This window comes from Prinia subflava, unplaced genomic scaffold (genome assembly GCF_021018805.1).
Source record: "Prinia subflava isolate CZ2003 ecotype Zambia unplaced genomic scaffold, Cam_Psub_1.2 scaffold_48_NEW, whole genome shotgun sequence".
NCBI classification, from domain to species: domain Eukaryota; kingdom Metazoa; phylum Chordata; class Aves; order Passeriformes; family Cisticolidae; genus Prinia; species Prinia subflava.
In genome coordinates, this window is record NW_026961012.1 from 731,807 (window position 1) to 802,512 (window position 70,706).

At 51.4% G+C, this 70,706-nt stretch overlaps 1 protein-coding gene across 1 annotated transcript; it reads right to left on the reverse strand.

Annotated features, from left to right (window-relative positions):
- Window positions 1–19,788: 19,788 nt before the first annotated feature.
- On the reverse strand, window positions 19,789–39,209 carry LOC134565432 (basic salivary proline-rich protein 4-like). Its single transcript, XM_063425018.1, has 3 exons — window positions 39,130–39,209; window positions 20,710–20,827; window positions 19,789–20,334 (listed from the first exon to the last, which is right to left on the reverse strand). Exons 1-3 carry the CDS (start codon window positions 39,207–39,209, stop codon window positions 19,789–19,791), a joined length of 744 nt encoding a protein of 247 aa, XP_063281088.1.
- Between the last annotated feature and the right edge of the window lie 31,497 nt (window positions 39,210–70,706).

Here is a 70,706-nt window from a genome sequence, read left to right on the forward strand (position 1 = left end):
AAAAGAAAAGAAAAGAGAAGAGAAGAGAAGAGAAAAGAAAAGAAAAGAAAAGAAAAGAAAAGAAAAGAAAAGAAAAGAAAAGAAAAGAAAAGAAAAGAAAAGAAAAGAAAGTTCCCGAACACCCCCCCCCGTCCTCCACCCAAGACACAACTCCCCCCCCCCACTCCCACCAAAAGAGAAGAAAAGAAGAAAATGGCGGGGGGGGAGGGGGTGTTGAGTGTAAAATATGTGTCGGTCTTGAAATGGGGTTCATCGGGTAGGTGGGACGGGGCTGCTGGAGCCATCCGTCATTCAGGCGCTGGCGGGGCTGTGGGGTTCCGGGATGGTAGCTGGATGCCAGGTGTACCCGGGTCCGGGGCCGGCGGCCGACGGCCGTGCCTGGAGCCGTCGGCGTGGTGCGGCGGTGGCGGGCGGCATCGCGGCGAGCAGGTCTACCCCGGAGCCGGGCGGTGGCGGGCGGCCTGGTCTACCCGGCTCCGGGACTGGCTGCGCCTGCCCACCCCGGCCGCGGAGAGGGGCGTGTCGCTGCAGTGTTGAGCAGCAGCGGGGCGAGCTGGTCTACCCCATAGCGGGGCGGCCACAGGAGGCCAGGTCTACCCGGCTCCGAGGGCTGCGGCGCCGCCTGCCGGCCTCCGGCGCAGACGTCGGCGTGGCGCTGCGGTGACGGGCGGTGACGGGGCGAACAGGTGTTATCCGCCCCCGCGGGACTTGGGCTGGTTTGCGCTGGGGCTGGGTAGACCTGGTTTCCCCACGGCTCCTGGACGTTCCCCAAGGCTCGCTGTTTGTGGCTGCCTGCAGTTCCATCATGGGAGGAGGCGGCGTGCGCCGGTGCTCCAGCCCGCTCAAGTCCGAGTCGTTCTCTTGAGGGCGTCGGCGGCTTTGGACTCGTCTGTCCGTATAATGCGGCCACGTCCCGGCAGGCTCCCTCTATCGCTCGGTGGGCCGGTCCGCCCCTCCGGCGTGCATGCATGTGCTGTGCGTTCTTTCTCCTCCTGCTCGGCCTCTCTGGGCTGACCGGGGCCGACAGGGGACCCCTCTGCCGCGCTCCACCCGGGCCCGACACGCGGGGCGGGAGCTTGGCTCTGTGGCCGGCGGCGCTTGGGATACGCTTCCCTTGCCCGTGTGCGGTTGTGGTGGAAAGAGTGTCCGTGCAGAGCAGTTGTCTTCAGCCACAGTTACTCCCTCAGCGGCAGCTTCTGGGTACACCAGTTGTCCCGGCACGGACTCAGTACCTGCTTGGATTAGGCTGGGTAGACCAGTTCACCGCGGCCAAACCTGGTCAGCAAAGACGGGGTAGACCAGTTCTCCCTGGCTGGACTCTAGCTGCTGGGCAGCTTCTAGGTAGACCAGTTTTCCCCGGCCATACATAGTACCTGTTTGGCAGGAACCACGACACTCCCCAGTGCCCTGCAGACAGAGCGCCCTGCAGGGAGGGTGCCCAGCTGCCCTGGGGAAGCGGGGGTTGGCTCAGCCTCTGCTGCAGCACATTGCAGCACACAGCAGACCCTCACTTCCTTGCTGTCTACCACCTTTCCCTGCAGCCTTTGGGCCACGCTTGCCAGGGCCCCCGGCAAGAGTAGGGGCTCCCCTGCAGCCTTTCCTTGAAGGCACAAAAAGCCTGCAGGCATGGTGCCAGTGTGTCTCAAGAGCACAGCGGAGCCCCTGCTGCTGCACTGGGTGTCTGCTGGTGGGGCTCCCCTGCAGCTTTCTGAGCTCCTCCTCAAAGTGCAAGCTGGCTTTTCTGTGACTGCTGACTCCACCATCGCCCGGACCTGTAGGGACCCATTCCCCACAGCCCCTGAGCACGGCGTGAGGTGGTCTAGAAGAGCCCTGGGCTCGTGGCCAGTCCCCTCCTGGCCCCTGCTGGATGTCTGAGCTGCCTGTCCTCAGCCATTCTGCCTTTCTGCCTGCCCCCCCAGGCTGGTCAAAATGAGGACAGAGGTGCAGCCTGTGGAGAGATCCAGATGCCAGTCCTGAGAAAGCTGCTGGAACATCTTTCCAAGTCATTCAAGGCAGAAAAGGCTGCTTTATGGCCCTGGATGTTCTCTGAACCCACTTCATGTTCCTGTGTCAGCAGAAAGGTAAGGGAAGCTCTGTTGGGCTGCATCCCTGTACACGGCACATCCCCTGGTACATCTGCTTATCTCCGACCGACCCGAAAGTGGGCGCCCCCCTGGTGGCTGCCCCGCCACGGAATCTTCCAGTGGGAGGGCGAGGTGGAAGCAGGCAAGTCGCGCCAGGAGCCCGCGGCATGCTGCCGAGTTCCGTTGCATGGACGTGCTTCTCCTCCCCGCTGTCCCCCCCTCCGTTTGGGGTTGGGGGGGGGGAGAGAGGGGGGCTGTGTAGCGTCCCGAGGAGGGCGGTTGGGGGTGGCGACGCCGTTTTGGTGGTTCAGTGTGTCAGCAGGCCAAGTACAGGGCACAGCCTGCCCATCAGGTTGGCTGGAAGTGGTCTGGGCGCAAAGCGGAAAGAAATCAAGATTGCAAAGAGACTTTTTCCCAGAAAACTTTCTTGTTTCAAGAGAGTAGAAGTACCAATCTTTCAGGAAATAAAATAAAATAAAATGAAATGAAATGAAATAAAATAAAATAAAATAAAATAAAATAAAATAAAATAAAATAAAATAAAATAAAATAATTAAAATAAATTAAATTCACTTACCCCCTTCCCCCACTCCTCCACCTAACACACAACTCCCCCCCACTCTTCCCAAAAATGAAGAAAAAAAGGAAATTGCGCGGGGGGGGTTAAGTCTAAAATATGTGTCGGTCTTGAAATGGGCGGGACAGGGCTGCTGGAGCCATTGGGCACTGAGGCGCTGGCGGGGCTGTGGGGTTCCGGGATGGTATCTGGATGCCAGGTGTACCCGGGTCCGAGGCCGGCGGCTGTCGGCGGATGAGCCCGGAGCGGTCGACGTTGCGCGTTGGTGGCGGGCGGCAGCGGGGCAAGCTGGTCTACCTCGGAGCCGGGAGGTGGCGGGCGGCCAGGTGTACCCGGCTCCTGGGCTGGCTGTGCCTGCCCGGCCCGGCCTCGGAAAGGTGCGTTGCGCTGTGGTATAGGACGGCAGCGGGGAGAGCTGGTGTACCCCGGAGCGGGGCGGCCCCAGGTGGCCAGGTGTACCCGGCTCCGGGAGCGGCGCCGCCTGCCGGCCTCGGCCGCAGACGTCGGCGAGGCTCTGCGGTGACGGGCGGTGACGGGGCGAACAGGTGTTATCCGCCCCCGCGGGACTTGGGCCGATTTGCGCTGGGGCTGGGTAGACCTGGTTTCGCCACGGCTCCTGGAAGTTGAGCAAGGCTCGCTGTTTGCGGTTGCCTCCAGTTCCATCACTGTAGGAGGTGGCGTGCGCCGGTGCGCCAGCCCAGTCCAGTCCGAGTCGTTCTCTTGGGGACTTTGGACTCGTCTGTCCGTATAATGCAGCCACATCCCCGCAGGCTCACTCGCTGCCTCGCTGGGCCGTGCCGCCCCTCCGGCGTGCATGCATGTGCTGTGCTTTCTTTCTCCTCCTGCTCGGCCTCTCTGGGCGGACCGGGGCCGACAGGGGGCCCCTCTGCCGCGCTCCACCCGGGCCCGACACGCGGGGCGGGGTCTTGGCTCTGTGGCCGGCGGCGCTTGGGATATGCTTCCCTTGCCCGTGCGCGGCTGTGGTGGTAAAAGTGTCCGTGCAGAGCAGTTGCCTTCAGCCAGTTACTCCCTCGGCGGCAACTTCTGGGTAGACCAGTTGTCCCTGGTTGGACTCAGTAGCTGCTGGGCAGCTTTTGGCTAGACCAGCTGTCCCCGGCCGGACATACTACCTTTGAGGCAGGAACCAGGACAGTCCCCAGTGCTTTCACATAGAGCGACATGCAGGGATGTTCCCCAGCTGCCCTGGGGAAGCAGGGCTTGGCCCAGCCTCTGCTGGACCACATTGCAGCACACAGCAGACCCTCACTTCCTTGCTGCCTACCACCTTTTCCTGCGGCCTTTGGACCATGCTTGCCAGGGCCACAGGCAAGAGCAGGAGCTGCAGACTTTGCTTGAAGGCACAGAAAGCCTGCACGCATGGTGCCAGTGTGTCTCAAGAGCACAGCTGAGCCCCTGCTGCTGCTGCACTGGGTGTGTCTGCTTGTGGGGCTCCCCTGCAGCTTCTCTCTTCCCACCTTCTCTTGCACTACTTGTTCTTTGACACAGTTGCAGTGCAGGAGAGGCTCATGGGCAGGCTTAGGCTGTTGAGCCGTTTGCTACAGACCCTTGCAGTGCGCAGCTGAGGACCCACCACCCTGCACCCAGGCCATCCTTGTGCTCTGCTACAGCCACAGCTCTGAGGTGGCTGCAAGGCCTCAGGTGCCCACCCTCAGCCCTTCTTCTCTTCTGCCTGCTTCCTCCAGGCCGGTCAAAATGAGAACAGAATTGGTGGCAGCAGACAGATGTGGATGCCAGTCTTGGGGAAGCTGCTGGGCCATCTGTGTTTCAAGTTGTTCAGGAAAGAAGAAATGAGCTTGATGGTGCTGTGCCACCACTGTTCCATGGCTGTGGTTCCTGTCCCACCACTGTTGTGCCTTTTCCATGGTTACTCCACTGCTGTTCTAAAGTTGTGGTGTGCTGTTCCAGCACAGTTCCTCGGCTCCTGCTCCACTCTTCCAGCACTCCTCCAGTGCTGCTCTGACACTGCTCATCTACCACTGTTCCACTGCTCCTTCTCTGCTCCATCTCTTCTTGTTCCATGGCTGCTACTTCTTTTCTAGTTCTGCTGCCAGAGGTGCAATGTTACAGAGAGAAGGAAGTTTGGGCTGCAACTGCAGTGATGTCAGAGAGAACAGGACATTGGGACTGCCACAGCTGTTGTGTCACAGAGTGGGGAATGTTTGGGCTATCACACCTCTTTTGTCATAGTAATAGAGATCTTGGAGCTGCCACCTCTGAGGTGTCACAGGCATTGGAACAGTGGGGTTGCCATTGCTGTGGTGTCACATGGAGGGGGACTTCAGGCTGCCACCACTGCAGTGTCACAGAGATGGGATTGCTGGGGCTGCTACCTCTGTGGTTTCACAGACAGGGGAATGTTGAGAATGCCACTGGTGTTGTGTCACAGAGAAAACAATGTTTCATTTTCAACCCTTGTGGTTTCCTAGAAAGGAAAACACTGGGGCTGCCAAAGCTGTGATGTCTTGGAGAGGGTAATGTTGTTGCTGCCACCTCTGTGGTGTCACAGAGAGTAGGACGTTGGGGCTTCCACTGCTTTGGTGTCACACAGAGTGGGACTTGGTTCTGTAACAACTGTGGTGACACTGACTTTGGGGCTGCCACTGCTCCTGTGTCACAGAGAGGGGAATGCTGGTGTTGCCCCGGCTGTGGTGTCACAGACAGGGGACTTGGAGGCTTCCACTGCTTTGGTTGTCACAGACAGGGGGACTTGTGTCTGCCACAGTTGTGATGTCAGAGACAGGGGAATGTTTGCTCTGTAACCACTGTGGTGGCCCAGATGGGAACGTTTGGGCTGCCACTGCTTATGTTTCACAGAGAGGGGAATGCTGGGGCTTCCTCTGCTGGGCTTTCATAGAGAGGGAAACCTTGGGGCTGCCACTGCTGTGGTGTCAGAGACAGTGCAATGCTGGGGCTGCCACTGCTGTGGTGTCAGAGACAGTGCAATGCTGGTGCTGCCACCACTGTGGTGCCACAGAGCGTAGAATGTTGGGACTGCCACCCTTGTGTTGTCACAGACAGGGGAACATTGTGGCTGCCTTGGCAGTAGTGTCACAGAGAAGGGCAGATGGTATCATGGTATGGCCACTGTCACGAGCCAAAGGATGGTAGTGATGGTTCGTTTTGATTTCAGAGTGCAAGAAGAGGCAGTGATAACTTAATTCATGTGAAATCAATTGTAACTTTATTGATACACACAGTTATGCGATAGAAAAGAAGGGGAAAGAAGAGAGGGAGAGAGAGGGAGAGAAAGGGGGGTAAAGAAAGGGTGATAGCTACCGACTGACAGACGGGAGTCCTCGTGACGCCGATACCAACAGACCACCTTCGCAGTCTTTGTGGCACGCGGGTCAATGGAGCCGTCGTCCGAAGGGGAGGCCTCGAAAGCCTGCTCTCCTGGTGGGGTTGTTATAGTTCTTTTCGAAGCGAGAGGCAAGATGCCAGGAAGGGGGGTCGGTTTCGTGGGTATCGCAGGTGTTCTTTCACAATAGGGGGAGCGGTGCAGCTCAGGTCTTACCAAGTACGGTCAGTACAGGAACACCCCTTTGCAAACATGGCCAGAAACCGTAACAGTCCCCCATTGTTTCATGCATGGGTCCCTGAGGAGGGCGTCTTGGTCCAGTGACAGCAGGTGCAGGGAAAACTTGGCCTGTGCTGTGTCTCAGGGTCCATGGGTTAGGGTCTCAGCCTCTGACAGTTGTGAGGCAGAAATGAGGGATTCTCGGACCGACTCTTACAGCCACTGCTGCAGTTTCCCAGAAAGGGGAATGTTGTGGCTGCCTCTGCTGTGTTGTCATAGAAAGGGGAATGCTGGGGCTTCAACTGCTGTGGTACCATAGTGAGGAACATTTTTGTTTCCACCACTGTGGGGTCAGAGTCATGCTCTCAAACCTCCCCTTGTGCTACTCCCACTCCTGCTGCTCATCTGTGACACAGCACAACCTCTTGAGGAAACTGTCACACTCTGGCTACTGCTGGGGACATTGTCACACTCTGGGGACTCGTGGGACACTCCAGGGTCCTTTCGAATCCAGAGGCCTCTTTGGGGCCATTGGCCCTCCTGGAACCAAGAGGAGACGGTGAAACTGTGGGGCTTCATGGATCCATCCATTGTGATTCCTCAGGGTCTCCTGGTTGCCAGGAGTCATTGTGACACTGCAGGACTAAATGGAACCAAGGGGACACTGTGACACTGTGGAGCTGATGGAACTGAGGGCATGCTCTGACACTCTGGTGCCCAAAGATGCTCAGGAGCCATTGGGACACTGTGGCTTGTGGGAACAAGGGGACCCTGTGACACTGTGGGGTCTGAGGGAATCCAGAGCTCCTTGTGACACAGCCAGGCCAGCTGCAACCAAGGATCCTTTGGGATACTTCAGGGCCTTGTGGTGTCCAGGGATCTTTGTGACATTTTGGGCCTCATGGAACCAAAGGGAACCTGGGCTACTCTAGGCCCAAAGGGAACCAAGGGGTCTCACAGACACTGTGCATCCTCCTGGCTCTCAGTCTCTTCTGACACTTGTGTCCATCTGCAGAGAGGCAAAACTGGGCTGCCTGAGCCTATTGATGCACAATATTGCCATGTCCATGGCAGGACATTCCTGTCAATGGTGGTGCTGAGTTTTTTCTCTGCTCTGTGGGTGCTTTGTATGCTACGAGAGACACCAACCCGTCTGGTAGCTGACACCACAGTGCCTCCTGTGGGATGGGAGCAGGGACATCTTTCGCTCCATCATGTTGCTCAGAGCCAACACAACAAGGCCAGGAATATTTCCAGGAATGGGGCATCCACTGGGTCTCTGGGAAACCTGTGCCAGTGTTTCATCACCCTCAACATCCAAAATGTCTGCCTTTTGTCCAGTGTGAACTTGTTCTGTTTCAGTTGAAAACCATTTCCCCTTCTCCAGTTGCAACAGGTCCTACTAAAACATTTCTCCCCACGTTTCCTGTGAGGTGCCTGGAAGTCCTGCAAGGTGACACTGGAGTCTCCCCATGGCCTTCTCTGCTCCAGGCTGAACAGCCCCAACTCTACCAGCCTGTCTTTGTCACAGACGTGCTTCAACACTTGGAGCATCTCAGCCTCCTCTGGAAATGCTCCATGAACTCTGAGTCTTTATTGTGCTGAGGACTGTGTTGCAAATATTTTACACAGAAGTAACACTCAAAGAGGCAAAACACCTCCTTCCTGAAATGCTGATAGCAGCTGTAGTGACGGTTTCTGCTCAGCTCATTCACAACCCCAAGGCAGGCAGGGACATCCCCATGATATCTCTGAAGCTGCAAGGCCAATCTGGCCACACTGAGAGCCTCTGTGCATGTCCAGCTCATTCCTCCTGGGCTCTTGGCACATGGGCAGTGGCTGTCCAGTGCCATCCCCGAGACTGGCAGTGATCTCCAAAGAAGCCTGGACCTCTCTCAGCCTTTGTTCTGCAATTAGGACCCTGCAGACACATCCTCAGTTCCATTCCAAGACCACATCAGCACACCAATGATGTCACAGTATTTGTCCAATTGGTAAGAATCCCTAAGCACAGGGACACTGTAGTCTCTCATCAATGGGGCACTCCACAGGAAAATTTTCCTAGGCCATGCTGTTCCTTGGACAAGTTCCAGAGCAAACAGTCCAGGCAGTCACCTGAAACACTTTCCCAGCTGGCCCACAACACATCTGTGATGGATCTGCAGTGTCCCTGTGGAGAGAGAGAAGCAAAAGCCTTCACTAATGTCATGCAATGTCAGACAAAAATTGAAGTCATGGAGAGATCTCAGGAACAACTTCTCAGTGGATTCTCACTTCTTGGATGCCCCAGAATGCTCAATTTCTTCCTGGTGCCTAGACCCTGATTAAAAGGAGCTCATCAGAGATGGTGGCAGGGCACTGAGATCCATCCTCCTGACTGGGCACCTCTGCCCAGTTGGCTTTGAGGGGCTGCCTGGGGACAAACACCCACTCAGCCAAAACCCTCAGGATCGACACATCCTGCTCTGGGCCAGCACAGAGACCCTGTGTGGGGACAAGGGCCACAAGAGCTGTGGGCAGGTCCCAGGCAGGGACAGTGCTTGAGTGAGAGCCTTGTTGGAGATGGGGTCTCTGGCTCCTCCCATGCACAGCAGCTGTGCAGAGTAGGACACGTGTGCTCTGGGAGGGCACAGTGTCTTCAAGTGTGACAGGGTGAGGGACAGGGCAGGAGATATTCCTCTCTGGAATCTGCTTTTGGGCTGGAGACTGGATCAGTTTGGCAGCTGCAGTGCTGAGCAATGGGGTAGTGGGGATGTGGGAAGACCCACACCTGAGTAATTCCCCAAACCTCAGCCTTGTCTTCAGGTGGTCACAATCCCCCAGCACTCTGAGGGATCGATGGAGGATGGATTGTGTTGGAGTAGGGATCCACCTGTCTCTGGCTCCCTGCCTGACCCCTTGCCCCCTGCAGCTGCCTGGGCCCTTCCAAGTGCAGCTGCCCTGTGCAGGAAGCTGGAGGGGTGCTGGGTGAGGGGGCTGGAGGAATGCCACATGTGGGTAGGACTCTGTGTTAGGGCTGGGCTTGTGGTCAGGACTGGGTGTCTGTACTGAGCCAGGCTTTGGCCTGGGGGCTGTCAGGGAGGGGCTGGGAGGAGTCCTGGGAAGGATTAAGGTGCTCCTCACCCTGGTGCAGCCTCAGCCAATGCTACCAGAGCAAGAGGAAGATGAAGGTGGCTGTGCTCAGCGTGTCCCTGCTCTTCTCCATCCTGCTGTGCTCCCTGGCACAGGCCAAGGTGAGGCCGTGATGTCACCACATCCTGCCCTATGTAGCCTCCCATCCCATCCTCTTGGTGTCTTCAGAAATCTTCTCCCTGGGCACTTCTCTTTGTCCTGCCCAGGGTCTATGAATGCCCTTGCACTGATCATTCCCAATTCCTTTCTTTCCTTTTTTTTCCCCCTGAGTCTCGTGCTTTTCTCCCTGGCCACTGCAGTGGTGTCTCCTGGCATCATTCCTGGATTCACCCACCACTCCTAAACCCCCTCTCTCAGTCTTGTTGTTTTCCCCTCATACATTCTGTCCACTCCAAGCCCCACTGTTACACTCCCATGTCCCTACACTGCAATTCCTTTCTTCTCCCCTTGCATCCCCCAGGGGCCCCTTCCACATCCCCAGTCCCTCTGCCTCTGCAGTTCACTCCAGCCCAGTGTCTTTGGGTCCCCCCTGCCTCACCATTGCCTGCCCCACCCTTCAGAAACTTTTCCTTCTTTGTCCTTTTTCTTCGATTTCATTATTTTGGATATTTTAGATGTTTTCCTAAAATGGCCAAATTCCCCTGTCGCTAGTTCAAGGTCTGCTGGCATCACAGCGACCTGCATACTTTGAATCACAGAGTGGATAAGCCAAACAAAGCGTGGAATTCAGCAAGGTAAAAACAACAATCCAGTCAATGAACACCATATTAGAAATACTATTTTCTTTCACTAAGCCCCTCTTCCAAACAACTGGTCTCACCATGGGGCTTGAAGGATGGAGTTCTATTGTTTAACAGGCATTTGTTTGTTACTGAAATATCTCTCAGGTTTTTTTTTTGTGGCTACCACTGATTTTAGAGAAATTTGTGGTCTACATTTTCCTGCAAGGGGTTTCCCCTACCTTTGTCTCAAAAGCTTTCCCTTTCTTGGCTATGCATTCTTGGCCTATCACTACATTTGTCCATACCCATCTTTCTGGCTGTTCTTCAGGTTTTGTAATTGCTATTCAGTTCTACTTTCAAATTTGTGCTACTTCTAACCCTTCTCCTCTCTAAGGCCATTGCTCTGTCCTTTGGGTCCCACCACAAATTCAGCACTTTAATTAAACATTAAAAGCACTTAAATCATTTAATTCTTTTCAATTTTTTGCATTAAACTCATAAACAAATCGTGTCTAAAAGTGGAAAGGTCTAACTCTGGCAGCTGTTTCCTTAATTTCCTATACAAATTTGGAGAAGCAACTTTAGATTCAGAGTGGGTTTTCAACCCTTCTACTGCTTTCTGCACTAAATTCTTCTCATATTGGTCTTGAACTCCTCCCCCACCAGTGTATTTCCACATACCTGCTTTGGTAAAACATAGATATTCTCCTCTTGGACATGTCTGCTAATTACGACCAGCTTCTCCTCTTGCTCCTAAATTCCTTGCCATCTAAAACTCCCTTGCTCTTCACAAACACTTAACTGACTTTCATCATAACCACCTTTGTTTATCTGGGTGTGACCAACAAAGGATACCATTGTAACTCCTCTCCATTTCACCCACTGGTGACACGGGTGACAATTGTCAATTGCCACGGCAGTGCTTACGCACATGATCAGGTGTATGATGAGAGGTCCAGTATGACGTGCCTTTCCACCCCTCCAACCTATTGGGTTGCTGCCAACAGTTGGGATTTTCATCTTCTTGGTGGCAAAGGCAGAGGTCAATCTGGTCTTGCCCTCTATTTATTCTTACTTGAGAATAGTTGCCAGGCCCACGGAAGTTTAGCTCTGTGCCACTTCTTTACTTCAATTCAGTATCTGTCTGATATCTAATTGTTGTAATCACACTCAATTCTTTCCAATTTTGCTTTTGCTTCTTCCTGCACATCAATCCCAGCCCGTGTACCGAGCAACCAGGTCCTCCACCAATCTTTATCACTTACTTTGATGTATCTTTTCTCTACTGCAGCCCTTAGTGTTCTACTTGTCTCTTTCTCTATCTCTTCTCTACAACTCCAGCAAAGGGTACTAGGGATCCTTGCTCCGAGCACCAAGTTTGTATACCACAATTTCTGACACTTAGTGCACCTGAAACAACCCCAGAGAAAACATTTACAGTTTTGGGTAGGACATTTCACTTTTCTTGGAAGGTTTTGATTCTGAAGCCTCAGGTACAAGAGTTTCTAAAACATGCATCAATCTTTTTAAGTCTTATTTTCAGTTCTTTAGGAGCAGAAGTGATTTTCCACTGAGGCTGGGCCGGTGCCTCTGTCAGTGGTCCCACTGGTCCTTTAATCGTGCTCCATGGGTCCAGCTTTTCTCTGCAGTCTGGATGGCTGTATCAGTGCTTAAGGGGTTAAATATGGGCCTTCCCTTTTCGGAGATAAGCTCTCTTCTTTGCAGCTTTTAACCAGCACTCAATCACCTGGTTCTATTTTATGTATGCTAAATCCTAGAGGGGTAGATGGAGCCAATATTCCTTTTTCTCTCAACTCTAATACATGTTGTCTAATTGTTTGGATATAGTTCTGAATAGTCATATCTTGAACTATTACTGATGTTTGGGGTATCTCCTGGGAATATGGCATTCCATAAAGCATTTCCTATGCTGATAGCCCAGTATCTGCATTAGGAAGTGTTCTTATATTAAGCAATGCTAAAGGTAAACATTTTATCTAGGACATTCTGGTTTCAATCATTAATTTGGTTAAATGCTGTTTTATAGTTTGGTCCTTCTTTTCTCCCTCCCAGAGCTCTGAGGGTGCCAAGGGGGTCTGGTATTCTCAGGAAATACCTATGGCTTGTGTTACCTGTTTGATGACACTAGAGGTAACATGGGAGCTTTGATCAGAATCAATGGCTCGAATAACCCCAAATCGGGGAATAATTTGTTGTAATAGTATTTTAGTTACAAATTTGGCCATGGCCCTTACAGCTGGGTAAGCTTCTACGCAGTGAGTTAGTTGATCTCCTACTACTAACAGATACTTCTACTTACTGACTTTTGGAAGCTCAGTATAATCCACCTGAACTCTTTCAAAAGGTTCATAGGCTATTTTCTTACCCCCCTGTTGTGGGTTGCCTCATTCCCTTTTGGTTGACTTTCTGACAAGTAACACACTCCCATGTTACTTGCTTTGCTATTTCAAAAAATCCTAATACACCCACAATACTTAAAAAAAATGATCACACAAGGTTCTGGTTCTTCAATGAGGATGCTGATGTAATTGGCTCAAAATCTTTTGTGCATAGGCTTTGGGCAAAATTTCCCACTTATCTAAGAGTACTCCTTTTCTTTGTTCTTTCTTAGTATCTCATTTCTTTATAGCTTCTTGGGAGCTATACAATTTTTTGGAGTTCTCTTTGAACTTTTGTTATAATATTCAACTGAATTGTTTCCTTCAATTCAAAAGCCGCCTCGTTTTGCAGCTTGGTCAGCTATGTTATTTCTTCTTGCTAAATAGCTTGTGCTTCTTTGGTGACCTTTTACATGTGTAACAGCTATTTTTTTTTTCTGGTCCTTCTAATGATTCAAGCACTTTAAGTATTAATTCTTGATAGATTAACCATTTTCCTTGGGTATTGATCCAACTTCTCTCTTTCCAAATCTTCTTAAAAGTATGTACAATTCTAGAAGTATACTTTGTATAAATAGCCTCCACTTTGTCTTTTAACAGTTCTAAACCTGGTATAACACATATAACTCCCAGGCTTGTGCAGACCAGCTGGAACTTCACCTTTTCTTTTCTACTATTGACATGTTTCCTCCCTTTACAATTGCATATCCTGACCTCTGCTTCTTTTCTAATACTTTGGAGGAGGTACTGATGAAATATTTCTCCTCTTCAGATAATTTTATTTTTTATTTCAGTTAAATCTGGTCTTACTTGAGTTTGTAATTCAATTAACTCTACACAATCATGAACCAGTCCTCCAGTTAACTTCTCATATAAAAATTTTGCTTTTTGACTATACTTTTTTATCTCCTGCCTACAATACTTTAATAGCCTTACCAGCTGTCTTATCTTTCCCTTTGTTCTGGGAGAAGGTAAGGCAAGTATGCCCGATACTCATTCGGGGTCCAGTTTCTTTGTTCCTTTGCTTAACTAATCACCCAAATATTTCATTTCTGCTTCTACAAATTGCAACGTGGACATTGAATCTTTCAAACCCTTTTTCTCTAAGAAGTTTAATAGCTTAATTGTGGCTTCTCTTGGGCCCCAGGAACTGATCTAGTCTATCAGACATCCCCATTTCCTTTTTAAAGGCTCTCACATCCCCAGTGTTCAGTGGTACTGATACATATCTAATAGCTGTCGCCCCCCTCCCTCTTTGGTATCTTACTATCAGTACTTTCTTTAATGGTTACAACTGGCCCCTTTTGATCTCATCATCACTGTCCTTGCACCTTTCTGCCCGAACTGTGTCCCTGCTTCTATGTGCAGGTGCTGAATCTGGAGGACGAGGCAGAGCCATGGGGGCTTGAGGTGCAAGCGGTGCCACAGGGGCTTGAGGTGCTGGCTCAGGCACCTCTGGTGGGGCAGCTGGAGCCACAGGGGCTTGAGGTGCTGGGGGTACTGGATTAGGCACCTCTGGTGGGGCAGCTGGTTGTGGTAGATAAGGGGGGGACGTTGTGTAAGTGGTCCCATGGATTCTTCTCCTTTTTGGTTTTGAAAGCATACAGGGGAGAAGGCCAGGACCTTTATGTGCCATAAAGCAGCATAATCGCTCTCTTCTTGGTTCATGGGATCCTTTTTATTTACACAGGAACTCAGGGCCTGACAGATCCACTCCTCAGATGACCAGTACATTGGCCAGTACAAATAATCATGTTGTATAATTTCTTTAGTCCATTGCATCATACAGTATTTTATAATTTTCTCTTTACTATTTCCTTTCCTGCATTGACATTCATCCTAAAATTTTAACATTAACTCCAGGGGACTGTCTTGTGGTAAAAAGCTCCCTCCTTTCCCAGTACCTTTAGTACTGCTATTTTCCTGTTGGTTTATACCAACCCCCGGGTCCTTGCCTTAGCATTGACCCACCCTAAGAAACGAGTGTTCTCTCACTTGCCTTGACCACACTCTTTCTGACTTCGGTAATGAAAGGCCTTCCTATTTTCTCACTTGTTTAGGATTTCTTTACTAAAAAGTCTCTTCAACCAGTACCACTTCCCGCCTCCAATTTACTATGAAGAAATCCTCCCCAACTATTGCCGCATCCCACCCCTGATCTTTTTACATAAAAGAATTCTTTTTTTCCTCCATTCGCTTCGTTCCTTCACTTGCCGCTCCCCTCGCAGGAAAATGGAACCGAGGTTAGAAGAACTCCACAATCACTGCATGGCCAGGCCACGTCTCACACACACCACTCGCACTCTCACACGTGTGTACCCGTTCTTACCCCACCTAACCAAGCGATACTTACAGCCTTCTTTTCTCACCTGGGTCTCTGTGCACGAGTTATTACAGGTGAATTTTACTGCAGTCTTCTCCGGGAGCTCAAAATCTTTTGCTCACAATTTACCTGAAGGATCTCCTTCTCTCTGAAAGATTCCCCAGTCACTCAGGGCCACCTGAGGCAAGAGCCTGCAAGGTGGGGCACCTCCCCGAGACCAGGGGCTTCCCCCAATGGATTGGAGTTGCCCGCATTCTCCACCAAATTGTTAGAAATGAGACGCTTGACACGGCCAATATATCAAGCAGCAATTCAATTTAATAATTAATTAGTTAACATGGTAAAGGGTGAGCAAAGACAGCGTGCTGGGTACAGTGGAAGGATTTTCACTTCCGACTGCACACCGATTGCTGGACTTGCTGGGATTTTATTGGCTATATTCATACATATTCATAAGCTTTCTCAGCAGTTTCCATTTCTAGTTTTAACATTACAATTCAATACTTAACAGTCATAAATTCATGTTGTCCTGTACAATTCTATAGGCTATAGTGATCTATTTTGATATTTCAATATTCCAGGATGTACTTCCAGGATATGTTTTCCAAGTGGCGGGGTCCAGCGATTAGATGTGGGGTCCAACTTCATTTTCTAGGTCTATCAATCTTTGATAGTCATGTTTAGTTTTCTTTTTTTAGGATCTATAAATCAGCAAGCTGAAGTCTTTCTTTCATGTCCAGGATGTTTTTCTACCTTCTGTGAAAGGCCTGGGCCCCCTTCTTACTTCCCTCTTTTGTCTAAAAGGCTTTTTTACATTCTAAAACTACAGTTAAAATTCTTTAATACAAAGCAAGCTTCTAAAGTTAGAATTCAAAGACACTTATTACAGAATAGCTTGACACTTATATTAGGTAATTGCAAGCACAAGATTTATTCAAAAACTACTTTCTATGCTTTCCTGGGTTGTTTATTAGAACTCATCTTTATAACTGTCCCAGGGCCGTGTTCCACAATTACAATTACACAGATTTTCTTCATTTCCCTGACATGAAACATAACTTTGTATTTCACATGCTGGAGCACATTGCAGCACACAGCAGCCCCTGACTTCCTTGCTGCCTTTGTGCCACGCTTGCCAGGGCTGCAGGCAAGAGCAGGAGCTGCCCTGCAGGCTTTGCTTGAAGGCACAAAAAGCCTGCAGGGATTGTTCCAGTGTGTCTCAAGAGCACAGCTGAGCCCCTGCTGCTGCTGCACTGGGTGTCTGCTTGTGGGGCTCCCCTGCAGCTTTCTAAGGTCCTCCTCAAAGTGCAAGCTGGCTTTTCTGTGACTGCTGACTCCACCATCGCCCAGACCTGTAGGGACCCATTCCCCACAGCCCCTGAGCACGGCGTGAGGGGGTCTAGAAGAACCCCGGGCTCGTGGCCAGTCCCCTCCTGGCCCCTGCTGGATGTCTGAGCTGCCTGTCCTCAGCCATTCTGCCTTTCTGCCTGCCCCCGCAGGCTGGTCAAAATGAGGACAGAGGTGCAGCCTGTGGAGAGATCCAGATGCCACTCCTGAGAAAGCTGCTGGCACATTTTTCCAAGTCATTCAAGGCAGAAAAGGCTGCTTCATGGCCCTGGATGGTCTCTACACCCACTTCATGTTCTTCTGTCAGCAGAAAGGGAAGAGAAGCTGTGCTGGGCTGCATCCCTGTACACGGCACATCCCCTGGTACATCTGCTCATCCTTGACCGACCTGAAAGCGACCGCCGCCCTGATGGCTGCCCCGCCACGGACTCTGCCTGTGGGGGGACAAAGTGGGAGCAGGCAAGTCGCGCCAGGAGCCCGCGGCTTGCTGCTGAGTTCCATCGCATGGACATGCTTCTCCTCCCCGCTGTCCCCCCCTATGTTTGGGGTTGGGGGGGAGAGAGGGGGGCTGTGTAGCATCCCGAGGAGGGCGGGTGGGTGTGGCGACACCGTTTTGGTGGTTCAGTGTGTCAGCAGACCGAGTGCAGGGCACAGCCTGCCCATCAGGTCGGCTGGAAGTGGTCTGGGCGCAAAGTGAAAATAAATCAAGACTGCAAAGAGTATTTTTCCCAGAAAACTTTCTTGTTTCAAAGAGTAGAAGTACCATTCTTTCAGGATATAAAAAAAAAAAAAAAAAAAAAAAAATAAAATAAAATAAAATAAAATAAAATAAAATAAAATAAAATAAAATAAAATAAAATAAAATAAAATAAAATAAAATAAAATAAATCCACCAACACCTCCCCCCCCACTCAGCCACCTAACACACAACTCCCCCGCCATTCCCTCCAAAAAAGAAGAAAAAAATAAAATGGCGGGTCGAGGGGGGTTGAGTGGAAAATATGTGTCGGTCTTGAAATGGATTTCATCGGGTAGGTGGGACGGGGCTGCTGGAGCCATCCGGCACTGAGGCGCTACCGGGGCTGTGGGGTTCCGGGATGGTAGGCGGAGGCCAGGTCTACCTGGCTCCGGGGCCGGCGGCCAGCGGCGGCCGTGCCCAGAGCCGTCGGCGTGTCGCGGCCGTGGCGGGCGGCATCACGGCGAACTGGTCTACCCCGGAGGCGGTAGGTGGCGGGCGGATGCCAGGTCTACCCGGGTCCGGGACTGGCTGCGCCTGCCCACCCCGGCCGCGGACAGGGGCGTGGCGCTGCAGTGACGAGCGGCAGCGGGGCGAGCTGGTGTATCCCGGAGCGGGGCGGCCCCAGGTGGCCAGGTCTACCCGGGTCCGAGGGCTGCGGCGCCGCCTGCCGGCCTCCGGCGCAGACGTCGGCGTGGCGCTGCGGTGACGGGCGGTGACGGGGCGAAGAGGTGTTATCCGCCCCCGCGGGACATGGGCCGATTTGCGCTGGGGCTGGGTAGACCTGGTTTCCCCACGGCTCCTGGAAGTTGAGCAAGGCTCGCTGTTTGCGGTTGCCTCCAGTTCCATCATGGTAGGAGGCGGCGTGCGCCGGTGCGCCAGCCCGCTCAAGCAGGAGTCGTTCTCTTGGGGGCGTCTGCGGCTGTGGACTCGTCTGTCCGTATAATGCAGCCACATCCCCGCAGGCTCAGTCGCTCCCTCGCTGGGCCGTGCCGCCCCTCCGGCGTGCATGCATGTGCTGTGCGTTCTTTCTCCTCCTGCTCGGCCTCTCTGGGCTGACCGAGGCCGACAGGGGGCCCCTCTGCCGCGCTCCACCCGGGCCCGACACGCAGGGCGTGGTCTTGGCTCTGTGGCCGGCGGCGCTTGGGATACGCTTCCCTTGCCCGTGTGCGGTTGTGGTGGTAAAAGTGTCCGTGCAGACCAGTTGTCTTCAGCCACAGTTACTCCCTCGGCGGCAGCTTCTGGGTAGACCAGTTGTCCCGGCACGGACTCAGTACCTGCTTGGATTAGGCTGGGTAGACCAGTTCACCTCAGGCAAACCTGGTCAGCAAAGGCGGGGTAGACCAGTTGTCCCTGGCTGGACTCAGTAGCTGCTGGGCAGCTTCTAGGTAGACCAGTTTTCCCCGGCCATACATAGGACCTGTTGGGCAGGAACCACGACACTCCCCAGTGCCCTGTAGACAGAGCGCCCTGCAGGGAGGGTGCCCAGCTGCCCTGGGGAAGCGGGGGTTGGCTCAGCCTCTGCTGGACCACATTGCAGCACACAGCAGACCCTCACTTCCTTGCTGCCTAACACCTTTCCCTGCAGCCTTTGGGCCACGCTTGCCAGGGCCCCCGGCAAGAGCAGCGGCTCCCCTGCAGGCTTTGCTTGAAGGCACAAAAAGCCTGCAGGGATTGTTCCAGTCTATCTCAAGAGCATGGTGAAGCCCCTGCTGCTGCTGCACTGGGTGTCTGCTTGTGGGGCTCCCCTACAGCTTTCTAAGGTCCTCCTCAAAGTGCAAGCTGGCTTTTCTGTTACTGCTGACTCCACCATTGCCCGGACCTGTAGGGACCCATTCCCCACAGCCCCTGAGCACGGCGTGAGGTGGTGTAGAAGAACCCCGGGCTGGTGGCCAGTCCCCTCCTGGCCCCTGCCACATGGCTGAGCTGCCTGTCCTCAGCCCTTCTGCCTTTCTGCCTGCCCCCCAGGCTGGTCAGAATGAGGACAGAGGTGCAGCCTGTGGAGAGATCCAGATGCCAGGCCTGAGAAAGCTGCTGGAACATCTTTCCAAGTCATTGAAGACAGAAAAAGCTGCTTTATGGCCCTGGATGTTCTCTGCACCCACTTCATGTTCCTGTGTCAGCAGAAAGGTAAGGGAAGCTGTGCTGGGCTGCATCCCTGTACACGGCACATCCCCTGGTACATCTGCTCATCTCCGAACGACCCGAAAGTGGGCACACCCCTGGTGGCTGCCCCGCCACGGAATCTTCCAGTGGGAGGGCGAGGTGAAAGAAGGCAAGTTGGGCCAGGAGCCCGCGGCTTGCTGCCGAGTTCCGTCGCATGGACATGCTTCTCCTCCCCGCTGTCGCCCCTATGTTTGGAGTTTGGGGGAGAGAGAGGGGGGCTGTGTAGTGTCCCGAGGAGGGCGGGTTGAGGTGGCGATGCCGTTTTGGTGGTTCAGTGTGTCAGCAGGCCAAGTACAAGGCACAGCTTGCCCATCAGGTTGGCTGGGAGTGGTCTGGGCGCAAAGCGGAAAGAAATAAAGATTGCAAAGAGACTTTTTCCCAGAAAACTTGCTTGTTTCAAAAGAGTAGTAGTACCAATCTTTCAGGAAATAAAATAAAATAAAATAAAATAAAATAAAATAACATAAAATAAAATAAAATAAAATAAAATAAAATAAAATAAAATAAAATAAAATAAAATAAAATAAATTTAATTTAAATTAAATTAAATTAAATTCACTAACCCCCTTCCCCCACTCCTCCACCCAACACACAACTCCCCCCCACTCTCCCCAAAAATGAAGAAAAAAAGGAAATTGCGCGGGGGGGCTTAAGTCTAAAATATGTGTCGGTCTTGAAATGGGCGGGACAGGGCTGCTGGAGCCATTCGGTACTGAGCCGCTACAGGGGCTGTGGGGTTCCGGGATGGTAGGCGGATGCCAGGTCTACCCGGGTCCGAGGCCGGCGGCTGGCGGCGGATGTGCCCGGAGCGGTCGTCGTGGCACGTTGGTGTCGGGTGGCAGCGCGGCGAGCTGGTCTACCTCGCAGCCGGGAGGTGGCGGGCGGCCAGGTGTACCCGGCTCCTGGGCTGGCTGTGCCTGCCCGCCCCGGCCTCGAAAGGGGCGTTGCGCTGTGGTATAGGACGGCAGCGGGGCGAGCTGGTCCACCCCGGAGCGGGGCGGCCCCAGGTGGCCAGGTGTACCCGGCTCCGGGAGCGGCGCCGCCTGCCGACCTCGGCCGCAGACGTCGGCGTGGCGCTGCGGTGACGGGCGGTGACGGGGCGAACAGGTGTTATCCGCCCCCGCGGGACTTGGGCCGATTTGTGCTGGGGCTGGGTAGACCTGGTTTCGCCACGGCTCCTGGAAGTTGAGCAAGGCTCTCTGTTTGCGGTTGCCTCCAGTTCCATCGTGGTAGGAGGCGGCGTGCGCCGGTGCGCCAGCCCGCTCAAGCACGAGTCGTTCTCTTGGGGGCGTCGCCGGCTGTGGACTCGTCTGTCCGTATAATGCAGCCACATCCCCGCAGGCTCAGTCGCTGCCTCGCTGGGCCGTGCCGCCCCTCCGGCGTGCATGCATGTGCTGTGCTTTCTTTCTCCTCCTGCTCGGCCTCTCTGGGCTGACCGGGGCCGACAGGGGGCCCCTCTGCCGCGCTCCACCCGGGCCCGACACGCGGGGCGGGGGCTTGGCTCTGTGGCCGGCGGCGCTTGGGATACGCTTCCCTTGCCCGTGTGCGGTTGTGGTGGAAAGAGTGTCCGTGCAGAGCAGTTGTCTTCAGCCACAGTTACTCCCTCGGCGGCAGCTTCTGGGTACACCAGTTGTCCCGGCACGGACTCAGTACCTGCTTGGATTAGGCTGGGTAGACCAGTTTACCCCGGGAGGACCTCGGACCTGGTCAGCAAAGGCGGGGTAGACCAGTTGTCCCTGGCTGGACTCAGTAGCTGCTGGGCAGTTTCTGGGTAGACCAGCTGTCCCCGGCCGGACATAGAACCTGTGAGGCAGGAACCAGGACAGTCCCCAGTGCTTTCACATAGAGCCACATGCAGGGATGTTCCCCAGCTGCCCTGGGGAAGCAGGGCTTGGCCCAACCTCTGCTGGACCACATTGCAGCACACAGCAGACCCTCACTTCCTTGCTGCCTACCACCTTTTCCTGCGGCCTTTGGACCATGCTTGCCAGGGCCACAGGCAAGAGCAGGAGCTGCAGACTTTGCTTGAAGGCACAGAAAGCCTGCAGGCATGGTGCCAGTGTGTCTCAAGAGCACAGCTGAGCCCCTGCTGCTGCTGCTCTGGGTGTCTGCTGGTGGGGCTCCCCTGCAGCTTCTCTCTTCCCACCTTCTCTTGCACTACTTGTTCTTTGACACAGTGGCAGTGCAGGAGAGGCTCATGGGCAGGCTTAGGCTGTTGAGCCGTTTGCTACAGACCCTTGCAGTGCGCAGCTGAGGACTCACCGCCCTGCAGCCAGGCCATCCTTGTGCTCTGCTACAGCCACAGCTCTGAGGTGGCTGCAAGGCCTCAGGTGCCCACCCTCAGCCCTTCTTCTCTTCTGCCTGCTTCCTCCAGGCCAGTCAAAACGAGAACAGAATTGCTGGCAGCAGACAGATGTGGATGCCAGTCTTGGGGAAGCTGCTGGGCCATCTGTGTTTCAAGTTGTTCAGGAAAGAAGAAATGAGCTTGATGGTGCTGTGCCACCACTGTTCCATGGCTGTGGTTCCTGTCCCACCACTGGTGTGCCTTTTCCATGGTTACTCCACTGCTGCTCAAAAGTTGTGATGTGCTGTTCCAGCACAGTTCCTCGGCTCCTGCCCCACTCTTCCAGCACTCCTCCAGTGCTGCTCCAACACTGCTCATCTACCACTGTTCCACTGCTCGTTCTCTGCTCCATCTCTTCTTGTTCCATGGCTGCTACTTCTTTTCTAGTGCTGCTGCCACAGGTGCAGTGTTACAGAGAGAAGGAAGTTTGGGCTGCAACTGCAGTGATGTCAGAGAGAACAGGACATTGGGACTGCCACCGCTGTGGTACCACAGAGTTGAGAATGTTTGGGCTGTCACACCTCTTTTGTCATAGTGATGGAGATCTTAGAGCTGCCACTGCTGAGGTGTCACAGGCATTGGAACAGTGGGGTTGCCATTGCTCTGGTGTCACATGGAGGGGGACTTCAGGGTGCCACCGCTTCAGTGTCACAGAGAGAGGATTGCTGGGGCTGCTACCTCTGTGGTTTCACAGACAGGAGAATGTTGAGGATGCCACTGGTGTTGTGTCACAGAGAGGACAACGTTTCATATGCCACCCTTGTGGTTTCCTAGAGAGGAAATCACTGGGGCTGCCAAAGCTGTGATGTCTTGGAGAGGGTAATGTTGTTGCTGCCACCTCTGTGGTGTCGCGGAGAGTAGGACGTTGGGGCTTCCACTGCTTTGGTGTCACACAGAGTGGGACTTGGTTCTGTAACAACTGTGGTGACACTGACTTTGGGGCTGCCACTGCTCCTGTGTCACAGAGAGGGGAATGCTGGTGTTGCCCCGGCTGTGGTGTCACAGACAGGGGACTTTGAGGCTTCCACTGCTTTGGTTGTCACAGACAGGGGGACTTGTGTCTGCCACAGTTGTGATGTCAGAGACAGGGGAATGTTTGCTCTGTAACCATTGTGGTGGCCCAGATGGGAACGTTTGGGCTGCCACTGCTGATGTTTCACAGAGAGGGGAATGTTGGGGCTTCCTCTGCTGGGCTTTCATAGAGAGGGAAACCTTGGGGCTGCCACTGCTGTGGTGTCAGAGACAGTGCAATGCTGGTGCTGCCACCACTGTGGTGCCACAGAGCGTAGAATGTTGGGACTGCCACCCTTGTGTTGTCACAGACAGGGGAACATTGTGGCTGCCTTGGCAGTAGTGTCACAGAGAAGGGCAGATGGTATCATGGTATGGCCACTGCTGCAGTTTCCCAGAAAGGGGAGTGTTGTGGCTGCCTCTGCTGTGTTTTCACAGAAAGAGGAATATTGGAGCTTCAACTGCTGTGGGATCATAGTGAGGAACACTTTTGTTTCCACTGCTGTGGGGTCACAGATATGGGAATGCTGCCAAACCTCCCCTGGTGCTGCTCCCACTCCTGTTCTCATCTGTGACACTGCAGGGCCTCCTGAGGAAATTGTCACACTCTGGGGACTCCTGTGACTATAGGGGCCCTGGGACACTCCAGGGTCCTGTTGAATCCAGAGGCCTCTTTGTGGCCATGGGCCCACATGGAACCAAGAGAAGACGGTGAAACCGTGGGGTTTCATGGATCCATCCATTGTGATTCCTCAGGAATCCTGGTTTCCAGGCATCATTGTGACACTGCAGGACTAAATGGAACCAAGGGCACATTGTGACACTGTGCAGTTGATGGAACTGAGGGCATGCTCTGACACTCTGGTGCCCAAAGATGCTCAGGAGCCATTGGGATGCTGTGGCTTGTGGAAACAAGGGGACCCTGTGACACTGTGGGGTCTGAGGGAATCCAGAGCTCCTTGTGACACCGCCAGGCCAGCTGCAACCAAGGATCCTTTGGGATACCTCAGGGCCTTGTGGTGTCCAGGGATCCTGGAGACGTTGTGAGGCCTCATGGAACCAAAGGGAACCTGGGCTACTCTAGGCCCCCAGGGAACCAAGGGGTCTCAGAGACGTTGTGCATCCTGCTGGCTCTCAGTCTCTTCTGACACTTGTGTCCATCTGCAGAGAGGCAAAACTGGGCAGCCTGAGCCTGTTGATGCACAATATTGCCATGTCCATGGCAGGACATTCCTGTCAATGGTATCGCTGTTTGTTTTCTTGTTTCTCTTGGTGTGTTTTATCTTACAAGAGACACCAACCCCTCTGGTAGCTGACAGTACAGTGCCTCCTGTTGGGGGGAGCAGAGACATCTTTCGCTCCATTATATTTCTCAGAGCCCATCCATCAGGGCCAGGAATATTTCCAGGAAGGGGGCATTCATTATGAAATAAACAGGGCAGGACATCAAAGCCTTTTTGCACCTTTAATAAAACTTCAGCTCTGGGGTGGGGGCTCTGGGGCCACGTACACCGCCACTGCTTCCACAAGGTTTCCAAGAAGGAGATGTCTCTGTCCTGTCAATCGTCCCCTGGGCAGGCCTGGGGCATCCATCGTCACGTGAATACCATGGAAGACCTAATGTGACTTGTTGTGTGCAGGGGTGTCACCTGCTTCAAGTGCTTTTGAAGTGATGGCAAGGTCCGCAGAAGCTCCTGCGCTGGGTTCCAGGAACATTTCTATCTCTTGTCTGCCATGTCTTGCTGACCACAGAGTTCTACTTTATTCACGTTATTTGGATTTAGGAGGTGTCTTGGTTTGAAAGACAGATATCTGCTAGGAAGGGGCAGGACCTCCCTAGAGATGGAGAATTCAAATCCCCTCCCTCAAATTATTCCAATTAAAAGGAAAATTAAAGGAGCTTTCAGGCAGAGGTATGGGGGTAGGAATAACAGTTCTTTACTAGTATATATGACAAAACGACAAACAAACAACAACTACAGCATCAATAATAAACAGAACCAAGAACCTTGAGGGCTTTCTTTTACAAAAGCCCAGAGCAGTTTGATCTGGGTGCCCCTGCAGGACTCCGAGAGGCCGAACTGGAAGGAAGGAAAAGTCCCGGGCTGGTGGATGAGATGAGGAGCTCTGCGCTGGCAGCTGGAGCAGCAGGGGTGTCCCGGCAGGGCTGGGCAGTGCAGGGCTACAGAGTAGCAGGAGAGCCTCAAAGGTCCGAAGAAGCAGCGGCGGTGGGGGGAGGCTGGAGAAAGCGAGCTCAGGATTCCCGGGTACACAGCAGATGACGATAGATTTCCCAGCACGAGGCAGAGGCAGAGGGCAGCCTGACCGTCCTCCTCGGCGCTGAGAGCAAGAGTGCCTCCCCCTCCCCTAGATCTGTCTTTTTTGCCTTTCCCAAAACCCATCATCTCTCCCCTCTGAGGGACACTCCCAGGGACTCAAAAACAATAGGTGTAGCTTCGTGCTGCCATATCCCTCAAGCACTCTTTTTGTTCTGACTAAGTAGTCATTAAGGCTTCTTGTAAACTTATGGGAAAAAATTCTGTGAGAAGAGGGAAAAAAAAAAAAAAAACCAAATCTAACCCCCAACAGGAGGTCTTCTTATACCCCATACTCCTCTCTGTTTCATTTACATATAGGATTATTCAGGCACCCTATTGGGGAGTGGCAGCACTGTTGACCTAACTGGGAGGGGTTACAGTGACTGGGAAGGGTTAAAACCCTAAGGTATAGGATGGCATGAATGCTACAAACATTCTGGTATATACAACACTTAACATAGGTTACTCATGAACTGGTTAAACTTTACATTGTAACTTTCCTGTACAACACATTGGTCTCTGAGAAACCTGTACTAGTGTTTCATCACTCTCAACATCCAAAATGTCTTCCTTTTGTCCAGTCTGAACTTATCCTGTTTTAGTTGAAAACCATTTCCCCTTCTCCAGTTGCAACAGGTCCTACTAAAACATTTCTCCCCACATTTCCTGTGAGGTGCCTTGAAGTCCTGCAAGATCACACTGGAGTCTCCCCATGGCCTTCTCTGCTCCAGGCTGAACAGCCCCAACTCTCCTAGACTGTCCTTGTGGCAGAGATGCTTCAACACTTGGAGCATCTCAACCTCCTCTGGAAGTGCTCCATGAAGTCTGAGTCTTTCCTGTGCTGAGGACTGAACTGTAAATAATTTTACAAATATGTGCTGTTCAATCAAAGAGAGGAAATACCTTCTTTCTGAAATGTTGTAGCAGCTGAAGGGACAGCTTCTGCTCAGCTCATTCACAGCCCCAAGGGAGGCAGGGACATTACCATAATGTCCCTGAAGCTGCAAGGCCAATCTGGCCACACTCAGAGACTCTGTGCATGTCCAGCACATTCTTCCTGGGCTCTTGGCACATGGGCAGTGGCTGTCCAGTGCCATCCCCGAGACTGGCAGTGATCTCCAAGGAAGCTTGGACACGTCTCAGCCTTTGTTCTGCAATTAGGACCATGCAGACACATCCTCAGTTCCATTCCATGACCACATCAGCACACCAATGATGTCACAGTATTTGTCCATTTGGTCAAGAATCCCCAGTCTCAGGAACACTGTGGTCTCTCATTAGTGGGGCACTCCACAGGAAAATCTTCCTGGGCCCTGCTGCTCCTTGGACAAGTTCCAGAGCAAACAGTCCAGGCAGTCACCTGAAACACTTTCCCAGCTGGCCCACAACACATCTGTGATGGATCTGCAGTGTCCCTGTGAAAGAGAGAAGCAGAAGCCTTCACTAATGTCATGCAATGTCAAACCATAATCAAAGTCATGGAGAGCTCTCGTGAACCACTTCTCAGTGCATTCTCATTTCTTGGATGCTCCAGAATGCTCAGTATCTTCCTGGTGCCTCTGGCCCTGAGGAAACTGGGCTTATCAGAGATGGTGTCAGGGGACTGACATCCATCCTCCTGACTGGGCACCTCTGCCCAGTTGTCTTTGAGGGGCTGCCTGGGGACAAACACCCACTCAGCCAAATCCCTCAGGGTAGGCACATCCTGCTCTGGGCCAGAACTGGCCTGAGCCCAGGGCCAGGGCACGGCAGAGACCCTGTGTGGGGACAAGGGCCTTGGGGAGCTGTGGGCAGGTCCCAGGCAGGGACAGTGCTTGAGTGAGAGCCTTGTTGGAGATGGGGTCCCTGGCTCCTCCCATGCAGAGCAGCTGTGCAGAGTAGGACACGTGTGCTGTGGGATGGCACAGAGGCTTCAAGTGTGACAGGGTGAGGGTCAGGGCAGGAGATATTCCTCTCTGGAATCTGCTTTTGGGCTGGAGACTGGAGCAGTTTGGCAGCTGCAGTGCTGAGCAATGGGGTAGTGGGGATGTGGGAAGAGCCACACCTGAGTAATTCCCCAAACCTCAGCCTTGTCTTCAGGTGGTCACAATCCCCAAGCGCTCTGAGGGATTGGTGGAAGATGGATTATGTGGGAGTAGGGATCCACCTGTCTCTGGCTCCCTGCCCGACCCCTTGGCCCCTGCAGCTGCCTGGGCCCTTCCAAGTGCAGCTGTCCTGTGCAGGAAGCTGGAGGGTGCCGGGTGAGGGGGCTGGAGACATGTCACGTGTGGGTAGGACTCTGTGTTAGGGCTGGGCTTGTGGTCAGGACTGGGCGTCTGTACCGAGCCAGGCTTTGGCCTGGGGGCTGTCAGGGAGGGGCAGGGAGGAGTCCTGGGAAGGATGAAGGTGCTCCTCACCCTGGAAAGGATTAAGGTGCAGCCCCAGCCAATGCTGCCAGAGCAAGAGGAAGATGAAGGTGGCTGTGCTCAGCGTGGCCCTGCTCTTCTCCATCCTGCTGTGCTCCCTGGCACAGGCCAAGGTGAGGCCGTGATGTCACCACATCCTGCCCTATGTAGCCTCCCATCCCATCCTCTTGGTGTCTTCAGAAATCTTCTCCCTGGGCACTTCTCTTTGTCCTGCCCAGGGTCTATGAATGCCCTTGCACTCATCATACCCAATTCCTTTCTTTCCTTTATTTCCCCCTTTCTGAGTCTCGTGCTTTTCTCCCTGGCCACTGCAGTGGTGTCTCCTGGCATCATTCTTGGATTCACCCACCACTCCTAAACCCTCTCTCAGTCTTGTTGTTTTCCCCTCATCCATTCTGTCCACTCCAAGCCCTTCTGTTGCACTCCCATGTCCCTACACTGCAATTCCTTTCTTCTCCCCTTGCATCCCCCAGCGGCCCCTTCCACATCCCCAGTCCCTCTGCCTCTGCAGTTCATTCCAGCCCAGTGTCTTTGGGTCCCCCCTGCCTCCCCAATGCCTGCCCCACCCTTCAGAAACTTTTCCTTCTTTGTCCTGTTTCTTCAATTTCATTATTTTGGATATTTTAAATATTTTCCTAAAATGGCCAAATTCCCCTGTAGCTAGTTCAAGGTCTGCTGGCATCACAGCGACCTGCATACTTTGAATCACAGAGTGGATAAGCCAAACAAAGCATGGAATTCAGCAAGGTAAAAACAACAATCCAGTCAATGAACACCATATTAGAAATACTATTTTCTTTCACTAAGCCCCTCTTCCAAACAACTGGCCTCACCATGGAGCTTGAAGCATAGAATTCTATTGTTTAACAGGCATTTGTTTTTTACTGAAATACCTCTCAGGTTTTTTTTGTGGCTACCACTGATTTTAGAGAAATTTGTGGTCTACATTTTCCTGCAAGGGGTTTCCCCTACCTTTGTCTCAAAAGCTTTCCCTTTCTTGGCTATGCATTCTTGGCTTATCACTACATTTGTCAATACCCATCTTTCTGGCTGTTTTTCAGGTTTTGTAGTTCCTGTTCAGTTCCACTTTCAAATTTGTGCTACTTCTAACCCTTCTCCTCTCTAAGGCCATTGCTCTGTCCTGTGGGTCCCACCACAGATTCAGCACTTTAATTAAACATTAAAAGCACTAAAAACATTTAATTCTATTTCAATTTGTTGCATTAAACTCATAAACAAATTGTGTCTAAAAGTGGAAAGGTCTAACTCTGGCAGCTGTTTCCCTAATTTCTTATACAAATTTGAGGAAGCAACTTTAGATTCAGAGTGGGTTTTCAATCCTTCTACTGCTTTCTGCACTAAATTCTCCTCATATTGGTCTTGAACTCCTCCCCCACCAGTGTATTTCCACATACCTGCTTTGGTAAAACATAGATATTCTCCTCTTGGACATGTCTGGTAATGACGGCCAGCTTCTCCTCTTGCTTCTAAATTCCTTGCCATCTAAAACTCCCTTGCTCTTCACAAACACTTAACTGACTTTCATCATAACCACCTTTGTTTCTCTGGGTGTGACCAACAAAGGATACCATTGTAACTCCTCTCCATTTCACCCACTGGTGACACGGGTGACAATTGTCAATTGCCACGGCAGTGCTTACGCACATGATCAGGTGTATGATGAGAGGTCCAGTATGACGTGCCTTTCCACCCCTCCAACCTATTGGGTTGCTGCCAACAGTTGGGATTTTCATCTTCTTGGTGGCAAAGGCAGAGGTCAATCTGGTCTTGCCCTCTATTTATTCTTACTTGAGAATTGTTGCCAGGCCCACTGAAGTTTAGCTCTGTGCCACTTCTTTACTTCAATTCAGTATCTGTCTGATATCTAATTGTTGTAATCACACTCAATTCTTTCCAATTTTGCTTTTGCTTCTTCCTGCACATCAATCCCAGCCCGTGTTCCGTGCAGCCAGGTCCTCCACCAATCTTTATCACTTACTTTGATGTATCTTTTCTCTACTGCAGCCCTTAGTGTTCTACTTGTCTCTTTCTCTTCTCTACAACTCCAGCAAAGGGTACTAGGGATCCTTGCTCCGAGCACCAAGTTTGTATACCACAATTTCTGACACTTAGTGCACCTGAAACAACCCCAGGGAAAACATTTACAGTTCTGGGTAGGACATTTCACTTCTCTTGGAAGGTTTTGCTTCTGAAGCCTCAGGTACAAGAGTTTCTAAAACATGCATCAATCTTTTTAAAGTCTTATTTTCAGTTCTTTAGGAGCAGAAGTGATTTTCCACTGAGGCTGGGCCGGTGCCTCTGTCAGTGGTCCCACTGGTCCTTTAATCGTGATTTGTGGGTCCAGCTTTTCTCTGCAGTCTGGATGGCTGTATCAGTGCTTAAGGGGTTAAATATGGGCCTTCCCTTTTCGGAGATAATCTCTCTTCTTTGCAGCTTTTAACCAGCACTCAATCACCTGGTTTTATTTTATGTATGCTAAATCCTAGAGGGGTAGATGGAGCCAATATTCCTTTTTCTCTCAACTCTAATACATGTTGTCTAATTGTTTGGATATAGTTCTGAATAGTCGTATCTTGAACTATTACTGATGTTTGGGGTATCTCCTGGGAATATGGCATTCCATAAAGCATTTCCTATGCTGATAGCCCAGTATCTGCATTAGGAAGTGTTCTTATATTAAGCAATGCTAAAGGTAAACATTTTATCCAGGACATTCTGGTTTCAATCATTAATTTGGTTAAATGCTGTTTTATAGTTTGGTCCTTCTTTTCTCCCTCTCAGAGCTCTGAGGGTGCCAAGGGGGTCTGGTATTCTCAGGAAATACCTATGGCTTGTGTTACCTGTTTGATGACACTAGAGGTAACATGGGAGCTTTGATCAGAATCAATGGCTCGAATAACCCCAAATCGGGGAATAATTTGTTCTAATAGTATTTTAGTTACAAATTTGGCCGTCGCCCTTAGAGCTGGGTAAGCTTCTACGCAGTGAGTTAGTTGATCTCCTACTACTAACAGATACTTCCACTTACTGACTTTTGGAAGCTCAGTATAATCCACCTGAACTCTTTCAAAAGGTTCATAGGCTATTTTCTTACCCCCCCTGTTGTGGGTTGCCTCATTACCTTTTGGTTGACTTTCTGACAAGTAACACACCCCCATGTTACTTGCTTTGCTATTTCAAAAAATCCTAATACACCCACAATACTTAAAAAAAATGATCACACAAGGTTCTGGTTCTTCAATGAGGATGCTGATGTAATTGGCTCAAAATCTTTTGTGCATAGGCTTTGGGCATAATTTCCCACTTATCTAAGAGTACTCATTTTCTTTGTTCTTTCTTAGTATCTAATTTCTTTATAGCTTCTTGGGAGCTATAAAAATATTTTGGAGTTCTCTTTGAACTTTTGTTATAATATTCAACTGAATTGTTTCCTTCAATTCAAAAGCCGCCTCGTTTTGCAGCTTGGTCAGCTATGCTATTTCTTCTTGCTAAATAGCTTGTGTTTCTTTGGTGACCTTTTACATGTGTAACAGCTATTTTTTTTTCTGCTCCTTCTAATGATTCAAGCACTTTAAGTATTAATTCTTGATAGGTTAACGATTTTCCTTGGGTATTGATCCAACTTCTCTCTTTCCAAATCTTCCTAAAAGTATGTACAATTCTAAAAGTATACTTTGTATAAATAGCCTCCACTTTGTCTTTTAACAGTTCTAAACCTGGTATAACACATATAACTCCCAGGCTTGTGCGGACCAGCTGGAACTTCACCTTTTCTTTTCTACTATTGACATGTTTCCTCCCTTTACAATTGCATATCCTGACCTCTGCTTCCTTTCTAATACTTTGGAGGAGCTACTGATGAAATATTTCTCCTCTTCAGATAATTTTATCTTTTTTTTCAGTTAAATCTGCTCTTACTTTAGTTTGTAATTCAATTAACTCTACACAATCATGACTCAGTCGTCCAGGTAACTTCTCATATAAAAATTTTGCTTTTTGACTATACTTTTTTATCTCCTGCCTACAATACTTTAATAGCCTTACCAGCTGTCTTATCTCTCCCTTTGTTCTGGGAGAAGGTAAGGCAAGTATGCCCGATACTCATTGGGGTCCAGTTTCTTTGTTCCTTTACTTTACTAATGACCCAAATATTTCATTTCTGTTTCTACAAATTGCAATGTGGACAAATTGCAAACCCTTTTTCTCTAAGAAGTTTAATAGCTGAATTGTGGCTTCTCTTGGACCCCAGGAACTGATCTAGTCTATCAGACATCCCCATTTCCTTTTTAAAGCCTCTCACATCCCCAGTGTTCAGTGGTACTGATACATATCTAATAGCTGTCACCCCCTTCCCTCTTTGGTATCTTACTATCAGTACTTTCTTTAATGGTTACAACTGGCCCCTTTTGATCTCATCATCACTGTCCTTGCACCTTTCTGCCCGAACTGTGTCCCTGCTTCTATGTGCAGGTGCTGAATCTGGAGGACGAGGCAGAGCCATGGGGGCTTGAGGTGCAAGCGGTGCCACAGGGGCTTGAGGTGCTGGCTCAGGCACCTCTGGTGGGGCAGCTGGAGCCACAGGGGCTTGAGGTGCTGGGGGTGCTGGATTAGGCACCTCTGGTGGGGCAGCTGGTTGTGGTAGATAATGGGGGGACGTTGTGTAAGTGGTCCCATGGATTCTTCTCCTTTTTGGTTTTGAAAGCATACAGGGGAGAAGGCCAGGACCTTTATGTGCCATAAAGCAGCATAATCGCTCTCTTCTTGGTTCATGGGATCCTTTTTATTTACACAGGAACTCAGGGCCTGACAGATCCACTCCTCAGATGACCTGTACATTGGCCAGTACAAATAATCATGTTGTATAATTTCTTTACTCCATTCCATCATACAGTATTGTATCATTTTCTCTTTACTTTTTCCTTTCCTGGATTGACATTCATCCTAAAATTTTAACATTAACTCCAGGGGACTGTCTTGTGGTAAAAAGCTCCCTCCTTTCCCAGTACCTGTAGTACTGCTATTTTCCTGTTGGTTTATACCAACCCCTGGGTCCTTGCCTTGGCATTGACCCACCCTAAGAAACGGGTATTCTCTCACTTGCCTCAACCACACTCTTTCTGACTTTGGTAATGAAAGGCCTTCCTATTTTCTCACTTGTTTAGGATTTCTTTACTATAAAGTATCTTCAACCAGTACCACTTCCCGCCTCCAATTCACTATGAAGAAATCCTCCCCAACTATTGCCGCATCCCACCCCTGATCTTTTTACATAAAAGAATTCTTTTTTCCCTTCATTCGCTTCGTTCCTTCACTTGCCGCTATCCCTGCAGGAAAATGGAACCGAGGTTAGAAGAACTCCACAATCACTGCATGGCCAGGCCACGTCTCACACACACCACTCGCACTCTCACACGTGTGTACCCGTTCTTAGCCCACCTAACCAAGCGATACTTACAGCCCCCTTTTCTCACCTGGGTCTCTGTGCACGAGTTATTACAGGTGAATTTTACTGCAGTCTTCTCCGGGAGCTCAAAATCTTTTGCTCACAATTTACCTGAAGGATCTCCTTCTCTCTGAAAGATTCCCCAGTCACTCAGGGCCACCTGAGGCAAGAGCCTGCAAGGTGGGGCACCTCCCTGAGACCAGGGGCTTCCCCCAATGGATTGGAGTTGCCCGCATTCTCCACCAAATTGTTAGAAATGAGACGCTTGACATGGCCAATATATCAAGCAGCAATTCAATTTAATAATTAATTAATTAACATGGTAGTAACATGGAAAGCAAAGACAGCGTGCTGGGTATAGTGGAAGGATTTTCCCTTTGAATTGCCCATCGATTGCTGGACTTGCTCGGATTTTATTGGCTATATTCATGCATATTCATAAGCTTTCTCAGCAGTTTCCATTTCTAATTTTAATGTTACAATTCAATACTTAACAGTCATAAATTCATATTTTGTCTTGTACAGTTCTATAGACTATTGTGATCTATTTTGATATTTCAATATTCCATGATGTACTTCCAGGATATGTTTTCCAAGTGGCGGGGTCCAGCTGTTAGATGTGGGGTCCAACTTCTATTTTCCATGTCCATCAATCTTTGATAGTCATGTTTAGTTTTCTTTTTTTAGGAGCTATAAATCAGCAAGCTGAAGTATCTTTCCTGTCCAGGATGTTTTCCCACCTTCTGTGAAATGCATGGGCTCCCTTCTTACTTTTTTCTTTTGTCTAAAAGGCTTTTTACATTCTAAAACTACAGTTAAAATTCTTTAATACAAAGCAAGCTTCTACAGTTATAATTAAAAAACACTTATTACAGAATAGCTTGAGACTTATAATAGGTAATTGCAAGCACAAGATTTATTCAACAACTTCTTTCTATGCTTTCCTGGGTTGTTTATTAGAACTCATCTTTATAACTGTCCCATGGCCGTGTTCCGCAATTACAATTACACAGATTTTCTTCATTTCCCTGACACGAAACATAACTTTGTATTTCACATGCTGGAGCACATTGCAGCACACAGCAGCCCCTGACTTCCTTGCTGCCTTTGTGCCACGCTTGCAAGGACGCAGGCAAGAGCAGGAGCTGCCCTGCAGGCTTTGCTTGAAGGCACAAAAAGCCTGCAAGGATGGTGCCAGTGTGAATCAAGAGCACAGTGAAGCCCCTGCTGCTGCACTGGGTGTCTGTTTGTGGGGCTCCTCTGCAGCTTTCTAAGGTCCTCCTCAAAGTGCAAGCTGGCTTTTCTGTGACTGCTGACTCCACCATCGCCCGGACCTGTAGGGACCCATTCCCCACAGCCCCTGAGCATGGCGTGAGGTGGTCTAGAAGAACCCCGGGCTCGTGGCCAGTCCCCTCCTGGCCCCTGCTGGATGGCTGAGCTGCCTGTCCTCAGCATTCTGCCTTTCTGCCTGCCCCCCCAGGCTGGTCAAAATGAGGACAGAGGTGCAGCCTGTGGAGAGATCCAGATGCCAGTCCTGGGAAAGCTGCTGGCACATCTTTCCAAGTCATTCAAGGCAGAAAAGGCTGCTTCATGGCCCTGGATGGTCTCTGCACCCACTTCATGTTCTTCTGTCAGCAGAAAGGGAAGAGAAGCTGTGCTGGGCTGCATCCCTGTACACGGCACATCCCCTGCTACATCTGCTCATCTCCCCAGGCCTTGTGATGGCCCCTCCTGTGCAGACACAGGGGCTGATGTGGGCTCTGCTTCTGTCAGAGAATCTGAAAAATTGGGGGCCAGAGAGAAGGATCCTTGGTGCTGAGACCTGGCTGTCCAAAATCCTCAGAGAGGAATTGGTGTGGCTGAATCCATGCCCAGCTACAGACCTGTCCACACCGTATTTAGATCTGGGAGCTGAATTACCTTATAAATAATAATTTATGTACATTAAAGAAACCATTTAAATTCTATACATTATAAATATATATATGAAAATTCTGTATAAAACATATACATTATATATATGAGGAATATATATTATATGTATTAGAAATATATGTATAATATATTTGTTAAATAAATATTAGCTTTTTAATTGAAATAATCAATTTAAATCAATTACAGAAATGACAATGACTGCACCACACAGGTAAAGTGTACCATTTTTGAAGCAATATGGAAGCAATTATGTTAAAGCTCACAGAGAAACTTGGAGGGAAAAGCGAGAATTGTGGGTGAGAAATGTGGGGAGGAAAGGGTGGGAAATGTGAGGGGACAAAATGGTGGGGAACGTGAGGGGAGAAAAGGGCTGGAAACATGAGGGGGAAATAGGCAGGAAATGTGAGGGGAGGGAAAGGCAGGAAATGGAAGGCAAAAAAGATTGGAAACTGAGAAGAAGAAAAGGCATGAAACAGAAGAGGAGAAAAGGTGGGAAACATGAGCAGAAAAAGGGCAGGAAACGTGATGGAGGAAAATCGTGGAAAACATGAGGGGAGAAAAGGGTGTGAAATGGGACACGGGAAAAGGAAAGGAAATGGGAGAAAAAATGGGTGTAAAAGACAAGGGGGAAAAGAATTAGCCAACATGAGGCCAAAATGGATGAGAAATATGAAGGGACAGAAGGGGTGGGAAGTGTAAGAGGAAAAGTGATGGGAAACTTAAGGGGAAAAGCGTGGGAAACATGAGACAAAAAGGGGAAAATGGTGAGGAACATGACCTAAACCCAGGGGTGCTTCTTTTCCTTTACACTGCCATGGCCACAGCAAATCCTTGCCCTGTGGATTGTGGATTCTGTGGGAATTTGGGGGGATCGTGCTTGGGTGTGTATTTGTGTGTATTTTGGAAACATCAGACCCCTTCCCCATATCGTGAGGCTTTCTAAGTCCAAGGCTTCCCAAATATGACCTCACAGTTCTCACCCCCCAAAATATTAAGACCCCAAGACTGAGCCCTCGCACATCACGTAGCCCCCCCGCCCCCAAATCTGAACCCCATTCTCACGATCTGTTCAATTTGCAAGCCCTGAAATCTGACACCTCCCTCCCCAAAACTCAGATCCCCATTATGAGACCCTCAAACCTGGTCCCCCAAAGTTGAGTGACTCTCCCAAATCTTAACCCCCCCACCTCAAATCATGTGATCACCTCCCCCACAGCTCCCTAATTTCCTCCTTTTCCCCCTAAAAACACTGCATTCAGCCCCAAGCAGTCCTTTTAGAACCAACTATAGTTCTAGAAAGTGCATTTCCTTATCTATATAATTTATAGAAGAAAAGAATTATAGTAATTAAATGATGCTAATATAATAGATAATATATAATTGTTGTATTAGTAATTAATAAATTATATATACTGTCTCATGTATATAATTTATATACCTTAAGAATGTATGCTACATAATCATTAGATGTATATTCATTTTTGAATAAAATAATATATTTCCATAGATTACAGAAATGTTAATGACTGCACCACACTGGAAGCTCTACCTACAAATACAGTGCATCATTTTTGAAGCAATTATGTTAAATCTGGCAGAGCAACTTGGGAAGAAAAGTGAGAATTGTGGACAGGAAATGGGAGGAGGAAGGGGTGGGAAATGTGGGGGGACAAAAGGGCAGGAGATATTAGGGGACAAAATTGTGGGGAACATAAAGGAAGAAAGAGGTGGGAAACATGAGAGGAGAAAAGGGTGGGAAATGCAAGGCAAAAATGGACAGAAAACATGAGCAAAAAGATGGGAAATTTTAGGAAAAAAGGGTAGAAAGCAGAAAGAGGGAAAAGGTGGGAAATATAAGGGAGGAAATTGTAGGAACCTGACTCACCATCAGGATGCTGCAAACTGAGTGAAGAGCTTTTTGTAGTCATAATGAAGAAAACAATTGCAAATGTTTGCCCTCCTTCCCTCTTTCTTCCTCTCCCTGGGAAGGAGCCTTCAACTCTTCCAGAAGGTCTGCTTCCCATAATCTGCTCTGGAGTTGGAATGTGCCAAATGAAGAGCAGGAAGACAGAGGATAATGGACCATAGAACCTTCAAACTTTCTTGCTGTAGCCTCTGAAATTCAAGGATTTTGAAACCTCTGCTTTTTCAAATTTTTACCACATCCAATTCTTCTAATTTTTGCCGAGGCATAAAACCCTGCTTTGGCCCTGTCTGGGACCTGACCCTCATAGTTTGAGGAGAGCCAGAGTGGGGATCAAAGGCTTGAGGTGAAAACCTGGTTTGCATTCTGAAGCCCAAAGGAGCTGTGCCGGAGCCTCATGGAATACCAGTGTCCCTGGTTGTTTTTCCCAGGAGTATCCAGGTGCCTGTCCCAGGTTCCAGGAAGGAAAAAGCCACAGAGAAGTGGTACCCAAATCACTTCCATGGCTGTGATTCCTGTTTGACATTGTGGGGCATTAGTGAAGGCTTCTGCTTCTCTCTCTGGACAGGAACACTGTGGATCCATCAGAGATCTGTGGTGGCCCAGCTGGGAAAACATTTCAGGCCACTGCCTTGACTGTTTGCTCTGGACCTTGCCCAAGGAGCCGCAGTGCCCCCGGGAGAAGGCTTTCCTCTGGAATGTTGCTGCTTTGTGCCCCACTGATGAGAGAGCAGAGTGTCCCCGTGAGGGACTCTTGACCAGAGGGACAAGTGCTGTGACATCATTGGTGTGTTGACATCACGTTGGAGAGGAATTGAGGAAGTGTCCACAGGGTCCTGATTGAGGAACTTTGGCCAAGGAGAGGTGCAGGCTTCCTTGAAGATCAGTGCCAGTCAGGGCTTTGGAATTGGATGCCAACTGCCCATGTGCCAAGAGCCCAGGGAGAAGGAGCTGGACACACACGGAGGCTCCTAGTGCAGTTGGATTGGCCCCCAGCTTTGGGGACCCCCTGAGAATGTCCCTGCTTCCCTCAGGGCTGTGTCTCACCTCTGAAAAAACTGTCCCTATACGTGCTCCAGCATGTCAGCTACAATGAGTTTCCCCTCTCCTCTCAACCACTGCCTCAGCATGAAAGAGCCGGACTATCCTGCTCCAGGGAAAGGCACTGGTGGCACAGCCCATGTGTCGTCCCCTGGTTCTGTCTGCAGCCCTGGCAGCTTGGACATGAGGAAGTTGGATTTGAGTCTTCCCTGTGTCGTGGTTGGGGGGGAGGTGAATTTTTCCAGGGGGATGTGGGCAGTCCAATCAGTGATCAGCTTTTCTGCTGGCACCTGGATTGGTCACTCAGAGGTTTGGACACGCCTCTGAGGACACAAAGAGTTAAAAGCAGGAGTCTGAGGGGCTCGGCCCTCTTTTCAGATCCTGGTTTCAGCAGAGAGACGTCTCAGGCCTCCTTCCCCTGCCCGGCCACGAGGCTGGGTGGGGGAGGGGAAACACGTGGTCGGCTCAGGTAAGCCGGAGCCCCCCCGGGGGGGGGAGAAGAGAAGGGACAGAACTGGAACTGAGCTGCCCCGTCCAGGATGGAGGGGTGGAAAACTTTGGAAGTGCCCTCCGTGTGTGCTCACCCCCCTCCACCCCCAAACTCCGGGAGAAGGTGCCGAGCCACGTGGGAGTTGTGGAGCCTGGGAGTGCCTGAGCCTGCACCCTGCCGAGAAAAAACTGTTAACCCTTGCTTGGCAGAAAGAAACTTTTCTTAGACATTGATTCTCATGACTGGTGGTTTCGGAGTGGTGAGAAGCGGCCTGGGACCGAGATGATAAAGCATGATTGGAAGGAACCCGATGGAAGAATGAGAGGAGTAGCCTTCTGAGCTGGACTTCTCTTGCATAATATCAGCCATAGACTGAACTTGAGTCTCTTTTGAACATAAACTGCATTTTGGGGTGGATACAGCTGCCCTTGCTTTTGCTACAGTCACTGGCACTTGGAAGAGTGGAGCGAGCAGAGAAGAGAGGGGGAGGGTGAGGTGGTGCCCTCTGCCCTCAGGGCAGACCTGCTCCTGGAACCCCGGCCTCTGGGTAAAAAGGGGGAGAGCTCGGCATGCAGCATCCTTAAAAAGCCCTGTATGTAGTTTTGGCCTATGAGACAGCGGTGAGAGCGCTGGACATAGGAAAAAGAGAGAGTCACCCGACTTCTCTGGGCGGTGCCACGGGTGACATGGGAACACATAAGGAGTGGACCTGTGTGTTCTGGAGAACAGTCTGTTGTGCCAGAGAGACTCCTCTCTCCCTTGCTGAATTAAAGATTAGGTTTTTTTGAGTGGTGATTGTTTGATCTAAAACCCAAAGGTTGGTCTGTGACAAGTGATGGGTGGGGAGGTAGAGACTGGGAGAAGAAATGTTCTAAGAAGTTTTTATTTCTGTTTCTGTGTGTGTTTAAGAGTATTTCTGTCCCTGTTCTTATGTAATTAATAAAGTTTTGGTGGGTTTTTTTTTGTTTTCAAGATTTAAGCCTGCTCTGCTCTGTTCCTGATCACATCCCACAGGATTTGTTAGAGAAAAAACATATATTCATGGGTGCATTAACATCTGGCCAGTGCCAACCCATGACACCCCCCAGACCCGCACCGAGGGCCGAAGACCTCTGTGGACCGTGAAAGAACCGACCCGAAAGCGGGCGCCCGCCTGATGGCCCCCCCCGCTACAGGCTCTGCCCGTGGGCGACGAGGCGGGAGCAGGCGAGTCGCGCCAGGAGCCCGCGGCTTGCTGCCGAGTTCCGTCGCATGGACGTGCTTCTCCTCCCCGCTGTCCCCCCCTCCGTTTGGGGTTGGGGGGGGAGAGAGGGGGGCTGTGTAGCGTCCCGAGGAGGGCGGGTGGGGGTGGCGACGCCGTTTTGGTGGTTCAGTGTGTCAGCAGGCCGAGTGCAGGGCACAGCCTGCCCATCAGCTCGGCTGGAAGTGGTCTGGATGTAAAGTGAAAATAAACAAAGATTGCAAAGAGTATTTTTCCCAGAAAACGTTCTTGTCTCTATAGAGTAGAAGTACCATTCTTTCAGGATATACAAAGAAAAGAAAAGAAAAGAAAAGAAAAGAAAAGAAAAGAAAAGAAAAGAAAAGAAAAGAAAAGAAAAGAAAAGAAAAGAAAAGAAAAGAAAAGAAAAGAAAAGAAAAGAAAAGAAAAGAAAAGAAAAGAAAAGAAATAAAAAGAAAAGAAAAGAAAAGAAAAGAAAAGAAAAGAAAAGAAAAGAAAAGAAAAGAAAAGAAAAGAAAAGAAAAGAGAAAAGAAGAAAAGAAAAGAAAAGAAAAGAAAAGAAAAGAAAAGAAAAGAAAAGAAAAGAAAAGAAAAGAAAAGAAAAGAAAAGAAAAGAAAAGAAAAGAAAAGAAAAGAAAAGAATTTCCCGAACCCCCCCCCGCCCCGTCCTCCACCCAACACACAACTCCCCCCCCACTCCCACCAAAAAAGAAGAAAAGAAGAAAATGGCGGGGGGGGAGGGGGTGTTGAGTGGAAAATATGTGTCGGTCTTGAAATGGGGTTCATGGGGTAGGTGGGACGGGTCTGCTGGAGCCATTGGGCACTGAGGCGCTACCGGGGCTGTGGGGTTCCGGGATGGTAGGCGGATGCCAGGTCTACCCGGGTCCAGAGGCATCGTCGTGGCGCGGCGGTGGCGGGCGGCAGCGCGGCGAGCTGGTCTACCCCGCAGCCGGGCGGTGGCGGGCGGCCTGGTCTACCCGGCTCCAGGGCTGGCTGCGCCTGCCCGGCCCGGCCGCGGACAGGGCCGTGGCGCTGCAGTGTTGAGCGGCAGCAGGGCGAGCTCATCTACCCCGGAACGGAGCGGCCCCAGGTGGCCAGGTCTACCCGGCTCCGGGAGCGGCGGCGCCTGCCGTCCTGCGCCGCAGACGTGGGTGTGGCGCTGCGGTGACGGGCGGTGACGGGGCGAAGAGGTGTTATCCGCCCCCGCGGGACTTGGGCTGGTTTGCGCTGGGGCTGGGTAGACCTGGTTTCGCCACGGCTCCTGGAAGTTGACCAAGGCTCGCTGGTTGTGGCTGCCTCCAGTTCCATCATGGGAGGAGGCGGCGTGCGCCGGTGCGCCAGCCCGGTCAAGCACGAGTCGTTCTCTTGGGGGCGTCGGCGGCTTTGGACTCGTCTGTCCGTATAATGCGGCCACGTCCCGACAGGCTCCCTCTCTCGCTCGCTGCGCCGGTCCGCCTCTCCGGCGTGTGGCTGCTTCTTGTTGCCTCCTTCTCCTCCTCCTCTCTGGGCGGGTCGTGGCCGACAGGGGTCTCCGGTGGCGCTGTCCGCCTTTGCGCTCTCCTCCGACACACGGGCTCCGGGGCCGGGCAAGCCAGCCAAGGGCCGCCTGCTGCCAGCCGAAAGCGCTGCGGGCACCCAGCGAGAGAGGCCCCGCCAGGCCGCACGGCCTCCGCTTCCCTCCGCGCGGGGCCCGGGCCCGACACGCGGGGCGGGGGCTTGGCTCTGCGGGCGGCGGCGCTGGGGATGGGCTTCCCTTGCCCGTGCGCCGCTGGGCTGGAAAGGGTGTCCGTGCGCTGCTGTCTCCGGCCGTGGAGGTAGACCTGGACCCCAGAGCCGGGAGAAGACACAGCCACAGCCGGCACGGACGAGCAGATGCACATCCTGCCCCTTGCACTGCAGCCGCCGTCGTCGTGCTGGGCGCTTCAGGTACACACACGGCCTTGCCTGCTGTCCCGGCCCGTCCCGTGCCCTGCCTTCCCGGCGCCTGCTGCCTACACTCGGTCCCCCTCCTCTGGACTTGGCTTCTTGCTGGGGCCAGGGCAGGTAGACCAGTTGTCCTCGGCCAGAGTTCCTGCCTAGGGAGCAGCCTCTGGGTAGACCAGTTGTCCCGGGACGAACTTAGGACCAGGAGCGCCAGAACCAGGACACTCCGCAGTGCCCTGCAGACAGCGCCAGGCGGGGACGGTGCCCAGCTGCCCTGGGGAAGCAGGGGTTGCCTCAGCCTCTGCTAGTTAGAAATGAGACACTTGACACGGCCTATATAATAATTCAATTTAATAATTAATTAATTAACATGGGAAAGTGTCAGCAAAGACAGCGCACTGGGTACAGTGGAAGGATTTTCCCTTCCCACTGCCCGTTGATTGCTGGACTTGCTGGGATTTTATTGGCTATATTCATACATATTCATAAGCTTTCTCACCAGTTTCCATTTCTACTTTTAATGTTACAATTCAATACTTAACAGTCATAAATTCATATTTTGTCTTGTACAGTTCTATAGACTATTGTGATCTATTTTGATATTTCAATATTCCAGGATGTACTTCCAGGATATATTTTCCAAGTGGCGGGGTCCAGCTGTTAGATGTGGGGTCCAACTTCTATTTTCCATGTCCATCAATCTTTGATAGTCATGTTTAGTTTTCTTTTTTTTAGGAGCTATAAATCAGCGAGCTGAAGTCTTTCTTTCATGTCCAGGATGTTTTTCTACCTTCTGTGAAAGGCCTGATCCTCCTTCTTACTTCCCTCTTTTGTCTAAAAGGCTTTTTTACATTCTAAAACTACAGTTAAAATTCTTTACTACAAAGCAAGCTTCTAAAGTTATAATTAAAAGACACTTCTTACAGAATAGCTTGAGACTTATAATAGGTAATTGCAAGCACAAGATTTATTCAAAAACTTCTTTCTATGCTTTCCTGGGTTGTTTATTAGAACTCATCTTTATAACTGTCCCATGGCCATGTTCCACAATTACAATTACACAGATTTTCTTCATTTCCCTGAAACGAAACATAACTTTGTATTTCGCATGCTGGAGCACATTGCAGCACACAGCAGACCCTCACTTCCTTGCTGCCTTTGTGCCACGCTTGCCAGGGCCGCAGGCAAGAGCAGGAGCTGCCCTGCAGGCTTTGCTTGAAGGCACAAAATGCCTGCAGGGATTGTTCCAGTGTATCTCAAGAGCACGGTGAAGCCCCTACTGCTGCTGCTCTGGGTGTCTGTTTGTGGGGCTCCCCTGCAGCTCTCTAAGGTCCTCCTCAAAGTGCAAGCTGGCTTTTCTGTGACTGCTGACTCCACCATTGCCCGGACCTGTAGGGACCCATTCCCCACAGCCCCTGAGCACGGCGTGAGGGAGTCTAGAAGAACCACGGGCTCGTGGCCAGTCCCCTCCTGGCCTTTGCTGGATGGTTGAGCTGCCTGTCCTCAGCATTCTGCCTTTCTGCCTGCCCCCCCAGGCTGGTCAAAATGAGGACAGAGGTGCAGCCTGTGGAGAGATCCAGATGCCAGTCCTGGGAAAGCTGCTGGCACATCTTTCCAAGTCATTGAAGACAGAAAAGGCTGCTTTATGGCCCTGGATGGTCTCTGCACCCACTTCACATTCTTCTGTCAGCAGAAAGGGAAGAGAAGCTGTGCTGGGCTGCATCCCTGTACACGGCACATCCCCTGGTACATCTGCTCATCTCTGACCGGCCCGAAAGCGGGCGCCCCCCTGGTGGCTGCCCCGCCACGGACTCTGCCTGTGGGGGGACAAAGTGGGAGCAGGCAAGTCGTGCCAGGAGCCCGCGGCATGCTTCCAAGTTCCGTCGCATGGACGTGCTTCTCCTCCCCGCTGTCCCCCCCTATGTTTGGGGTTGGGGGGGAGAGATGGGGGGTGTCTAGCATCCGGAAGAGGGCGGGTGGGGGTGGCGACGCCGTTTTGGTGGTTCAGTGTGTCATCAGGCCGAGTACAGGGCACAGCCTGCCCATGAGGTCGGCTGGAAGTGGTCTGGGTGCAAAGTGAAAATAAATCAAGATTGCAAAGAGTATTTTTCCCAGAAAACTTTCTTGTTTCAAAGAGTAGAAGTACCATTCTTTCAGGATATAAAATAAAATAAAATAAAATAAAATAAAATAAAACAAAACAAAACAAAACAAAACAAAACAAAACAAAACAAAATAAAATAAAATAAAATAAAATAAAATAAAATAAAACCACCAACACCCCCCCCCACTCAGCCACCCAACACACAACTCCCCCGCCACTCCCACCAAAAAAGAAGAAAAAAAAAAAATGGCGGGGGGGGAGGGGGTATTGAGTGTAAAGTATGTGTCGGTCTTGAAATGGATTTCATCGGGTAGGTGGGACGGGTCTGCTGGAGCCATCCGTCATTCAGGCGTGACAGGGGCTGTTGGGTTCCGGGATGGTAGCTGGATGCCAGGTCTACCCGGCTCCGGGACTGGCTGCGCCTGCCCAGTCCCGGCCGCGGACAGAGGCGTGTCGCTGCGGTGACGAGCGGCAGCGAGGCGAGCTGGTGTACCCCGGAGCGGGGCGGCCCCAGGTGGCCAGGTCTACCCGGCTCCGAGGGCTGCGGCGCCGCCTGCCGGCCTCCGGCGCAGACGTGGGTGTGGCGCTGCGGTGACGGGCGGTGACGGGGCGAACAGGTGTTATCCGCCCCCGCGGGACTTGGCCCGATTTGCGCTGGGGCTGGGTAGACCTGGTTTCGCCACGGCTGCAGGAAGTTGAGCAAGGCTCGCTGTTTGCGGTTGCCTCCAGTTCCATCATGGTAGGAGGCGGCGTGCGCCGGTGCGCCAGCCCAGTCCAGTCCAAGTCGTTCTCTTGGGGACTTTGGACTCGTCTGTCCATATAATGCAGCCACATCCCCGCAGGCTCACTTGCTCCCTCGCTGGGCCGTGCCGCCCCTCCGGCGTGCATGCATGTGCTGTGCGTTCTTTCTCCTCCTGCTCGGCCTCTCTGGGCGGACCGGGGCCGACAGGGGACCCCTCTGCCGCGCTCCACCTTTGCACTCTCCTCCGCGCGGCTCCCAGGCCCGACACGCGGGGCGGGGGCTTGAATCTGTGGCCGGCGGCGCTTGGGATACGCTTCCCTTGCCCCTGTGCGGTTGTGGTGGAAAGAGTGTCTATGCAGACCAGTTGTCTTCAGCCACAGTTACTCCCTCGGCGGCAGCTTCTGGGTACACCAGTTGTCCCGGGCCGGACTCAGTACCTGCTTGGATTAGGCTGGGTAGACCAGTTCACCCCGGGAGGACCTCGGACCTGGTCAGCAAAGGTGGGGTAGACCAGTTGTCCCTGGCTGGCCTCAGTAGCTGGTGGACACCTTCTGGGTAGACCAGCTGTCCCCGGCCGGACATAGAACCTTTGAGGCAGGAACCAGGACAGTCCCCAGTGCTTTCACATAGAGCCACATGCAGGGATGTTCCCCAGCTGCCCTAGGGAAGCAGGGCTTGGCCCAGCCTCTGTTGGACCACATTGCAGCACACAGCAGACCCTCACTTCCTTGCTGCCTACCACCTTTTCCTGCGGCCTTTGGACCATGCTTGCCAGGGCCACAGGCAAGAGCAGGAGCTGCAGACTTTGCTTGAAGGCACAGAAAGCCTGCAGGCATGGTGCCAGTGTGTCTCAAGAGCACAGCGGAGCCCCTGCTGCTGCTGCTCTGGGTGTCTGCTGGTGGGGCTCCCCTGCAGCTTCTCTCTTCCCACCTTCTCTTGCACTACTTGTTCTTTGACACAGTTGCAGTGCAGGAGAGGCTCATGGGCAGGCTTGGGCTGTTGAGCCGTTTTCTACAGACCCTTGCAGTGCACAGCTGCAGACCCACCGCCCTGCAGCCAGGCCATCCTTGTGCTCTGCTACAGCCACAGCTCTGAGGTGGCTGCAAGGCCTCAGCTGCCCACCCTCAGCCCTTCTTCTCTTCTGCCTGCTTCCTCCAGGCCGGTCTAAATGAGAACAGAATTGCTGGCAGCAGACAGATGTGGATGCCAGTCTTGGGGAAGCTGCTGGGCCATTTGTGTTTCAAGTTGTTCAGGAAAGAAGAAATGAGCTTGATGGTGCTGTGCCACCACTGTTCCATGGCTGTGGTTCATGTCCCCCCACTGTTGTGCCTTTTCTATGGTTACTCCACTGCTGTTCTAAAGTTGTGATGTGCTGTTCCAGCACAGTTCCTCTGCTCCTGCCCCACTCTTCCAGCACTCCTCCAGCGCTGCTCTGACACTGCTCATCTACCACTGTTCCACTGCTCCTTCTCTGCTCCATGTCTTCTTGTTCCATGGCTGCTACTTCTTTTCTAGTGCTGCTGCCACAGGTGCAGTGTTACAGAGAGAAGGAAGTTTGGGCTGCAACTGCAGTGATGTCAGAGAGAACAGAATATTGGGACTGCCACCGCTGTGGTACCACAGAGTTGAGAATGTTTGGGCTGCCACACCTCTTTTGTCATAGCGATGGAGATCTTAGAGCTGCCACCGCTGAGGTGTCACAGGCATTGGAACAGTGGGGTTGCCATTGCTCTGGTGTCACATGGAGGGGGACTTCAGGCTGCCACCGCTGCAGTGTCACAGAGAGAGGATTGCTGGGGCTGCTACCTCTGCGGTTTCACAGACAGGGGAATGTTGAGAATGCCACTGGTGTTGTGTCACAGAGAGGACAACGTTTCATTTGCCACCCTTGTGGTTTCCTAGAGAGGAAATCACTGGGGCTGCCACAGCTGTGATGTCTTGGAGAGGGTAATGTTGTTGCTGCCACCTCTGTGGTGTCACGGAGAGTAGGACGTTGGGGCTTCCACTGCTTTGGTGTCACACAGAGTGGGACTTGGTTCTGTAACAACTGTGGTGACACTGACTTTGGGGCTGCCACTGCTCCTGTGTCACAGAGAGGGGAACGCTGGTGTTGCCCCGGCTGTGGTGTCACAGACAGGGGACTTTGAGGCTTCCACTGCTTTGGTTGTCACAGACAGGGGGACTTGTGTCTGCCACGGTTGTGATGTCAGAGACAGGGGAATGTTTGCTCTGTAACCACTGTGGTGGCCCAGATGGGAACGTTTGGGCTGCCACTGCTGATGTTTCACAGAGAGGGGAATGTTGGGGCTTCCTCTGCTGGGCTTTCATAGAGAGGGAAACCTTGGGGCTGCCACTGCTGTGGTGTCAGAGACAGTGCAATGCTGGTGCTGCCACCACTGTGGTGCCACAGAGCGTAGAATGTTGGGACTGCCACCCTTGTGTTGTCACAGACAGGGGAACATTGTGGCTGCCTTGGCAGTAGTGTCACAGAGAAGGGCAGATGGTATCATGGTTGGCCACTGTCACGAGCCAAAGTGACAACTGTCACGATGGTTCGTTTTGATTTCAGAGTGCAAGAAGAGGCAGTGATAACTTAATTCATGTGAAATCAATTGTATCTTTATTGATACACACAGTTATGCGATAGAAAAGAAGGGGAAAGAAGAGAGGGAGAGAGAGGGAGAGAAAGGGGGGTAAAGAAAGGGTGATAGCTACTGACTGACAGACGGGAGTCCTCGTGACGCCGATACCAACAGACCACCTTCGCAGTCTCTGTGGCACGCGGGTCAATGGAGCCGTCGTCCGAAGGGGAGACCTCGAAAGCCTGCTCTCCTGGTGGGGTTGTTATAGTTCTTTTCGAAGCGAGAGGCAAGATGCCAGGAAGGGGGGTCGGTTTCGTGGGTATCGCAGGTGTTCTTTCACAATAGGGGGAGCGGTGCAGCTCAGGTCTTACCAAGTACGGTCAGTACAGGAACACCCCTTTGCAAACATGGCCAGAAACCGTAACAGTCCCCCATTGTTTCATGCATGGGTCCCTGAGGAGGGCGTCTTGGTCCAGTGACAGCAGGTGCAGGGAAAACTTGGCCTGTGCTGTGTCTCAGGGTCCATGGGTTAGGGTCTCAGCCTCTGACAGTCGTGAGGCAGAAATGAGGGATTCTCGGACCGACTCTTACAGCCACTGCTGCAGTTTCCCAGAAAGGGGAATGTTGTGGCTGCCTCTGCTGTGTTGTCACAGAAAGGGGAATGCTGGGGCTTCAACTGCTGTGGTACCATAGTGAGGAACATTTTTGTTTCCACCACTGTGGGGTCAGTCATGCTCTCAAACCTCCCCTTGTGCTACTCCCACTCCTGCTGCTCATCTGTGACACAGCACAGCCTCTTGAGGAAACTGTCACACTCTGGGTACTGCTGGGGACATTGTCACACTCTGGGGACTCCTGGGACACTCCAGGGTCCTTTCGAATCCAGAGGCCCTTTGGGGCCATTGGCCCTCCTGGAACCAAGAGGAGACGGTGAAACTGTGGGGCTTCATGGATCCATCCATTGTGATTCCTCAGGGTCTCCTGGTTGCCAGGCATCGATGTGACACTGCAGGACTAAATGGAACCAAGGGGACACTGTGACACTGTGGAGCTGATGGAACTGAGGGCATGCTCTGACACTGTGGTGCCCGAAGATGCTCAGGAGCCATTGGGACGCTGTGGCTTGTGGGAACAAGGGGACACTGTGACACTGTGGGGTCTGATGGAATCCAGAGCTCCTTGTGACACAGCCAGGCCAGCTGCAACCAAGGATCCTTTGGGATACCTCAGGGCCCTGCGGTGTCCAGGGATCCTTGTGACATTTTGGGCATCATGGAACCAAAGGGAACCTGGGCTACTCTAGGCCCCAAGGGAACCAAGGGGTCTCACAGACACTGCGCATCCTCCTGGCTCTCAGTCTCTTCTGACACTTGTGTCCATCTGCAGAGAGGCAAAACTGGGCAGCCTGAGCCTGTTGATGCACAATATTCCCATGTCCATGGCAGGACATTCCTGTCAATGGTGGTGCTGAGTTTTTTCTCTGCTCTGTGGGTGCTTTGTATGCTACAAGAGACACCAACCCCTGTGGTAGCTGACACTACAGTGCCACCTGTGGGATGGGAGCAGGGACATCTTTCGCTCCATCATGTTGCTCAGAGCCAACACAACAAGGCCAGGAATATTTCCAGGAATGGGGCATCCACTGGGTCTCAGGGAAACCTGTGCCAGTGTTTCATCACCCTCAACATCCCAAATGTCTGTCTTTTGTGCAGGCTGAACTTATCCTGTTTTATTTGAAAACCATTTCCCCTTCTCCAGTTGCCAAAGGTCCTACTAAAACATTTCTCCCCACGTTTCCTGTGAGGTGCCTGGAAGTCGTGCAAGGTGACACTGGAGTCTCCCCATGGCCTTCTCTGCTCCAGGCTGAACAGCCCCAACTCTCCCAGCCTGTCTTTGTCACAGACGTGCTTCAACACTTGGAGCATCTCAGCCTCCTCTGGAAATGCTCCATGAACTCTGAGTCTTTCCTGTGCTGAGGACTGTGTTGCAAATATTTTACACAGAACGAACACTCAAAGAGGCAAAACACCTCCTTCCTGAAATGCTGATAGCAGCTGAAGGGACGGTTTCTGCTCAGCTCATTCACAACCCCAAGGCAGGCAGGGACATCCCCATGATATCTCTGAAGCTGCAAGGCCAATCTGGCCACACTCAGAGCCTCTGTGCATGTCCAGCTCATTCCTCCTGGGCTCTTGGCACATGGGCAGTGGCTGTCCAGTGCCATCCCCGAGACTGGCAGTGATCTCCAAAGAAGCCTGGACCTCTCTCAGCCTTTGTTCTGCAATTAGGCCCCTGCAGACAGTTTCTCAATTCCATTCCATGACCACGTCAGCACACCAATGATGTCACAGTATTTGTCCAACTGGAAAGAATCCCTAAGCACAGGGACACTGTGGCCTCTCATCAATGGGGCACTCCACAGGAAAGTCTTCCTGGATCCTGCGGCTCCTTGGACAAATTCCAGAGCAAACAGTCCAGGCAGTCACCTGAAACACTTTCCCGGCTGAGCCACAACACATCTGTGATGGATCTGCAGTGTCCCTGTGGAGAGAGAGAAGCAGAAGCCTTCACTAATGTCATGCAATGTCAGACAAAAATTGAAGTCATGGAGAGATCTCAGGAACAACTTCTCAGTGGATTCTCACTTCTTGGATGCCCCAGAATGCTCAATGTCTTCCTGGTGCCTAGACCCTGATTAAAAGGAGCTCATCAGAGATGGTGGCAGGGGACTGAGATCCATCCTCCTGACTGGGCACCTCTGCCCAGTTGTCTTTGAGGGGCTGCCTGGGGACAAACACCCACTCAGCCAAAACCCTCAGGATCAACACATCCTGCTCTGGGCCAGCACAGAGACCCTGTGTGGGGACAAGGGCCTTGGGGAGCTGTGGGCAGGTCCCAGGCAGGGACAGTGCTTGAATGAGAGCCTTGTTGGAGATGGGGTCCCTGGCTCCTCCCATGCAGAGCAGCTGTGCAGAGTAGGACACATGTGCTGTGGGATGGCACAGTGGCTTCAAGTGTGACAGGGTGAGGGACAGGGCAGGAGATATTCCTCTCTGGAATCTGCTTTTGGGCTGGAGACTGGATCAGTTTGGCAGCTGCAGTGCTGAGCAATGGGGTAGTGGGGATGTGGGAAGACCCACACCTGAGTAATTCCCCAAACCTCAGCCTTGTCTTCAGGTGGTCACAATCCCCCAGCGCTCTGAGGGATTGGTGGAAGATGGATTGTGTTGGAGTAAGGATCCACCTGTCTCTGGCTCCCTGCCCAACCCCTTGGCCCCTGCAGTTGCCTGGGCCCTTCCAAGGGCAGCTGCCCTGTGCAGGAAGCTGGAGGGGTGCCGGGTGAGGGGGCTGGAGGCATGCCACATGTGGGTAGGACTCTGTGTTAGGGCTGGGTTTGTGGTCAGGACTGGGTGTCTGTACCGAGCCAGGCTTTGGCCTGGGGGCTGTCAGGGAGGGGGCAGGGAGGAGTCCTGGGAAGGATGAAGGTGCAGCCCCAGCCAATGCTGCCAGAGCAAGAGGAAGATGAAGGTGGCTGTGCTCAGCGTGTCCCTGCTCTTCTCCATCCTGCTGTGCTCCCTGGCACAGGCCAAGGTGAGGCCGTGATGTCACCACATCCTGCCCTATGTAGCCTCCCATCCCATCCTCTTGGTGTCTTCAGAAATCTTCTCCCTGGGCACTTCTCTTTGTCCTGCCCAGGGTCTATGAATGCCCTTGCACTCATCATACCCAATTCCTTTCTTTCCTTTTTTTCCCCCTTCCTGAGTCTTGTGCTTTTCTCCCTGGCCACTGCAGTGGTGTCTCCTGGCATCATTCCTGCATTCACCCACCACTCCTAAACCCTCTCTCAGTCTTGTTGTTTTCTTCTCATCCATTCTGTCCACTCCAAGCCTCTCTGTTACACTCCCATGTCCCTACACTGCAATTCCTTTCTTCTCCCCTTGCATCCCCCAGGGGCCCATTCCACATCCCCAGTCCCTCTGCCTCTGCAGTTCACTCCAGCTCAGTGTCTTTGGGTCCCCCCTGCCTCACCACTGCCTGCCCCACCCTTCAGAAACTTTTCCTTCTTTGTCCTTTTTTTTCGATTTCATTATTTTGGATATTTTAGATGTTTTCCTAAAATGGCCAAATTCCCCTGTAGCTAGTTCAAGGTCTGCTGGCATCACAGAGACCTGCATACTTTGAATCACTGAGTGGATAAGCCAAACAAAGCGTGGAATTCAGCAAGGTAAAAACAACAATCCAATCAATAAACACCATATTAGAAATACTATTTTCTTTCACTAAGCCCCTCTTCCAAACAACTGGCCTCACCATGGAGCTTGAAGGATAGAATTCCATTGTTTAGCAGGCATTTGTTTTTTACTGAAATATCTCTCAGGGTTTTTTTGTGGCTACCACTGATTTTAGAGAAATTTGTGGTGTACATTTTCCTGCAAGGGGTTTCCCCTACCTTTGTCTCAAAAGCTTTCCCTTTCTTGGCTATGCATTCTTGGCCTATCACTACATTTGTCAATACCCATCTTTCTGGCTGTTCTTCAGGTTTTGTAATTCCTGTTCAGTTCTACTTTAAAATTTGTGCTACTTCTAACCCTTCTCCTCTCTAAGGCCATTGCTCTGTCATTTGGGTCTCACCACAAATTCAGCACTTTAATTAAATATTAAAAGCACTTAAATCATTTAATTCTTTTCAATTAGTTGCATTAAACTCATGAACAAATTGTGTCTAAAAGTGGAAAGGTCTAACTCTGGCAGCTGTCTCCTTAATTTCTTATACAAATTTGGGGAAGCAACTTTAGATTCAGAGTGGGTTTTCAATCCTTCTACTGCTTTCTGAACTGAATTTTTCTCATGTTGGTCTTGAACTCCTCCCCCATCAGTGTATTTCCACATACCTGCTTTGGTAAAACATATATATTCTCCTCTTGGACATGTCTGCTAATTACGGCCATCTTCTCCTCTTGCTCCTAAATTCCTTGCCATCTAAAACTCCCTTGCTCTTCACAAACACTTAACTGACTTTCATCATAACCACCTTTGTTTCTATGGGTGTGACCTACAAAGGATACCATTGTAACTCCTCTCCCTTTCACCCACTGGTGACACGGGTGACAATTGTCAATTGCCACGGCAGTGCTTACGCACATGATCAGGTGTATGATGAGAGGTCCAGTATGACGTGCCTTTCCACCCCTCCAACCTATTGGGTTGCTGCCAACAGTTGGGATTTTCATCTTCTTGGTGGCAAAGGCAGAGGTCAATCTGGTCTTGCCCTCTATTTATTCTTACTTGAGAATTGTTGCCAGGCCCACTGAAGTTTAGCTCTGTGCCACTCCTTTACTTCAATTCAGTATCTGTCTGATCTCTAATTGTTGTAATCACACTCAATTCTTTCCAATTTTGCTTTTGCTTCTTCCTGCACATCAATCCCAGCCCGTGTACCGTGCAGCCAGGTCCTCCACCAATCTTTATCGCTTACTTTGATGTATCTTTTCTCTACTGCAGCCCTTAGTGTTCTACTTGTCTCTTTCTCTTCTCTACAACTCCAGCAAAGGGTACTAGGGATCCTTGCTCCCACCAAGTTTGTATACCACAGTTTCTGACACTCAATGCACGTGAAACAACCCCAGGGAAAACATTTACAGTTCTGGGTAGAACATTTCACTTTTCTTGGAAGGTTTTGATTCTGAAGCCTCAGGTACAAGAGTTTCTAAAACATGCATCAATCTTTTTTAAGTCTTATTTTCAGTTCTTTAGGAGCAGAAGTGATTTTCCACTGAGGCTGGGCCGGTGCCTCTGTTGGTGGTCCCACTGGTCCTTTAATCGTGATTTGTGGGTCCAGCCTTTCTCTGCAGTCTGGATGGCTGTATCAGTGCTTAAGGGGTTAAATATGGGCCTTCCCTTTTAGGAGATAAGCTCTCTTCTTTGCAGCTTTTAACCAGCACTCAATCACCTGGTTTTATTTTATGTGTGCTAAATCCTAGAGGGGTAGATGGAGCCAATATTCCTTTTTCTCTCAACTCTAATACATGTTGTCTAATTGTTTGGATATAGTTCTGAATAGTCATATCTTGAACTATTACTGATGTTTGGGGTATCTCCTGGGAATATGGCATTCCATAAAGCATTTCCTATGCTGATAGCCCAGTATCTGCATTAGGAAGTGTTCTTATATTAAGTAATGCTACAGGTAAACATTTTATCCAGGACATTCTGGTTTCAATCATTAATTTGGTTAAATGCTGTTTTATAGTTTGGTCCTTCTTTTCTCCCTCCCAGAGCTCTGAGGGTGCCAAGGGGGTCTGGTATTCTCAGGAAATACCTATGGCTTGTGTTACCTGTTTGATGACACTAGAGGTAACATGGGAGCTTTGATCAGAATCAATGGCTTCAAAAACCCCAAATCGGGGAATAATTTGTTCTAATAGTATTTTAGTTACAAATTTGGCTGTCGCCCTTACAGCTGGGTAAGCTTCTAGCCAGTGAGTTAGTTGATCTCCTACTACTAACAGATACTTCCACTTACTGACTTTTGGAAGCTCAGTATAATCCACCTGAACTCTTTCAAAAGGTTCATAGGCTATTTTCTTACCCGCCCTGTTCTGGTTTGCCTCATTACCTTTTGGTTGACTTTCTGACAAGTAACACACCCCCATGTTACTTGCTTTGCTATTTCAAAAAATCCTAATACACCCATAATACTTAAAAAAAATGATCACACAAGGTTCTGGTTCTTCAATGAGGATGCTGATGTAATCGGCTCAAAATCTTTTGTGCATAGGCTTTGGGTAAAATTTCCCACTTATCTAAGAGTACTCATTTCCTTTGTTCTTTCTTAGTATCTAATTTCTTTATAGCTTCTTGGGAGCTATACAGTTTTTTGGAGTTCTCTTTGAACTTTTGTTATAATATTCAACTGAATTGTTTCCCTCAATTCAAAAGCCGCCTCGTTTTGCAGCTTGGTCAGCTATGCTATTTCTTCTTGCTAAATAGCTTGTGCTTCTTTGGTGACCTTTTACATGTGTAACGGCTATTTTTTTTTCTGGTCCTTCTAATGATTCAAGCACTTTAAGTATTAATTCTTGACAGATTAACCATTTTCCTTGGGTGTTGATCCAACTTCTCTCTTTCCAAATCTTCCTAAAAGTATGTACAATTCTAAAAGTATACTTTGTATAAATAGCCTCCACTTTGTCTTTTAACAGTTCTAAACCTGGTATAACACATATAACTCCCAGGCTTGTGCAGACCAGCTGGAACTTCACCTTTTCTTTTCTACTATTGACATGTTTCCTCCCTTTACAATTGCATATCCTGACCTCTGCTTCCTTTCTAATACTTTGGAGGAGCTACTGATGAAATATTTCTCCTCTTCAGATAATTTTATTTATTATTTCAGTTAAATCTGCTCTTACTTTAGTTTGTAATTCAATTAACTCTACACAGTCATGAACAAGTCCTCCAGTTAACTTCTCATATAAAAATTTTGCTTTTTGACTATACTTTTTTATCTCCTGCCTACAATACTTTAATAGCCTTACCAGCTGTCTTATCTCTCCCTTTGTTCTGGGAGAAGGTAAGGCAAGTATGCCCGATACTCATTCGGGGTCCAGTTTCTTTGTTCCTTTACTTAACTAATGACCCAAATATTTCATTTCTGCTTCTACAAATTGCAACGTGGACATTGAAGCTTTCAAACCGTTTTTCTCTAAGAAGTTTAATAGCTTAATTGTGGCTTCTCTTGGGCCCCAGGAACTGATCTAGTCTATCAGACATCCCCATTTCCTTTTTAAAGGCTCTCACATCCCCAGTGTTCGGTGGTACTGATACATATCTAACAGCTGTCGCCCCCTTCCCTCTTTGGTATCTTACTATCAGTACTTTCTTTAATGGTTACAACTGGCCCCTTTTGATCTCATCATCACTGTCCTTGCACCTTTCTGCCTGAACTGTGTCCCTGCTTCTAAGTGCAGGTGGTGAATCTGGAGGACGAGGCAGAGCCATGGGGGCTTGAGGTGCAAGCGGTGCCACAGGGGCTTGAGGTGCTGGCTCAGGCACCTCTGGTGGGGCAGCTGGAGCCACAGGGGCTTGAGGTGCTGGGGGTACTGGATTAGGCACCTCTGGTGGGGCAGCTGGTTGTGGTAGATAATGGGGGGAGGTTGTGTAAGTGGTCCCATGGATTCTTCTCCTTTTTGGTTTTGAAAGCATACAGGGGGAAGGCCAGGACCTTTATGTGCCATAAAGCAGCATAATCGCTCTCTTCTTGGTTCATGGGATCCTTTTTATTTACACAGGAACTCAGGGCCTGACAGATCCACTCCTCAGATGACCTGTACATTGGCCAGTACAAATAATCAGGTCGTATAATTTCTTTAGTCCATTCCATCATACAGTATTTTATAATTTTCTCTTTACTTTTTCCTTTCCTGGATTGACATTCATCCTAAAATTTTAACATTAACTCCAGGGGACTGTCTTGTGGTAAAAAGCTCCCTCCTTTCCCAGTACCTTTAGTACTGCTATTTTCCTGTTGGTTTATACCAACCCCTGGGTCCTTGCCTTGGCATTGACCCACCCTAAGAAACGGGTGTTCTCTCACTTGCCTCAACCACACTCTTTCTGACTTCAGTAATGAAAGGCCTTCCTATTTTCTCACTTGTTTAGGATTTCTTTACTATAAAGTATCTTCAACCAGTACCACTTCCCGCCTCCAATTCACTATGAAGAAATCCTCCCCAGCTATTGCCGCATCCCACCCCCGATCTTTTTATATAAAAGAATTCTCTTTTTCCTTCATTCGCTTCGTTCCTTCACTTGCCGCTCCCCTCGCAGGAAAATGGAACTGAGGTTAGAAGAACTCCACAATCACTGCATGGCCAGGCCACGTCTCACACACACCACTCGCACTCTCACACGTGTGTACCCGTTCTTAGCCCACCTAACCAAGCGATACTTACAGCCTCCTTTTCTCACCTGGGTCTCTGTGCACGAGTTATTACAGGTGAATTTTACTGCAGTCTTCTCCAGGAGCTCAAAATCTTTTGCTCACAATTTACCTGAAGGATCTCCTTCTCTCTGAAAGATTCCCCAGTCACTCAGGGCCACCTGAGGCAAGAGCCTGCAAGGTGGGGCGCCTCCCCGAGACCAGGGGCTTCCCCCAATGGATTGGAGTTGCCCACATTCTCCACCAAATTGTTAGAAATGAGACGCTTGACACGGCCAATATATCCAGCAGCAATTCAATTTAATAATTAATTAATTGACATGTTAGTAACATGGTGAGCAAAGACAGCGTGCTGGGTAGAGTGGAAGTATTTTCCCTTCCGACTGCCATCAATTGCTGGACTTGCTGGAATTTTATTGGCAATATTCATACATATTCATAAGCTTTCTCAGCAGTTTCCATTTCTAGTTTTAATGTTACAATTCAATACTTAACAGTCATAAATTCATATTTTGTCCTGTACAATTCTAAAGGCTATTGTGATCTATTTTGATATTTCAATATTCCAGGATGTACTTCCAGGATATGTTTTCCAAGTGGCGGGGTCCAGCAATTAGATGTTGCAGGCAGGAGTTGCTCTGCAGGCTTTGCTTGAAGGCACAAAATGCCTGCAGGGATTGTTCCAGTGTATCTCAAGAGCACGGTGGAGCCCCTGCTGCTGCTGCACTGGGTGTCTGCTTGTGGGGCTCCCCTGCAGCTTTCTAAGGCCCTCCTCAAAGTGCAAGCTGGCTTTTCTGTGACTGCTGACTCCACCATCGCCCGGACCTGTAGGGACCCATTCCCCACAGCCCCTGAGCACGGCGTGAGGTGGTCTAGAAGAACCCCGGGCTCGTGGCCAGTCCCCTCCTGGCCCCTGCCAGATGTCTGAGCTGCCTGTCCTCAGCCATTCTGCCTTTCTGCCTGCCCCCCAGGCTGGTCCAAATGAGGACAGAGGTGCAGCCTGTGGAGAGATCCAGATGCCAGTCCTGGGAAAGCTGCTGGCACATCTTTCCAAGTCATTCAAGGCAGAAAAGGCAGCTTTATGGCCCTGGATGGTCTCTGCACCCACTTCATGTTCTTCTGTCAGCAGAAAGGGAAGAGAAGCTGTGCTGGGCTGCATCCCTGTACACGGCACATCCCCTGCTACATCTGCTCATCTCCCCAGGCCTTGTGATGGCCCCTCCTGTGCAGACACAGGGGCTGATGTGGGCTCTGCTTCTGTCAGAGAATCTGAAATATTGGGGGCCAGAGAGAAGGATCCTTGGTGCTGAGACCTGGGTGTCCAAAATTCTCGGAGAGGAATTGGTGTGGCTGAATCCATGCCCAGCTACAGACCTGTCCACACCGTATTTAGTTCTGGGAGCTGAATTACCTTATAAATAATAATTTATGTACATTAAACAAATCATTTAAATTCTATACATTATAAATATATATATGAAAATTCTGTATAAAACATATACATTATGTATATGAGGAATATATATTATATGTATTAGAAATATATGTATAATATATTTGTTAGATAAATAATAGCTTTTTAATTCAAATAATCAATTTAAATTAATTACAGAAATGACAATGACTGCACCACACAGGTAAAGTGTACCATTTTTGAAGCAATAGGGAAGTAATTATGTTAAAGCCCACAGAGAAACTTGGAGGGAAAAGTGAGAATTATGGGTGAGAAATGTGGGGAGGAAAGGGTGGGAAACGTGAGGGGATGAAATGGTGGGGAATGTGAGGGGAGAAAAGGGCTGGAAAAGTGAGGGAGAAATAGGCAGGAAATGTGAGGGGAGGAAAAGGCAGGAAATGGAAGGCAAAAAGGACAGTAAATGAGCAAAAAAGATTGGAAAATGAGAAGAAGAAAAGGCATGAAACAGAAGAGGAGAAAAGGTGGGAAACATGAGCAGAAAAAGGGCAGTAAACGTGATGGGGAAAAAGGGTGGAAAACAGGAGGGGAGAAAAGCGTGTGAAATGTGACACGGGAAAAGGAAAGGAAATGGGAGAAAAAATGGTGTAAAAGACAAGGGGAAAAAAAGCAGTCAACATGAGGCCAAAATGGATGGGAAATGCGAAGGGACAGAAGGGATGGGAAGTGTAAGAGGAAAAGTGACGGGAAACTTAAGGGGAAAAGGGTGGGAAACATGACACCAAAAGGGAAAATGGTGAGGAACATGACATAAACCCAGGGGTGCTTCTTTTCCTTTACACTGCCATGGCCACAGCAAATCCTTGCCATGTGGATTGTGGATTCTGTGGGAATTTGGGGGGATCCTGCTTGGGTGTGTATTTGTGTGTATTTGGGGAACATCAGACCCCTTCCCCAAATCGTGAGGCTTTCTAAGTCCAAGGCTTCCCAAATATGACCTCACAGTTCTAAGCCCCCAAAAAATTAAGACCCCAAGACTGAGCCCTCGCACATCACGTAGCCCCCCCGCCCCCAAATCTGAACCCCATTCTCACGATCTGTTCAAATTGCAAGCCCTGAAATCTGACACCTCCCTCCCCAAAACTCAGATCCCCATTATGAGACCCTCAAACCTGGTCCCCCAAAGTTGAGTGACTCTCCCAAATCTTAACCCCCCACCTCAAATCATGTGACCACCTCCCTCACAGCTCCTCAATTCCCTCCTTTTCCCCCTAAAAACACTGCATTCAGCCCCAACCAGTCCTTTTAGAACCAACTATAGTTCTAGAAAGTGCATTTCCTTATCTATATAATTTATAGAAGAAAAGAATTATAGTAATTAAATTATGCTATTATAATTGTTGTATTAGTAATTAATAAATTATATATACTGTCTCATGTATATAATTTATATACCTTAAGAATGTATGATACATATTCATTAGATGTATATTCATTTTTAAAAAAAATAATATATTTCAATTGATTACAGAAATGTTAATGACTGCACCACACTGGGAGCTCTACCTACAAATATAGTGCATCATTTTTGAATCAATTATGTTAAATCTGGCAGAGCAACTTGGGAAGAAAAGTGAGAATTGTGGGCAGGAAATGGGAGGAGGAAGGGCTGGGAAATGTGGGGGGACAAAAGGGCAGGAGACATGAGAGGACCAAATTCTGGGGAACATAAGGGGAGAAAGAGGTGGGAAACATGAGAGGAGAAAAGGGTGCGAAATGCAAGGCAAAAATGGACAGAAAACATGAGCAAAAAAATGGGAAATTATAGGAAAAAAGGGTAGAAAGCAGAAAGAGGGAAAAGGTGGGAAATGTAAGGGAGAAAATGTGAGGAAGGTGCCTCACCATTAGGATGCTGCAAACTGAGTGAAGAGTTTTTGTAGTCATAATGAAGAAAACAATTGCAATTGTTTGCCCTCCTTCCCTCTTTCTTCCTCTCCCTGGGAAGGAGCCTTCAACTCTTCCAGCAGGTCTGCTTCCCATAATCTGCTCTGGAGTTGGAATGTGCCAAATGAAGAGCAGGAAGACAGAGGATAATGGACCATCGAACCTTCAAACTTTCTTGCTGTAGCCTCTTAAATTCAAGGATTTTGAAACCTCTGCTTTTTCAACTCTTTACCACATCCAATTCTTCTAATTTTTGCCAAGGCATAAAACCCACTGTGGCCCTGTCTGGGACCTGACCCTCATAGTTTGAGGAGAGCCAGAGTGGGGATCAAAGGCTTGGGATGAAAACCTGGTTTGCATTCTGAAGCCCAAATAAGCCTTGCCAGAGCCTCATGGAATACCAGTGTCCCTGGTTGTTTTTCCCAGGAGTATCCAGGTGCCTGTCCCAGGTTCCAGGAAGGAAAAAGCCACAGAGAAGTGGTACCCGAGTCACTTCCATGGCTGTGATTCCTGTTTGACATTGTGGGGCATTAGTGAAGGCTTCTGCTTCTCTCTTTGGACAGGGACACTGTGCATCCATCAGAGATCTGTGGTGGCCCAGCTGGGAAAACATTTCAGGCCACTGCCTTGACTGTTTGCTCTGGACCTTGCCCAAGGAGCCGCAGTGCCCACGGGGGAAGGCTTTCCTCTGGAATGTTGCTGCTTTGTGCCCCATTGATGAGAGAGCAGAGTGTCCCCGTGAGGGACTCTTGCCCAGAGGGACAAGTGCTGTGACATCATTGGTGTGTTGACATCACCTTGGAGAGGAATTGAGGAAGTGTCCACAGGGTCCTGATTGAGGAACTTTGGCCAAGGAGAGGTGCAGGTTTCCCTGGAGATCAGTGCCAGTCAGGGCTTTGGAATTGGATGCCAACTGCCCATGTGCCAAGAGCCCAGGCAGAAGGAGCTGGACACACACGGAGGCTCCTAGTGCAGTTGGATTGGCCCCCAGCTTTGGGGACCCCCTGAGAATGTCCCTGCTTCCCTCAGGGCAGTGTCTCAACTCTGCAGAAACTGTCCCTACACGTGCTCCAGCATGTTGGGTACAATGAGTTTCCCCTCTCCTCTCCACCACTGTCGCAGCATGAAAGAGCTGGACTTTCCTGCTCCAGGGAAAGGCACTGGTGGCACAGCCCATGTGTCGTCCCCTGGTTCTGTCTGCAGCCCTGGCAGCTTGGACATGGGGAAGTTGGATTTGAAACTTCCCTGGAGTGGGGAAGCACCGCTACAGAACCTGGAAGGAGACCCAAAAGCCCCAAAGCATTTCTGCATGACAGCTCCTGCTCCTCCAGTGTCTGTGGGGCAGAGCAGAAGGGCTGCTCAGACTTGGCACCTGCCTCTAGGCACTTGTGCTTGGCAGGAACAAACCCCACCGATCCCTTCCATGAGCAGCAGAGAGGGGCCCTGTTTCCATCCCAGCATCCAGAAGAGACAGTCAGGGCTCCTGGCATGGGTGGCATCACTGGCCTGGCAGAGCAGTCCCAAGGCAGCATCAAGCTCTGGTGGACACTGGTGCAGAGTGTGCTCAGAAAGCCCCATTCCAAAGGGGCAGAATCCATCCGTATTTCTGGAGGGACAGCAGGATGCCACAGCCTGTCTGTGCTGCAGGCCCAGGAAGGTCTCACCAGGAAGGAGTGGCCAAATCCTCCTCGTGGGATGGGCCCTGAGGCTCCGTTCATCACTGGCAGGAACCACCTCCACACTGGGTCCATCCAGGGTCCATCCAGGAGCCCATGGGCTTTCAGCAGTGATGCCTTGAGGATGGAAAATGTTAAGGAGCTGTTTGGCTTTGCCAAGACCTCAGAGGATCCTTCTCTGTTAGGCTTGCTGTTGGGTCCAAGAGCAGCAGCTGCCCATTGGTACCCTGACAGGGCAGCAATGACAACATCACACTCCCTGTTTCCATTCCAAGAGCCCAGCAGTGCCCGGAGAGCAAAGGACTGCTCCAGAAGACTCACTCAGCCTTTAATAATCTGATCTGACAACAGCAATAATCCAATGGAGAGGAAGAAAGAGGGAATTCCAATTATTTTCTTTATCATTATGACTACAAAAAGTTTCTCACTGAGTTTGCAACACAGGGATGGTGAGGCATGTCCTTCTTTTTTCACGCCTAATGACAGTAATTGGAAATTTGTCCCTGGTTTAGACCAAAACCATGGTCCAATAAATGAGCCAGGTTGATTCCTAAATCAGAAATCATTAAACTTCTCCCAAGATGTGTTTCCCTGCAGTAAAGAAGGCAGTTTGATTGCTTTTGTCCCAAGTTTGTCCTGAGTTAAAGACTTCAGATGATCTGGAATGCTCCTGGCAGCACAAAAGCAGCCACAAGAACCAGGATCAAACCCTGAAGTCACCATGAAATGCACTCTCTCTGCACCTTGCAGTGCCCCACAGCAATTCCTGAAGCTGCCCCCCACTCTGGGTCAGCCTGACAGGCATCGCTCTGGTGTGCAGGGCCGGCTCCTGCAGGACACAGCGCTCGCAGCCGCTCTGTGTCCCGCAGCTTCGGCATCTCAGGCACAGCTCCACGGCTGCGGGGCCTGCGCCACCACTGTTCCATGGCTGTGGTTCCTGTCCCACCACTGTTGTGCCTTTTCCATGGTTACTGCACTGCTGCTCACAAGTTGTGGTGTGCTGTTCCAGCACAGTTCCTCTGCTCCTGCCCCACTCTTCCAGCACTCCTCCAGTGCTGCTCTGACACTGCTCATCTACCACTGTTCCACTGCTCCTTCTCTGCTCCGTCCCTTCTTGTTTTATGGCTGCTACTTCTTTTCTAGTGCTGCTGCCACAGGTGCAATGTTACAGAGAGAAGGAAGTTTGGGCTGCAGCTGCAGTGGTTTCACAGAGAGCAGGACATCGGGACTGCCACGGCTGTGGTGTCACAGAGTGGGGAATGTTTGGGCTGCCACCACTGTGGTGTCATAGAGAGGGGAATGTTGGGGCTGCCGCTGATGTGTGGTTACAGACAAAAGGATGTTGAGGCTTCCACTGCTGTGGGGTCACAGACAGGGGAAGGCTGGACCTGCAACTGGCACAGTGTCATGGAGAGAGGGAAGTTGAGGCTGCTACATCTGTGGTGTCACAGACAGGGGAATGCTTTGGCTGTCACTGCTGTGGTGTCAAAGAGAGGAGAATGCTGTGGCTGCCACTGCAGTGGTGTCATAGAGAGGGGAATGTTTGGGCTGTCACACCTCTTTTGTCATAGAGATGGAGAACTTGGAGCTGCCACTACTGTGGTGTCACAGACATTGGAACATTGGGGTTGCCACGGCTGTGGTGTCACACAGAGGGGGACTTCAGGCTGCCTTGGCTGCAGCGTCACAGAGAGCAGAATGCTGGAGCTGCTACCTCTGTGTTGTCAGAGACAGGGGATTGCTGGGGCTGCCACCTGTCTGGTGTCACAGAGAGTAGCACTTGAGGCTTCCACTTCCACTTGGGGTGTCACACAGAGTGGCACTTGGGGCTGTAACCACTGTGGTTTCACTGACAGAGAAACTTTGAGCTGCCACTGCTTGTGCATCATAGAGAGGGGAACGCTGCCCCTGCTGTGGTGTCATGGAGAGGGTTGGAGCTGCTGATCTGTGGTGTCACAGACAGTGGAACATCATGGCTGCAACTGCAGTAGTGTCACAGAGAAGGGCACATGGTCTCATGGAATGGCCACTGCTGCAGTTTCCCAGAAAGTGGAATGTTGTGGCTGCCTCTGCAGTGGCGTCACAGAAAGGGGAATGCTGGGGCTTCAACTGCTGTGGTATCATAGTGAGGAACAATTTTGTTTCCTCTTCTGTGGGGTCACAAATATGGGAATGCTGCCAAACCTCCCCTGGTGCTGAGGACTGTGCTGAGGACTATGCTGCAAATTTTTTACACAGAAGTAACAGTCAGTCAAAGAGACAAAATACCTCCTTCCTGAAATGCTGATAGCAGCTGAAGGGACGGTTTCTGCTTAGCTCATACACTGCCCCAAGGGAGGCAGGGACCTTCCCATGATGTCCCTGAAGCTGCAAGGCCAATCTGGCCACACTCAGAGACTCTGTGCATGTCCAGTTCATTCTTCCTGGGCTCTTGGCACATGGGCAGTGGCTATCCAGTGCCATCCCCGTGACTGGCAGTGATGTCTACGGAAGCCTGGACCTCTGTCAGCCTTTGTTCTTCAATTAGGACCCTGCAGACACTTCCTCAGTTCCATTCCAGGACCACATCAGCACACCAATGATGCCACAGTATTTGTCCATTTGGTAAGAATCCCCAATCTTGGGGACAATGTGGTCTCTCATCAATGGGACACTCCACAGGAAAATCTTCCTGGACCCTGTCACTCCTTGGACAAGTTCCAGAGCAAACAGTCCAGGCAGTCACTTGAAACACTTTCCCAGCAGGCCCACAACACATCTGTGATGGATCTGCAGTGTTCCTATGGAAAGAGAGAAGCAGAAGCCTTCATTAATGTCATGCAATGTCAAAATAAATTGAAGTCATGGACAGCTCTTGTGAACCACTTGTCAGTGGATTCTCACTTCTTGGATGCCCCAGAATGCTCAATGTCTTCCTGGTGCCTCTGGCCCTGAGGAAACAGGGCTTATCAGAGATGGTGGCAGGGGACTGACATCCATCCTCCTGACTGGGCATCTCTGCCCAGTTAGCTTTGAGGGACTGCCTTGGGACAAACACCCACTCAGCCAAATCCCTCAGGGTAGGCACATCCTGCTCTGGGCCAGCACTGGCTTGAGCCCAGGGCCAGGGTATTGCAGAGACCCTGTGTGGGGACAAGGGCCTTGGGGAGCTGTGGACAGGTCCCAGGCAGGGACAGTGCTTGAGTGAGAACCTTGTTGGAGATGGGGTCCCTGGCTCCTCCCATGCAGAGCAGCTGTGCAGAGTAGGACATGTGTGCTGTGGGATGGCACAGTGGCTTCAAGTGTGACACGGTGAGGGTCAGGGCAGGAGATATTCCTCTCTGGAATCTGCTTTTGGGCTGGACACTGGACCAGTTTGGCAGCTGCAGTGCTGAGCAATGGGGTGGTGGGGATGTGGGAAGACCCACACCTGAGTAATTCCCCAAACCTCAGCCTTGTCTTCAGGTGGTCACAATCCCCCAGCGCTCTGAGGCATTGGTGGAAGATGGATTGTGTTGGAGTAGGGATCCACCTGTCTCTTGATCCCTGCCCAAACCCTTGGCCCCTGCAGTTGCCTGGGCCCTTCCAAGGGCAGCTGCCCTGTGCAGGAAGCTGGAGGGGTGACGGGCATGCCACGTGTGAGTAGGACTCTGTGTAAGGGCTGGACTGGGTGTCTGTGCCAAGCCAGGCTTTGGCCTGGGGGCTGTCAGGGAGGGGCAGGGAGGAGTCCTGGGAAGGATTAAGGTGCTCCTCACCCTGGTGCAGCCTCAGCCAATGCTGCCAGTGCAAGAGGAAGATGAAGGTGGCTGTGCTCAGCGTGGCCCTGCTCTTCTCCATCCTGCTGTGCTCCCTGGCACAGGCCAAGGTGAGGCCGTGATGTCACCACATCCTGCCCTATGTAGCCTCCCATCCTCTTGGTGTCTTCAGAAATCTTCTCCCTGGGCACTTCTCTTTGTCCTGCCCAGGGTCTATGAATGCCCTTGCACTCATCATACCCAATTCCTTTCTTTCCTTTTTTCCCCCTTCCTGAGTCTCGTGCTTTTCTCCCTGGCCACTGCAGTGGTGTCTCCTGGCATCATTCCTGCATTCACCCACCACTCCCAAACCCTCTCTCAATCTTGTGGTTTTCTTCTCATCCATTCTGTCCACTCCAAGCCCCTCATTGCACTCCCATGTCCCTACACTGCAATTCCTTTCTTCTCCCCTTGCATCCCCCAAGGGGCCCCTTCCACATCCCCAGTCCCTCTGCCTCTGCAGTTCACTCCAGCTCAGTGTCTTTGGGTCCCCCCTGCCTCACCATTGCCTGCACCACCCCCACCACCTTTGGTCCCTGCACCCTTGGTGCCCCACAGCCCCATGTTCCAATCCAGAACCACGATTTGCTCTTCTTTCCCAGACACTCCTGCAGGGAACTGAAAATGATCTCCGGGAGATGAGTGAGGGGTGAGATTGGAGGGCATCCAGTCTGGGAATCAGGGCACAGTTTAGTCCCCTCCAGCCCCTGCTGGCACTGGGTGCATCCCAGTGACCAGCCAGGTCTCCTGGTCTCTACAGGTGGATTTAGACAATGTTGAGATCCTAAAGATGCCACTGGTGGGTACCACGAATTCTGTCATAGTCAGACCTTCCCCTTGCATGGCCTCCACACTCCAGGCCATCCCAGTTTGTCCCAGCACAGCCAAGTGTACCCCTACTGACCCTACCCACCTAACACCCCTGACCCTTGGAGTTTTGCCAGGGAACCCCCAGTGACCAGGACCCCTGTTGCACTCCCAGCCCTGTCACCCCAGGACCCCCTGCATGGCCCAGGACACAGCCCCTGCCCAAGCTGTGCCTCTTGGTCCTGACCCCAGTGCTTCTGTCCAGGAGCACAGCAGCTCCTGCACCTCATTGTTGCCCACAGGTCCCTTCCCCACGGGTGCCCTGCCTTTCCCCTTTCTTCCCAGTGCAGCCCAGTGCCCCCCACTGTTTCTCCAACGAGTCCTTTTTGTCTCCAGCTCTAGAAGCTTCTTAGTGACGGCAGAGTCGGTGACAAAGTATCTCTATAAGCAAAGCCACTGTAGTAGCCCGTGGTTTATTGTGAGGGCCCTGCTTGTAGCTGCTAGGCACAGCTAAAGCAGGCCAGGCGACAGAGAGAGGGGTGGGGACAAGGCCCCTCTCCTGTCCCGTTGGGTCCTGGTGGGTCACGTTCTGGGCTCTGTGTTTTAGGATTGTAGGAGTTGATGACATCCATGTCCAGTGCACTCCACAGGCATCAGGAAATGATCATCCCTGAGTGAGTCCCCTGTTTTCCCTTGAACCCAGGGACATTTCTCTTGAATGATCAATAAACCCCATCAGCAAACTAGAGTTGTGTCGGTGAGTGTGGGTCCACGTGTCTGCATTTCTACTGCCCTGATATTCTGCTGGCCAGGTGTCCTGGTTTGAAAGACAGGTGTGTGCTTGTGAGTGTGATTCATTAAAATATGAATATCAATCCAATATCAATATCCAACTGTGATAGACAAAGAAATCTCTAATAGGTCAATTTAGAAAGTGCATATTTATTGTGACACCGAGCAGCCAGTGGGATAGCTCCCTAATGTGCACTGCCAAGATCACAGGTAATTGCAAAGCCTTTTCTTTACAAAAATGTTAAATATACAAAATATAAATGCATATTCATACCCCTCTTCCAGCGGACCTAGTGCCTGGTGGGAAACTGCTGGGTAGAGCTGTGTTCTGCTGCCACACTTGGTATGCCATCAGCAACTGCTGGGTAGAGCCATTGTCCCCGACTGGACTCAGTACCTGGTGGGTGAGTGCTGGTGGACCTGTTCTCCCCGGCTTGACCTAGGACGTGGTTGGCAATGGCAGGGAAGACCCGCTGTCCCCAGCCGCACTTTGTAGCCAGTGAGCAACTGCTGGGTAGCCCTGTTCTCCCTAGCCAGATCTCATGGCTGGTGGGCAGTTGCTGGGTAGACACCTTTTCCCCAGCCAGACTCAGTATCTCATCAGTAGCTACAGGGCAGACCTGTTATCTGCGGCCGGACCTCATAGCTAGTGCGTAAATGCTGGGTGGCCCTGTTTTCTGGTGCTGCACTTGGTACCTAAGGGCCAATTGCACAGTAGAGCAGCTGTGCCCGGCCGGACTAAGTGCCTTGTGAGCAATTTCTGGGTAGATCACTTCCCCCGACCTGACCTAATACCTTTGAGTGACTGCTGCATAGACCGGTTCTCCCTGGCTGGACTTAGTACCTGGTTGGTGAATGCTGGGTAGAGCTGTTCTTCCTGGGCGGACAGAGTGCCTGGTAGGCAATGGCTGAGCTAGACCTGTTGTCCCTGGTGGGACTCTGTACCTGGTGGACCAACGCTGGTCAGGCCTTTTCTCCGCTGCCAGACGTGGAACCTAAAGGCCACTTGCAGGGTAGACCGGTTGTTCCTGGCCGGACTGAGTACCTAATGGACAACTGCTAGGTACACCCCTTGTCCGCTGTCAGACTAGGTACCTGGTGGGAAAATGGTGGGTAGAGCTGTTCTCCCTAGGTGGACTTCAAGACTGGTGGGTATTTGCTGGGAAGACCTGTTGTCCCTGGCTGGACTTAGTACTTGGTTGGGACCTGCTGGGTAGGCCCATTGTCCCTGGCCGGCCTTGGTACCTGTCCGTCGAGCCCTGGGTAGCCCGGCTCTCCCAGACCGGAGGTGCAGCCCCGTGGCCCCGTGCAGGCCGGTGAGCACGTGATCGGCGGGCTGCCCGCACGTCCCGCCGGCCGGCATGTCCACGTGGCTGCAAGTGCACCGGCTCGCACCTGCTCTTTCACACCGAGCGCCGTGCGGTCCGAGGCGGCCGACTTGCGGTCCCACGCGCTGCGCTGTTCCTGCCGCCTCCGTGTGCTGGCAGCCGCTGGCGAGCCCTGCCGCACACTTCCCCAGCCCTCTCTGGCCACGTCCTACCGCCACCCCCAACCGCAGCCCCAATCGTTCCCTGAGAAGGAAGGAGGGAGCCTTTAGGAGCTGGCGGTGTGCCCGCCACATCTGTGCCCAAACAGACGGCGGCCGGGTAGCCGGCCTTCATTTCTGCATCGCTCGCTCCCTTTAGCCCCTCGCCGCGCTGCCATCGTGCCGCAAGCTTGACCCGGGCCGGGGGTGAGTGGGAAGAAACGACATCAAACTGAAAGGCCGAGAGAGAGCAGAACAGAAAGATTCTTCGAGAAGGGACAGTGCTAAGCATCCCGCCACCACCTGCAGCCCCCCGTCAGCTGGGCCTCTGCAGTCGACTCCTGGCCTGCCTCCATTGCCGCTGTGTAAACTGGACGATGGGGGCCTAGGCAGGGACGGGAAAAATCTGACAGCGCTGCCAGGGAGGCTGACGATGGAGGGCAGGGCACCCGAAACCGCTGACGGGCGGCAGAAGCCTGAAGACAGTGCCAGGGAGGCTGAAGACAATTGCAGTGGAAGGCCCAACTTTCCCTCTCTGTGAAACCACAGCAGTGGCAGCTCCAACATTCCCCTCCATGTGATGGCGTAGCTGTGGTGAACACAAGTCTCCCTTTCTGAGACACCACAGTGCCTGAAGCCCTCAGACACCCTTGTTGTGATATCGCAGCTGTGGCAGCCCCAATGTTTCTCCTCTCTACGAAACCACGGGAGTGGCAAATGCAACATTGCCCTGCCTGTGACACACCACCAGTGGCATCCACAACATTCCCCTGTCTGTGACACCACAGAGGTAGCAGCCCCAACATTCCGCTCTCTGTGACACTGCAGCAGTGGCAGCCTGAACTCCCCCACCGTGGGACACCACAGCAGTGGCAACCTCAGTGCTCCAATGTCTGTGCATCCACAGCAGTGGCAGCTCCAAGATCTCCACCTCTGTGACAAAAGAGGTGTGACAGCCAAACATTCCCCTCTCTATGACACTGCAGCAGTGGCAGCCCCAGCGTTAGCCTGGGTCTGCCGCTGTCTGAACTGCTCGATGGGGGCCTAGGCAGGCGCGGGAGACTTCTGATGGTAGCGCCAGGGAGGCTGATGGTGGACGGCGGGGTGACCCCAACCATCGATTTGGGGCAGCGAGCAACAGGGCAGGGGCAGGGATGGGGAGAGAGGGCATGCGAGATTATGCGCGTGCGTGCATGTGTGTGTGTCTGTGTTTGTGTGTGTGTGTGTGTGTTGGTGCAGGTGTGAGTGGTTGTGTGCGTGTGTCAGTCTGAGAATGAGGCATCGGGGTGCGAGTGTGGGGAGTGGGGGTGTGTGCCACTTTGTCCCTGTGAACGCGGGCCGACAGCCAGCAGCTTCGTGCCGGCCCCGGGCGCCTCGGCGCCGATCCCCTGTGGCCCCCCAAACCCGCACCGAGGGCCGAAGACCTCTGCGGACCGTGAAAGAACCGACCCGAAAGCGGGCGCCCGCCTGATGGCCCCCCCCGCCACGGGCTCTGCCCATGGGGACCGAGGCGGGAGCAGGCAAGTCGCACCAGGAGCCCGCGGCATGCTGCCGAGTTCCGTCGCATGGACGTGCTTCTCCTCCCCGCTGTCCCCCCTACGTTTGGGGTTGGGGGGGGAGAGAGGGGGGCTGTGTAGCGTCCCGAGGAGGGCGGGTGGGGGTGGCGACGCCGTTTTGGTGGTTCAGTGTGTCAGCAGGCCAAGTACAGGGCACAGCCTGCCCATCAGGTCGGCTGAAAGTGGTCTGGATGCAAAGTGAAAATAAATCAAGATTGGAAAGAGTATTTTTCCGAGAAAACTTTCTTGTTTCAAAGAGTAGAATTACCATTCTTTCAGGATATAAAATAAAATAAAATAAAATAAAATAAAATAAAATAAAATAAAATAAAATAAAATAAAATAAAATAAAATAAAATAAAATAAAATAAATCCACCAACACCCCCCCTACCACTCAGCCACCCAACACACAACTCCCCCGCCACTCCCACCAAAAAAGAAAAAAAAAATAAAATGGGGGGCGAGGGGGGTTGAGTGGAAAATATGTGTCGGTCTTGAAATGGATTTGATCGGGTAGGTGGGACGGGGCTCCTGGAGCCATCCGTCATTCAGGCGCTGCCGGGGCTGTGGGGTTCCGGGATGGTAGGCGGATGCCAGGTCTACCCGGGTCCGGGGCCGGCGGCCAGCGGCGGCCGTGCCCGGAGCCGTCGGCGTGGCGCGTTGGTGGCGGGCGGCAGCGCGGCGAGCTGGTCTACCCCCGGAGGCGGGAGGTGGCGGGCGGATGCCAGGTCTACCTGGCTCCAGGACTGGCTGCGCCTGCCCAGTCCGGCTGCGGACAGGGGCGTGTCGCTGCAGTGTTCAGCGGCAGCTGGGCGAGCTGGTCTACCGCGGAGCGGGGCGGCCCCAGGTGACCAGGTCTACCCGGCTCCGGGAGCGGCGCCGCCTTCCGGCCTCCGGCGCAGACGTCGGCGTGGCGCTGCGGTGACGGGCGGTGACGGGGCGAAGAGGTGTTATCCGCCCCCGCGGGACTTGGGCTGGTTTGCGCTGGGGCTGGGTAGACCTGGTTTCGCCACGGCTCCTGGAAGTTGAGCAAGGCTCGCTGTTTGCGGTTGCCTCCAGTTCCAGCATGGGAGGAGGTGGCGTGCGCCGGTGCGCCAGCCCAGTCCAGTCCGAGTTGTTCTCTTGGGGACTTTGGACTCGTCTGTCCATATAATGCAGCCACATCCCCGCAGGCTCACTCGCTCCCTCGCTGGGCCGTGCCGCCCCTCCGGCGTGCATGCATGTGCTGTGCTTTCTTTCTCCTCCTGCTCGGCCTCTCTGGGCGGACCGGGGCCGACAGGGGACCCCTCTGCCGCGCTCCACCCGGGCCCGACACGCGGGGCGGGGGCTTGGCTCTGTGGCCGGTGGCGCTTGGGATACGCTTCCCTTGCCCGTGTGCGGTTGTGGTGGTAAAAGTGTCCGTGCAGACCAGTTGTCTTCAGCCAGTTACTCCCTCGGCGGCAGCTTCTGGGCAGACCAGTTGTCCCGGGCCGGACTCAGTACCTACTTGGATATGGAAGGGTAGACCAGTTCACCTCGGCCAAACCTGGTCAGGAAAGGCGGGGTAGACCAGTTGTACCTGCCTGGCCTCAGTAGCTGCTGGGCACCTTCTAGGTAGACCAGTTTTCCCCGGCCATACATAGGACCTGTTGGGCAGGAACCACGACACTCCCCAGTGCCCTGCAGACAGAGCGCCCTGCAGGGAGGGTGCCCAGCTGCCCTGGGGAAGCGGGGGTTGGCTCAGCCTCTGCTGGACCACATTGCAGCACACAGCA

Coding starts and splice junctions, on each gene's coding strand:
- LOC134565432 (XM_063425018.1), bottom strand. CDS start 39,209: ATGCGACGGAACTCGGCAGCAAGCCGCGGGCTCCTGGCGCGACTCGCC. Junction 20,828..39,129: donor GTCGCCCACGGGCAGAGCCT/GTAGCGGGGGGG, acceptor CCTGCCTCACAG/GTTCTATGTCCGGCCGGGGA. Junction 20,335..20,709: donor AGGTCCGAGGTCCTCCCGGG/GTAAACTGGTCT, acceptor TTATACGGACAG/ACGAGTCCACAGCCGGCGAC.